The 72,089-nt window shown below is 41.3% G+C and overlaps 2 protein-coding genes across 4 annotated transcripts in view; one reads left to right on the top strand and one right to left on the bottom strand.

Moving 5' to 3' along the window:
- Nucleotides 1–19,303: 19,303 nt before the first annotated feature.
- LOC103719683 (Transducin/WD40 repeat-like superfamily protein) lies at nt 19,304–61,073 on the top strand. Of its 3 annotated transcripts, none has more exons than XM_008809044.6 (13): nt 19,304–19,554; nt 20,709–20,829; nt 20,924–21,036; nt 22,018–22,047; nt 22,180–22,322; nt 44,925–45,101; nt 45,293–45,356; nt 45,462–45,569; nt 46,013–46,166; nt 49,173–49,262; nt 53,765–53,820; nt 54,649–54,706; nt 60,229–61,073. In XM_008809044.6, exons 2-13 carry the CDS (start codon nt 20,748–20,750, stop codon nt 60,531–60,533), a joined length of 1,380 nt encoding a protein of 459 aa, XP_008807266.2. In that variant the 5' UTR covers nt 19,304–19,554; nt 20,709–20,747; the 3' UTR covers nt 60,534–61,073. The 3 variants fall into 3 exon arrangements, with proteins under 3 accessions (XP_008807266.2, XP_008807264.2, XP_038975398.2); XM_008809042.6 differs by having other exon boundaries at nt 19,381–19,599; XM_039119470.3 differs by lacking the exon at nt 19,304–19,554 and adding an exon at nt 20,529–20,622.
- A 7,831-nt stretch (nt 61,074–68,904) lies between these two features.
- The window catches only part of LOC103719682 (sulfate transporter 3.1-like), an 8,648-nt gene continuing 5,463 nt past the window's right edge, over nt 68,905–72,089 (bottom strand). The window contains exons 5-12 of the mRNA XM_008809041.6: nt 71,567–71,680; nt 71,184–71,300; nt 70,907–71,033; nt 70,527–70,813; nt 70,246–70,436; nt 70,045–70,130; nt 69,890–69,966; nt 68,905–69,363 (exon numbers count right to left, since the gene is read on the bottom strand). Of these exons, the coding sequence (XP_008807263.2) occupies nt 69,175–69,363; nt 69,890–69,966; nt 70,045–70,130; nt 70,246–70,436; nt 70,527–70,813; nt 70,907–71,033; nt 71,184–71,300; nt 71,567–71,680 (1,188 nt within the window). The 3' untranslated portion in view covers nt 68,905–69,174. The remainder of the gene's footprint in view (nt 69,364–69,889; nt 69,967–70,044; nt 70,131–70,245; nt 70,437–70,526; nt 70,814–70,906; nt 71,034–71,183; nt 71,301–71,566; nt 71,681–72,089) is intronic.

The following is a 72,089-nucleotide window of genomic DNA, read 5'->3' as shown; positions in this document are numbered from 1 at the left end:
TGTGTGAAGCTTGTAATGCCGGTCCTGATAAATCTCAGTTTCCTGCTTCCTCTCCATGGATAATGCTTATTTTTCAACTCATTCCAGAAAAAAATAATCATATTTTTTATTTAACAAGAACAGGAGAAATCCAAATATTTATCTATCTAGCTATGATATTGGTCTATAACAATCTACAATCTCATCCAAAAAAGCTAGCTAGAAAATATTATTTGGATTCTTTTATCCTATATAAGTATCCAAGATCTATTTAGCAAATAACTGATGTGGGACTAAATATATGTTTGCACATGTTATTACATACTCTTCCTATTTAAAATCTGGCGTCTTCGTCAAGTTAAGAATCCAAATCCATTAAAATCCAATCATAAATAGCACGATTAACTCGTGGTCAGGTCTAAGCAAGTCGATCAATAAATTATGAGGCACAGACTCGATTAGGGCCAAAGCCATTTGATAGGGTTCGTTAATACTGGGTTTTATAGGTATTTAACAGGGCTGGGTGGTCGGTCTGGTAGACTGCCCGACACAAGGGCAGATTAGGGCCCTTTTGCAGGAGTCAACTTAGGTCCATAGGATATGGAGATGGAACTCGGTTCAAGGATCTACGAGTCTTCTTAAAGAAAGAAACATGGAGATGAGAGAGAAGGAAGAGAGGAAAAATAAGAGAGAGAGAGAGAGAGAGAGAGAGGTTCTCTCTCCTTTTTCTTCTTCTTTTCTTTTTTTCACTCTTTTCTCGTTGGTAAAACAGGGGAAGGATGAGGCGGGCTGGTGGCTGTGATCATGGTGGTCTAACGAAGTAGCCGCAGACGGCAGTGGAGGACAGTAGAGGGCAGCCAGTTGGCCAAATTCAACCCAAAGCAGAGCCGAATAGGAGAATTTTGGCTTGATTGTCGTCGGATCCCAGCCCACTCGCCGACGATTGTGGGGTTTGACTCCGGTTAGGGGATAATGCCTGGAAGGGGTTGAGCGCTTCGGCGACGAACGCAGGTAGCGGAGGCGGTCAGAATAAAAAAAAAAAGAGAAAACAAAGAGGGATAGAAACAGGGGTCATCCTTCTAGGCTAAATTTTGACGATCACCGGCCAAAATCGAAGCTCCAAACAAGCTGGAAGGAAGAGGAGAGGAGTAGCTCGACGATGGTAGGGTCCTTACCGGTTCTCCGATGAAGATTTGCCATTGCAACGGTGTGAAAGGTGACCGACAATCAAAAAGGGAATCGAAGAAATCCGGCGATGGGCTTCGATCGGGAGCCTAGGTTCTCTGGTGGGATAAAAGAGAAGATTAGAGGGGCTTCTAAATAACCAGAATCCTCCTCGACATCAGTTCCTTCGATGAAGTTGGAAGAAGACTCCCACGTGCTGAGCACATGCACCTTCCCACCCTTTTTTATATTGGAAGCTGGCTGGGCCTGTCGACTTTGGTCCAAGATAGACCCAGTTGGCTTGGTTCTTACATTCTTCTCTCCTTAAAAGAGTTTCGTTCTCGGAACTTAACGCACCTTCATTCTTAAATAAATGAAAATACTTAGCCTTCATTTAACATTCCACCATGTATTCGCTGTGCAACTCTAATCTAAACTTATTCTTCTAAGGCTCAAAACTCCAAATCAATTTGTGTTAGCCCTATCTTCCTTATCTAAGTAATGCAATTCTTAAACACAACATATATAAGAAAAACTTTTTTAAGAAAAAAGGCAATACATAATGGCTCATTCAATTCTTCAGATATGCAGTTCAAAGTAGTAGGAAACTCAGAAGATGCAAAGGGATTAGAAGATTCACAATCAAATAGCACGTGAACATTTATGGAGTTGTCTAAAATGATACCTGTCACTACTTGATCGCTTGCATTGGCATTATGCTGGGTCAAAGAGAACACCTGTGCATTCTTTTTCTATGTTTGATTAGTAGGTTTGGCAGGCTTAGAGTCATTCTTTTTTTTAAGACAATCTTGCGCCAAATGTCCCTTCTTACTACACTCAAAGCATGCTCCAAGTTTCTTGAAACAAGGACCACCATGATTTCACCGCAATATCCACAAGTCTATGCTCCCTTCCTTTTGTTAGAGTTGTTTTCTGAATTTTCTCGCTGGTCATTTTGAGTTCTTGTAGGTTTGGGCTTCTTTTTGTCACCTCTTTTCTTCTCTAATTTCTTTAAATCTGATTTGACCTTCAGGGCTGTTTCCAACACATCTTTATAACTACTGAAGAGGTGAGATGACAAACAAGATCGGATCCCATATCTTAGACCTTATTTAAATCTGTTAGTCTTGCTTCTTTCGGACTCTATGAGTTGGGGGTAGAATTGGCCTAACTCTAAATTTGTTTGCACACTCTAATACCATCATGTCATCCTTCTGCCCTAAGGCTAAGAACTCATTCTACTTTCCTAATTTCACTGACTCAGGAAAGTATTAATCATAAAATACTTTCTTAAACTCCTCCCATGTCAACTGGTCATCCTCATTTCTATTAGCAGCTTTCATAGCAGACAACCAAAATTCAGTATTTCCCCATAACATTGGTATGGCCATCTTAACCTTTACATCCTTGGGATACTGTAGTGCATCGAACATCTTCTTCATCTCTCGAATCCAGGTCTTTGTGGTCAAAAGATCAGCTCTGCCTTGAACATCAGCGGGTTGAGCTTTCTAAATCTTTTGTGGTACGACTCTAAAGATAGTGCAGGTCAAGGAGTAGCATGCATTTGTTGCTATTGTTGAAGGAGTTGAGTCACCACCTGGCATACTCCAGCAATATTTGCCTGAGTGGCTGGCACATGTAGAGCTTACTCAACCGGCTGGTTGGCATCTCTTCTTGCGGACACTCTTGCTCCTCTATTATTAAGAGCAAAATTTGTCAAGACTTTCTCCTCTCCGTGGCTCATTGTCACTTATCAAAATACTAACATTAACCAATTTTCATGGCTGAGCAATAATAAGGTTAAGAAAATCTATCTACTTTTATTCAACTAAATGGAACCTAACTAAATGAGACCAACTACCCATTGCTCAACTTTATGTTTTACCCATGATCAAACCTATTGTCCTGATACCATTTTACGTCATGCCCCAAATATGGAACATAATATGGCCATCCTACCGAGAGGTACAAGCCACGATAATACGAAATCAACCATTACATCTTAATTTCTAAATCCATCACAAACAAAATATAATAATTAAAAGTCTAATAAAATCATCCATTAAATAACATCAATATTAGTTCAGAGTGTCTAAGTTCAAACATAAATACCAAATTCATAATCCTCAATATTCAAAAAATCATTAACTATAAATTCATGGTCAATTAAAATACTAAATTCTTCTACAAAATTTTTAAGCTTGTTAGCGCGAACGCCAAGCTTGGACTATCCTATATTCCTATCGACCTTATTCATCTAAAAATAGAAAAATAAAAATAAAGATATGTAAGCAATACAGCTCAATAAGTAAATTTTTCACTATGTTACCAGATCAAGCATAAGTTTTTGCATGAATAATGCATCATAAAGTGAAAATAACAATTATTGTAAGATAATTGATTTTATAGTATAATATATTAAAACAAATCATAAAGCCAATCATGCATGTATAAATTATTTATATTTCATAAACATGGTTTTAAGTTTATTTTGCAGATAAATTCATAAATTATTCTTTTTCTATTGAGCCATATCATAGTTCAAAATATTGCTCGCATATATTTCTGCTACGGTCACTTTATACTCGTGATAAGCAGTAATCGACAAACACTAACTATTATTACCCATTGGTAGGATCGTATGCCAACTACTATTATCCATTGATAGCGTCATATAACAACTATTATTATTCGATGGCAGCGTCATATGCCAACTACTATTACCCGTGGCAGGATCGTATGCCAACTACTATTACCTGCTGGTAGGGTCGTATGCCAACTATTATTATCCGCTGGCAGGGTCGTATGCGAATTACTACTACCCGCTGGTATGCCAACTACTATTATCCGTTGGTAGGGTCGTATGCCAACTTGTTGCCCAGATAGACAACCCAAGAGGTGGGGTGAATTGGGTTTTAAAACAATTATTACAATTAAAAGTTTTATGAAATACTAATTAACACCTTTTGCAAGTTGATTAATTAGATGCTATGTGCTGTGAATGAAATGAAGATAAGGAACAACAGAGCAATCATAAACACAAGAAATTTATAGTGGTTCGGAGCTAACCCTTGCTCCTATGTCCACTCCTCAAGCCTCACTTGGGAATTCACTATAACCCCTCGGATTACAGCCGGTTGTTTTACAAGCTCACAACCTAACTTGTTGTTTTACGAGGTCACAACGAACTCGGTCGGTTTTCCCAGGCTCACCGACTAGAACCGCCCGATTGTTTTCCCGGGATCACAATCAAACCCTTACACTGTTGGTTTCAACCTAAGCTCACCAACAAACCTTTACACCCTTGATTCAATCCTCTGATTGAATCAAGTAAGGAACAAACGGTTTGAACAAAGACAAACAGAAAAATAGAGCTTCTAAAAAGCAGATATACAGCGATATAAATAAGAAAAAAGTTAAGAGCCCTCAAACAAGTTTATGATGATGTAGAGGAGGGCTTCTTGAACTCTGGGTCCCCTCTTGAATGTCTTGAAGACTTGAAGGCTGAAGAAGACTTCTTTAATGCTGGGAAGAGTTGGTTGAATAGAGTTAATGGCCCTCTTCCTTCTTTTCGTTGAAAATCCTTTGGCAGATGAAGATTATGTATTTTCTTTGTAAGGAATGTCACTTCTCTACCTTGCTACAGTCCTCTGTGGCTATTTATGCCATTCTCCACGGAAACTAGCCGTTAGACACAATTTTCTAGCCGTTCTGCACATTCTGCACATCCTGATAATGTTTCCGTTGGGATCGGAGTCGACTCGCGCGATCTGGAGTCGACTCGGCTGCAGTAGGAGTCGACTCATGCTTTTCTGGAGTCGGCTCGGCAACTATTCCGGATTTTGAATTAAAGTGCTCTTCTCGACTGGGAGTCGACTCGACTTAACCCGGAGTCGACTCCCCAAAGTCTGGAGCTGACCTAGCACTTTTGGAGTCGGCTCATTCCAAGGAATCCATAGATGTATTCTTCAACTTTGCTCACTCGAGTCGACTCGGAAATTATGGGAGTCGACTCGGCGCTCAGAGTCCGAACTCCCGAGCTTCTGTCTTTTGGCTCGTGCTGTCTTGGAGTCGACTCGGACTGTTTTGGAGTCGACTCGGCTATCAGTATCCCAAAAGCAGTCTTCTGTCTTTTTGGGGTAGCGCTGCCTTGGAGTCGACTCGAACTGTCTTGGAGTCGACTCGCCTCTCAGAGACAAAAATACTGTCTTCTATCTTTTTGGGGTCGCGCTGTCTCGAAGTCGACTCGGCCTTTGCGGGAGTCGACTCGGCTCTCAGTGTCCGAAAGTTGCTCTCTGACTTTTGCCTTGTATTACACTGAGAGTCGACTCTCGCTTCCTTTGGAGTCGACCTGCCAACCATCGGAGTCGACTCGAGTTCCTCAGGAGTCGACTCGGCTCTCAGGGTACAAAATAACTTCTCTGTCTTTCTGTCTGTAACTCTCTGGAGTCGACTCATACTACTCTGGAGTCGACTCGGCTCTCAGGGTCCAAAATAACTTCTCTGTCTTTCTGTCTGTAACTCCCTGGAGTCGACTCATACTACTCTGGAGTCGACTCGGCAAGCATCGGAGTCGACTCGCGCTCTTCAGGAGTCGACTCGCTGACAGATTTTGAGTTGGATCTTTCTGTTCGTCTGTCTGTTCTCAGTCGGAGTCGACTCGTAATGTACAGGAGTCGACTCGAGCCTGTGCCAGTGCTTCTGATACGCTTGGAGTCAACTCGTAATATTCCGGAGTCGACTCGAGTCTCAGACTTTGGTTCAAATTGACTTCTTAACTTATCCAAAATGTCTTGAACCAAATCTAGAGACACTTAACCATAATTATACAAGAATTTCACTGAAACACTAGATTGAATTCATTAGTAAACATAAGATATACTCAAATGCTTTGAGCTCATCAAAATCAAATAGGGTTATAATCAATCACTCCACAATCTTCCCCTTTTTGATGATGACAAAACATTGAGTATATGTAAAGTGAATTGCTCAACAAACAAGGAGATTTATAGTAAAATTTTAAAATGAATTCAAGTGTTTAGTCATTTTAATTTATCCAAAACTGAAAGGAGTGAAACAGTAAATTTTGAAGTTAAAGCTCTCCCTTTTATTTGGAATTATATAAGCATTCATGTCATTCAATCAATTGTTTGGCTTATATATTTTTAATGATTTTGCTTTCTTAAAAATTCAGATTCTCCCCCTCAACACATGCATTCAACTTTGTTTTGATTCTCAGAATTTTCTTTTAGTGCATTGAAGCTTTTGATCTTAAATTTTTGGTTTTTAGAGGGAAAATCTGCCAATTTGTTCTTGAGTATGATTCAACTAATCTCCGAATATCCCTTGAATTGATTCTGGAGATTACTCCATTAGGAGCCCCAACAGAGAGATAATGAGCCTCGAGGTATCGAATCCACTAAGAACAAATTATTGTGTGTTTTAAAAGTTTTCTTTTTATTGATTTTCATTGATTCCTTTTATATATCTATTAAATATATTTCTCCCCCTTTTTGTCATCGTATCAAAAAGGAAGTAAGCAGAACACATAAGCAATTAGAGATTAATGTGCACAATAATTGAAGAAAATTATCTACTCATTGTATTGATGTATATGTAAGTACACTTGAGAATACAAAGAGTAAAGCAGTAAATACATGTCAAAAAAAAAATAAAAAAAATAAAAAACAATAAGCTAGGGCTTCCGCGAGGAGGATGTGGTTTCCTTGGTCAGTCTTGATTGTTCCATGAGTAGACTGACCCCATCAGTGACGTTCCCTAGCTGTGTGATGATCGCCGAGGTGGCCCTACTGTGCGTCGTGGAAAGCTCAATCAGAGTCTCCTGAAGTTTGTCCAACTTGGCGATCAACACATTCGCCAGTCGCTCGGCCCCCTGACTCTTAGTGCCCATGTCATGTCGGATGTCATCTCGCATCTTCCGTGTGTTGCTTGTGACATCGCTCATGTTAGAGAATTGGGCTTGTATAAGGCTTCTGACATTGAAGATCTCCTCCCTCAGATGAGCCGTCATCTCGGTCACGGCTGATAAGGAGGGAACTAATGCAGAAGAGGGGGCAGTGGCTGGACCTCGGAGCTCCCTCAGCAGGTCGTCCCGAAGATCCCGTACAATCTCCTGTCGCAACTCCCGGAGCTGCTCAGGAGAAATCCGGACCTCTGTCGGCTGAGTGTGTGGAGCTGAAGAGGAGGGTCCGGCTGAGGTGGATGGTGCTGAGGTGGAGGGATAGGTGGGAAAATCAGACTCAGGATCAGGACTGGGGGAGTGTCTAGTAGTAGGTGTGGAGGAGGATGGTTTCCTGACCCAGGTTCCCTCTACCTTATGAAATCCCATCCTGTGTAGGGTTCCCTCACCCATGCGATCTGTCCATCGCAGTGCACGAAAGGGTTCCCCCTCAGGAATGGGGATCTCAGACTCCCTAAAGATCAGGGTGTACATCATCCCATAAGGAAGGGTGAGCCTAGGTCTGTCTAGTGGCTCACATAGGTATTTGTAAATGAGTTTTGGGAAGTTAATTGGAGTATCCTGAAGGATGTAGAACATAAGGGCTAGGTCCCTCTCAGATACAAAATCGAAGCGGCCGGTCTTAGGGAAAAGGGTCCTAGAGATGATACTCAAGAGGAGCCGCATTTCAACTGACAGTGAACTAGCGGACACCTCATCTAGTAGGGACTGGGGTGGACTCCCTAATATGGCCGTAAGGGCCTCAGTCCTATCGGCCGGATGAGTAGGAGATACCCCTACTTGGGGAAGATGGAGGATTTGAGCAATGAAATCCTCCGAAATAAATAACGGGACACCCGCTACGGTTTCCTGTATCCCACCATTACCCCGGACACGGTACCATAGAACTCCCTAACTAGCCCAGGGTATGTGGGGAGATCTAGGGAACAAAAGAACTCGAGTCCCTGGGCCCTCAACCTATCTCCTATAGTGAAGCCCTCCCGAGAGAGATAGTCGAAGTTGACGTATCTCCCGGTGGAGACCGCCTTCCCGGCGCACGGTCGCGAGGGAACCGGCCTCGGCGGGGAACGAACCGGAGGTTGTGGCCTCACAGGATCGTTTCGAGCCTTGGACCGTCGCTCGGTGCCGCTCGCGGGTTGGGGCCTCTTCCGGCTTGGGACAACCGACTTACGGGGCATGGTTGACCTAGGGATGGGGTAAAACCCTAATGGACGGAAGAAGGTCGACGGAAAAAACCTAACCGAGGTCGGAGACGGCTCTAGGGTTTTGTGAACAGTGGAGGCGATGAATAGAAGTGTTGATTAAACGCTTGGATTAGGGTTAAAAAAACTCAGATCCCGACCGCGAGTCGACTCCAGTAAGTCGCGAGTCGACTCGACCTCGAGTTGACTCCAAAATATGCGCGAGTCGACTCCCCTCATGCTTCCATCGGCCTCGAGTCGACTTCCGTCTATGTGCGAGTCGACTCCCCCTCATGAGCCATCGACCTCGAGTCGACTCCCGTCTATGTGCGAGTCGACTCCCCCTTATGAGCCGACTCTGAAACTTACTCGAGTCGACTCGAACTCTGGCACGCACCTAAAAATCATGCTATTTTCGTACCAACCAAGGGACAATCACTAAGTTATGATCTGATTTGATGATTATAGATGAGAAACTACATATTTAACACAAGCTAATCATCAAAATCAATGAACTAGAAGAGAATATCACTAGGATGGATCAATCACTCCTAATCCTCTCCTAAGCACACTAAATCTCTCTTCACTCAAGGATTTTGTGAAGATATCAGCTAATTGATCATCAGTGCAAACAAATTGAAGTGTCACATCACCATTCAGTACATGATCTCTTATGAAGTGATGTCTTATCTCAATATGTTTAGTTCTTGAATGCTGAATTGGATTTTTAGTTAGATTAATGGCACTTGTATTATCACAATTAATGGAAATTTTATCTTGTTTAATGCCATAGTCTTCAAGTTGTTGTTTAATCCATATGATTTGAGCACAACAACTCCCGGCAGCAACATATTCAGCTTCAGCAGTAGATAATGCAACCGAGTTTTGTTTCTTGCTAAACCATGAGATTAAATTTTCTCCTAGGAATTGACATGACCCGCTGGTGCTTTTTCTATCAAGTTTACAACCAGCAAAGTCTGAATCTGTGTATCCTATTAATTTCAGGCTAGATTCTTTAGAATATCATAAACCTATACTTTTTGTTCCTATTAGGTATTTAAAGATTCTCTTTACTGCAATTAGATGAGTTTCCTTAGGATTAGACTGATATCTAGCACACATGCATACACTAAACATGATATCAGGTCTACTTGCAGTGAGATACAATAAAGATCCTATCATACCTCTATACATCTTTTGATCTACAGATTTACTTGATTCATCTAGGTCTAGTTTGCATGATGAGCTCATGGGTGTGCTGATTGACTTGTTTCCCTCCATATCAAACTTCTTAAGCATCTCCTTGATGTATTTAGCTTGATTGATGAAGATCCCTTCTTCAAATTGTTTGATTTGAAGCCCGAGAAAATAGTTCAGCTCTCCCATCATGCTCATTTCAAACTCACTCTGCATCAAGTCAGCAAATTCTTCACAGAGGCGATTGTTAGTAGCACCGAAAATAATATCATCAACATAAATCTGCACTACTAACATTTCTTTATTTTTCTTCTTTAAAAACAATGTTGTATCTACATTTCCCCTAGAGAACTCATGATCTAGTAGAAATTTGCTAAGTCTTTCATACCATGCTCTAGGTGCTTGTTTCAAACCATAAAGTGCTTTGTTCAATTTGTACACATGATTAGGGTATTGATTATTTTCAAAACCAGGAGGTTGTTCTACATACACCTCCTCATTAATATACCCATTCAAAAATGTACTTTTTACATCCATTTGAAATAATTTGAAATCCTTAGAGCATGCGAATGCTAGTAATAATCTAATTGCCTCAAGTCTAGCTACAGGAGCAAAGGTTTCATCAAAATCTATACCTTCTTCTTGATTATAGCCCTTTGCTACTAGTCTAGTCTTATTCCTAATTACAATTCCATTTTCATCAAGTTTATTTTTATATATCCATTTGGTACCTATGATTGAATATTCAGAGGGTCGTTCAACTAGGTTCCATACCTTGTTTCTAGTAAATTGGTTTAGTTTTTCTTGCATTGCATTTATCCAATTTACATCTTTTTCAGCTTCTTCTATGTGTTTGGCTTCAAACTGTGAGACAAAAGCTAGATGGTTATTTAAGTTCCTAAGAGATGCTCTAGTCCTAACAGGTTGAGATGGATCATCTAAAATTAATTCCTCAGGATGCCCATGAGCATACCTCCAAGCCTTAGTCAGCCCATGATCCACAACAGCCTCTTGGCTTGATGATGCATTTCCAATTAATTTTTGTTCATCATCTTGTAATGTCATCTCATCAATCTTTTCTTCAAGAATTTCAGCATCATTATCAAGATCAACTCTCTTGCTTGAAGAGATATCACTAGAATCATCAAAAACTACATGTATAGATTCTTCTATAACTAGGGTTCTTTTATTAAAAACTCTATAGGCTTTACTAGTTGTAGAATACCCCAAAAATATACCTTCATCAGATTTAGAGTCAAATTTACCTAGATTGTCTTTCCCATTATTATGAACAAAACACCTACATCCAAAGACATGAAAATAGTTTACTTTTGGTTTTCTATTTTTCCAAAGTTCATAAGGTGTTTTCTTTATAATGGGTCTCAATAAAACTCTATTTAATATGTGACATGAGGTATTAATGGCTTCTCTCCAAAAGTACTTAGGGAGGTTACTTTCACATAACATGGTTCTAGCCATTTTCTCTAGGGTTCTATTTTTTCTTTCCACAACTTCATTTTGTTGTGGTGTCCTAGGTGCAGAAAAATTATGAGTTATTCTCTTTTTACTACAAAACTCATCAAACAAATGATTTTCAAATTCGGTTCCATGGTCACTTCTAATAGCTATGACTGAAGTATCTCTAGCATTTGTTACTTCCTTATGAAATTTCTTAAAAACTGAAAATGCTTGATCTTTATGAGCTAAGAACATGACCCAAGTATATCTAGAAAAGTCATCTACAATAACTAGACCATATTTATTTCCTCCTAGACTTGTGGTTCTAGTTGGTCCGAATAGATCCATGTGTAGTAGTTCTAGAGGTCTAGAGGTAGAGACATAATTTATGGATTTAAAGGAGTTCCTTGATTGTTTGCCATATTGACAAGCTTCACATATTTTATTCTTTTCAAACTTTAGTTTTGGCAAACCTATCATGAAATCTCTTTTAACTAGTTTTGATATTATGTCCATACTTGCATGACCTAACATACGGTGCCATAACCAACTAGCATCATTATCCTTAGTTTCATTAACAACTAAACATGGGTTATGTTTGGCAAGATCCTCAAGATCTACTACATACACATTCCCACGTCTTATTCCTTTAAAAACTAAACTATTGTCATTTGAGTTGGTTATGATGCATAAGGTTGGTTTGAACAAAACATCAAAACCTCTATCACATAATTGACTAATGCTAAGTAGATTATGCTTAAGACCATCAACATATCGAACATTATCAATAAAGGTTGAAGGGGTAATTTGTACTTTACCTATACCAATGATGTGACCTTGGTTATTGTCTCCAAATGTCACAGCACCTCCCTTCTTAGGCTCAAGGGTGAAGAATTGGTCCTTGTCACCCGTCATGTGTCTTGAGCAGCCACTATCCAAGTACCAACAATTTTTGTCGACCTTGGCTGCAAGACACTCCTACACAAGCAAATCATACAATTTTAGGTAGCCAAGTTTTCTTGGGTCCTTCATGGTTAGTAATGTTGGTTCCTTTTGGAACCCAAACCCTTTTAATTTTTCTTTTAGTTTTTCCTTTTCTATAATCACACACATTTGCTTTATGTCCTAATGTTCCACAGCAAAAACATGTTATTTTCTTAGTTTTGCTTTCTTCTGCTTTAACAAAGAAATTACTAAGGAGTTTTTGCCTATTTTTAGGTTTATACCCTAAACCAGCTCTATTGAACACAGCTCGTTGATTATTAAGTATTATTTCTAATTTTTCTGAGCTATAAGTAAATTTTTCTACAAAAGGCTTGTACTTCTCAAGTTCTAGTGCCAACTTTTGTTTTTCTGTTTTTAGTGCATCTAAGTCTTTTGTGAAATTACCTCCAATAGTTTGTTTATCCTTTTTAAGTTCAGAAATTTCCTTGGCTAGTTTTTCGTTATCTTTACTCAAGGTATTAGTTTTTTGAATTAACATTTGGTTGCTTGTCTTAAGTTCTAAATTTTCTTTAGTGACAAAATCCTTATCCTTAACTAATTTATCGTATTTATGGAGGTGAGATTGATTGGTTAGTTTTAGCTCTTTATTCTTAAGGCTTATTGTCTTATATTCATCCATTAATTCATTAAACGCATCATATAACTCATCAAAGGTAAAATCTAAATGCGTTTCAGATGTTACCTCATTTTCGTTTGCCATAAAGCATGGATTGGCCTTTTCTTCTTGTTCCTCATCCGATGATGATGATGATGTATCGGAGTCCGATAGGGTGGAGACGAGGACCTTCTTTTTCTTGTACTTGCTGCACTTCTTGAGCAAAGGACAGTCTGCTCTGAAGTGTCCCGGCTTCTTACATTCGTAACATCCGATTCCCTCATTTTCCCTTTCCTTACTTTTGTCCTTGTGATAGGAACTTGAGGGGCCTCTCCTTTGATGAAAGGTCTTCTTACGGTTGATGAATTTTCTGAACTTACGCACGAGAAGAGCCTCATCATCATCTCCCTCATTGTCTTCCTCTTCACTGCTGCTGCTGCAAGATAAGTCTTTGTTAGTAGAAACAGATTTGAGGGCTATTACCTTTTTCTTGTGGGAGGACTCTTCTTCGCTGTGTTGTTTCATTGTGAGCTCGTGCGTCATTAGGGATCCAAGAAGCTCCTCAAGTGGAAGCTTGTTCAAGTCCTTGGCTTCTTGGATTGCCGTCACCTTGGCTTCCCATGACCTTGGTAGACAACAAAGAATCTTCCTGACAAGCTCACTGTTAGTATAATTTTTGCCAAGGCTTTTTAGGCCATTGACAATGTCAGTAAATCTAGTGAACATGTAAGTGATTGTTTCATTAGAATCCATTTTAAATAATTCATACTTATGAACTAATATATTTATTTTGGATTCTTTTACTTGATTTGTGCCCTCGTGGGTCACTTCAAGTCTATCCCAAATCTCTTTTGCAGAATTGCAAGTAGAGACTCTATTAAATTCATTTCTATCTAAAGCACAATAAAGCACATTCATTGCTTTGGCATTTAGTTGTGCCTTCCTTCTATCATTGTCATCCCAATCCTTTTCAAGTTTGGGTATAGTTACACCCTCTACAAAAATTGATGGGACGTATGGTCCATTAAGTATGATGGTCCACATCTCATAGTCTTGTGCTTGGATGAATATTTTCATCCTTGCCTTCCAATATGAGTAGTCGGACCCATTAAAGAATGGAGGTCTTTGGGTGGACTGGCCCTCAATATGAGAAGATCCAAATGGGGTTGTCATTTTGATCTTTTACTCTTTGGGTAATAGAGTTCCGGCTCTGATACCACTTGTTGCCCAGATAGACAACCCAAGAGGGGGGATGAATTGGGTTTTAAAACAATTATTACAATTAAAAGTTTTATGAAATACTAATTAACACCTTTTGCAAGTTGATTAATTAGATGCTATGTGCTGTGAATGAAATGAAGATAAAGAACAACAGAGCAATCACAAACACAAGGAATTTATAGTGGTTCGGAGCTAACCCTTGCTCCTACGTCCACTCCCCAAGCCTCACTTGGGAATTCACTATAACCCCTCGGATTACAGCCGGTTGTTTTACAAGCTCACAACCTAACTTGTTGTTTTACGAGGTCACAACGAACTCGGTCGGTTTTTCCAGGCTCACCGACTAGAACCGTCCGATTGTTTTCTCGGGATCACAATCAAACCCTTACACCGTTGGTTTCAACCTAGGCTCACCAACAAACCTTTACACCCTTGATTCAATCCTCTGATTGAATCAAGTAAGGAACAAACGGTTTGAACAAAGACAAACAGAAAAATAGAGCTTCTAAAAAGCAGATATACAGCGATATAAATAAGAGAAAAGTTAAGAGCCCTCAAACAAGTTTATGATGATGTAGAGGAGGGCTTCTTGAACTCTGGGTCTCCTCTTGAATGTCTTGAAGACTTGAAGGCTGAAGGAGACTTCTTTAATGCTGGGAAGAGTTGGTTGAATGGAGTTAATGGCCCTCTTCCTTCTTTTCGTTGAAAATCCTTTGGCAGATGAAGATTATGTATTTTCTTTGTAAGGAATGTCACTTCTCTACCTTGCTACAGTCCTCTGTGGCTATTTATGCCATTCCCCACGGAAACTAGCCGTTAGACACAATTTTCTAGCCGTTCTGCACATTCTGCACATCCTGACAACGTTTCCGTTGGGATCGGAGTCGACTCGCGCGATCTGGAGTCGACTCGGCTGCAGCAGGAGTCGACTCATGCTTTTCTGGAGTCGGCTCGGCAACTGTTCCGGATTTTGAATTAAAGTGCTCTTCTCGACTGGGAGTCGACTTGACTTAACCCGGAGTCGACTCCCCAAAGTCTGGAGCTGACCTAGCACTTTTGGAGTCGGCTCATTCCAAGGAATCCATAGATGTATTCTTCAACTTTGCTCACTCGAGTCGACTCGGAAATTATGGGAGTCGACTCGGCGCTCAGAGTCCGAACTCCCGAGCTTCTGTCTTTTGGCTCGTGCTGTCTTAGAGTCGACTCGGACTGTTTTGGAGTCGACTCGGCTATCAGTATCCCAAAAGCAGTCTTCTGTCTTTTTGGGGTAGCGCTGCCTTGGAGTCGACTCGAACTGTCTTGGAGTCGACTCGCCTCTCAGAGACAAAAATACTGTCTTCTGTCTTTTTGGGGTCGCGCTGTCTCGGAGTCGACTCGGCCTTTGCGGGAGTCGACTCGACTCTCAGTGTCCGAAAGTTGCTCTCTGACTTTTGCCTTGTATTACACTGAGAGTCGACTCTCGCTTCCTTTGGAGTCGACCTGCCAACCATCGGAGTCGACTCGAGTTCCTCGGAGTCGACTCGGCTCTCAGGGTCCAAAATAACTTCTCTGTCTTTCTATCTGTAACTCCCTGGAGTCGACTCATACTACTCTGGAGTCGACTCGGCAAGCATCGGAGTCGACTCGCGCTCTTCAGGAGTCGACTCGCTGACAGATTTTGAGTTGGATCTTTCTGTTCGTCTGTCTGTTCTAAGTCGGAGTCGACTCGTAATGTACAGGAGTCGACTCGAGCCTGTGCCAGTGCTTCTGATACGCTTGGAGTCGACTCGTAATATCCCGGAGTCGACTCGAGTCTCAGACTTTGGTTCAAATTGACTTCTTAACTTATCCAAAATGTCTTGAACCAAATCTAGAGACACTTAACCATAAATATACAAGAATTTCACTGAAACACTAGATTGAATTCATTAGTAAACATAAGATATACTCAAATGCTTTGAGCTCATCAAAATCAGATAGGGTTATAATCAATCACTCCACACAACTACTATTATCTGCTAGCAGGGTTGTATGGAACTAGATGTCAACCTACCTCACTTTCAGGGGCATACATAGCTACTTGAGAGCCTTTTTGCCATAGTTTTAAAATAATTTATTTTAAATCATATTTCTTGAATCATACATGAATAAAATACTAAATTGCTTTATAGAGTTCATAGCCCATAAATAAACATTTAACAGTAGAATAATCATGAAATTATTTTTTTCATAACAAAAGTACAAATTTCATAAATATAAAGTTTATAGTTCATAAATAGTGTTTAACGGTAAAACAATCATAGAATTATTATTTCACAATAAATTATGAGTTTCATAATCTTGTATGCTTGATCCTCGATTTTAAGAAAATATGATATCACCAATGTTTAATACTATTTTCATATTTTTTATAATACCAAAAAAAAGTAGAAATTTGAAAAAAATAAGTAGAAATTTGAAAACTAATAAGGAGTGTTAGGGTTGCTTATCTCTTCTATCTTAGATTTTCAAATTTCACTAGGCGAACCTGCGAAACCTATTCAAAGATATTAAGAGTAAGATTAATTTTCATTCGATCATTTTAAGTATTGAAATAACAAAACAAAGGAAACGGTTGGCCAAATGACGGTGGCCTAGTTAGGTCAAGTCTAAGTAACTCAATCAATGAATTATGGGGAACATACTCAATTAGGGCTAAGGCCATTCAATAGGGTTCATCAATATTGGGTTTTATAGTTACTTAACAAGGCTGGGGTGATCGGTCTAGCAAGCTGCCCGCGCACTAGGGCAGATCAGGGCCATTTTGCAGGGGGCAAATCGGGTCCATAGGATAGAAATATGGGACTCAGTTCATGGATCTATGGGTCTTCTTAAAGAGAAAAATAGAGAGATGAGAAAAATTAGGGCTCGTTTGGTTCGCGGGAAGTATTTTCTCTCCTAGGAATATGATTCCCAGGAATCATATTCCTAGGAAGAGGATACCTAGGAAAGTATTTTTGGCATGTTTGGTTAACCACGGGAAAGTGACAAATTTCCAAAGTGCTTATGTTTGGTTGACCATCCACTTTCCTAGGAAAGTTATGTATAATTTCTATTATGCCCTTAATAAAAATTAGTTCTTTAATGCCTCTTTAATGCTTCTTTAATGTTGAAGGGTCTTTTTGGAAAAAAATAAAAAAGGAGTGATTCCCACCTCATGGGAAAGTAACTTTCCCATGTTTCTCATGGGAAAGACTTTCCCATGAAATGTGGGAATCATATTCCCATGGGAATACAACTTTCCCATCTCTCTCTTTTGAAAACTCCAACCAAACAAGAGGCATTTCATTACTTTTCCGTTGACCACACTTTCCCCCCTCCTTTTCCTGCGAACCAAACGAGCCCTAAGAGAGAGATATGTTCACTGTCTTCTTCTTTTCTTCTTTTTTTTTTTACTCTTTTCTCGTTAGCAAAATAGGGGAAGGAGGAGGTGCGCTGGTGGTTGTGATAACGGTGCCCAACGAAGTAGCCGCAGGCAGCGGTGGCGGGCAGCTGGAGGCGGCGGCCGGTCGGCCGAATTCAACCCACAACAGGGTCGAACATGAAAATTTTGGCTCGGTTGTCCTTGGATCCTAGCCCACTCGCTGACGATTGTGGGTCTAGCTTTGGTTAGGGGACGATGCATGGAAGGGGTCGAGGGCTTTGGTGATGAACGTCGGTCGCGAAGGCAGTCAGAATAAAAAGAAAAGAGAAAATAAATAGGGCCGAAAATAGGGGATTTAAAAATATCATTATATATAGTTACTTTATAAATACAAAATAAAATAAATTATCATTTTATTTTAAAGCCGAGATTATGTTATAGTGCATGTGAGAACCAAGCCAACTAGGCTATCTTGGACCAAAGTCGGCAAGTCCAACTAGCTTCAAATAAAAAAAAGGAGGGAGGGCGCATGTGCTTAGCACGTGGAATGAAGGAAGAAAAAACTTTCGATAGGAGTCTGCTTTCTTACAACTTCATCGAAGGAATTCGATACTGAGGCAGATTCCAGCCTCCTTTAGCCATTTAGAGGCCCCTCTGATCTTCTCTTCGATCCCACCGGAGAACTTAGACTCCTGATCGAAGCCTATCGCTAGATTTCTTCGATTCCCTCTCCGATTACCGGCCACCTTTCATACCGTCACCGCAGCCGAATCCTCGCTAGAAAATTGGTAATGACCATACCACCATCGAGCTATTTCTCTCCTCTTCCTTCGAGACTATTTGGAGCTTCAATTTCGGTTGGTGCTTGCCGGAGAAAGCATTGGAGATTCCCACTTTACTTAATCAGCCCGAAAAATAGAGAAATGGCTCAATTACAAAAGTATCATCACTATAGTGATCCTTTTATGATTTTTTTTTTTTTTTTTTGTATCATATGTAGGTGTAAAAGCATTTGATATCATCCTCAATATATCTAGGATGTGGTGGGACTTTTTGAGAATCATAACCTTAATCATCAGTCGTTGTTTCGACTCCTTGAAATATGGATTCTTATTCGGCAACACTTTCTATTTAAGTTAACTTTCGATGTAATTGCAAGAGGTTTCCCAAAAATCTATTAAATTTTTTTATCTTAAATGACAAAAGTTGATGTGAATTACATTTATGATTATGACTAATCTTAATTACGTGATATTTAAGGTAAATTTTATGACCTTGCGTCATCTAATTTTTCAAAACACCAAAACCCCCAGCTCCAACCTTCCTGGAGCCTTTCCCATGTTCTTTGGAATCTCCAACCCCCTCTCCCATGTCTCTCTCCCTTATGACTTAAACGATTCATCCAAACCAACCCCGAGCACGGAAAGAAATTAGAAACCCGTCTCCTATGAATTCCTTGTCCTTGTTACCCATCAATCTCAAGGACCAACTAGTAAACCCACGATTTGCCTCACGAAACCTACCCCAAAACTCAGTTCCTGCAGCCACCATTCCTTGTTAAAAATTTAAAATTTTATTCAATTTTATTTTTTAAATAAAAGAGTATATATAGGGATCATTGGTCGAGAAAGTTGCAACAAAGGCCAAGGTAAATTAGGGCTTGGGTTGCTAGCATGGGACGGTTGAGGGTCGTCATAGAGGAGAGTAAGGCATGAAATGGAGGTAGATATAGATCATAGGAGGTGAGGGTTTTTTTTCTTTGGGTACAACAGCAATACAGGTGTGGATGTAGCCTAACAAAAAATATGAGTTGACAAAAGGAGAAGAAACAAATATATGGTTTTTCTATATAAAATCTCCGAAGTGATGAGCCACATAAAAGGCTGCATTCATATTGTAACCGATTAAATGATCCCCTGCTAAAGGTTTAGCTCATCCTAATCTTTTTTAGCCGTAATATCCGTCCGATAAGTAGATCCCTAGTGATTGTAAGGGTTGTAAAAAATCATTGAAGCAATTAGCCGAGCCTCGCCACGGCGAGGTGACTAGCAGCTGGGCTGGTCGAGAGAGTTTAGGGGATATGAAATGTGAGTGCGGGGCGGAAGGAGGTGTTAAAGGGTTAATTAACTAGTTCTCGGGTCAGCGGTCTAGCTTATGAAGTGTGTGTGGGGTGGAAGGAGGCGTTAGTTAAGGGGTCTGGGCCTTCTTCCATTGGGCCTTTGGACCGGACGTTTGGTGCCGATTTAAACGGGCTCAAATGAGGGCTTAGGGCAAGTAACCGAGCAAAACCGTGAGGCTTCTTCCCCCTCGCCGTTTTCCGCCTCTTCCTACGCGAAGACAGCGGACGTTGGGCGGCGGACGGCCGGCGAGAGGCTGGTGGTGGACGGCCGAGGTACCCCGCTCGCTCTCTCCTTCTCTCCTTTTGCTCTCCAAAGAGGTAACCGCCCATCTCTCCTGCTCTGCCCTCCTTTTTTTTTTTTCTATTTGGGATTTGGCACCGGGAAAACTGCATTAATGAGTTCTTTATTAGCAACATGAAGGCGCGAGGCTGGAATAGAAGTAGCACATGCTGATTCCAAGGCCCTTGCTTGTGTCATGCTAATCGAATTCTTGTTTGGAGTTTTGTCTGTGAGAAAACAGAAACTTCTACTTGACATGTTTCGTTGTTCTTTCAAAAGGAAAGAGAAAGAAAAAAAAATATGATCACAGTTCTTTGTTTATCCATCAATCTTTCCCTTAATGTCTTGTTTTGCACTATCAATTGGTTACTGGCATAACAATCTCCCAGAGAAATGCGAACAAAGAAAACAACACAAACACCTGAAAGTAGCTTCAAAGACTCCCGTACGTAATATCTATATATAAGATCTAGTGTTTGTAGTTACAAATATATTGGCTGATGGCTACATAAAAATATTGCTTTGATGATTAATTACTCACAACTATTCTAGAATTGCTTTGATAATTGATAATTGATAATTCTTCATTAGCTTTGATACCATGTGCTCATAAATATGCATTTTTTTGTGATTGTGATAATAAATATGCTAAAAGTTGTTAGAAAGTGCTTATATATTTTGTATTTTTAGTTATTTAAAATATTTATATTATTTCTCTAATATGGATATGTACTTAATTAATAATTAAATATTTATTGCATCATTAATATGTGGCGGTTCAATTTTGGTTAATCCACTGGTCTATTCTCTTTGATTTTTTAATCCACTTATTTCATTAAAAAAGAAAAAAATGTCTTTTGATTTTAGTTCCTTTTTTTCATCGTTCAGATTGATGAAAACCCCTTTTTTGTTGCCTGAAATTCGGATTTCAAAGGAATGATAGTTTGCATTCCTTTTTTTTTTTTAGGATGCTAGTCTCATGTTTGATCTGGTAGCAATTAAAGAATGAATGTTGCTCTAGCTCAAATGGTGGGATTCGTACATTTGTCCTAGATTCTTTGGTTTGTTCATGCCCATAACCATATAATTCTTAAGCTTTACTTTGGAGTTTTTAGTTAATAAGAACTAGTTTTCATTCTTTTGGTAGGTTTCCTTGAGTTTAGAGTAGCTAAAGGAGTATAATAAGATGCCACGAACTAGTACACTGGAGTGCCCTGGATGCCCTCCTCTGAGAGTCCTTACGACTGATGTTCTTGGCCTCGTCAAAGGTGGTATTTGTAGCTGAGTTGAATTGTTGTCCATGGCTCTTGGGCCATGCTGTTTTGTTGCTTGATTTTGCTCACTATGCACTATGGCTTGCAGTAGTTGAAGCTCGCGGAAAAGTCGGAACTCCAAAGGTGGTCGAAACATGGGGTCCACCAGATGCTTCACGGGGTGTGCTTGCAGCTTCCTATGCTGACCGCAACATTGACCCGGTTCGTCTGTAGATCATTTGGTAGCTTGTCTTATTTTGTAATGATGTTTTAGACCCTGATCTTGTGAACTGGGTAGCTCGTAGTTTCTCACAATGATGATCATGTGTAATCTTTGATATTTTTTCCTAAAGAATTATTGCTATTTTATTTCCATTTTTCTAAAAGGGAAACAAGTAGGACTGGATAGCAACCTGTCTGTGCCTCTCCATCAAGTCTTTGATTTACTTGAACACAATTGATGAAGATCTAGTCATATAACTCTGCCATTAGGATAAATAGTTTATGTGGATCAAAGTCCAAGATTGTAATGTGAGTCTAAAAGCCTTTACTACTTGAATCATCTTTATCATTGCGATATTGAAATTTCACTTAAGTTGTTTTGGTTATGAAAAAATTAGGATTAAAAGGAAGCATGCAGTCAAAGAACTTGTAATTATCATAGTTTCAGCAGAAATCAACATAAATGAAAGACGAGCTCTTGGGTTGGGTTTATCTTTTGCAAGAGTTAGGGAGAGTTCGTATAGCCTTTATTTAGCATTTTACGACCAAAGGACAGTGTTAATTTAGGGTTTTATGGAGAAAGAGGATTGTTATATGTTGGAGTATGTTGCGTTGGGGTCAAAATGGCACGACATTTTTCTTACAACAGGGGTTTAAAGCCACAAAGGCTGTTGATTACTGATCTAAAGGCTTGATACAGGCAACTCGCCAAGTAAAATATATCTATGGGTAAAATCTTCATGCTATATGCAAATGCCTACTATAAATCGTGATGGGGTTTGCCATTTGGTTGACTTTTATTTTGTTCTCCTTTAATATTTTCTTTTTTTTTTTTTCAAATTTATGGTGAATCAATTGTCTATGGTTTTATCTTCTAGTTAAAGAATTGAGTATAACTTTGAATGCATTTGATGTCTCTTTGCTATTTGAAATGTATTTATGTTCACAATATACACTAACTTATGGCTGTTCTTTTCGCAGCTTTTGGCCATAGCACGGAAGGATGGTTTGGTGCGTTACACCTTGGAGCTATGAGATGGAGTGAATGCTCCTTATTTTCTAATATCTTCCCTTCTATTTTGGGTGTTCTCTCTTGTTTGTGCTTTACTTTATACGACATCTGGTCTATTCTTTGAACCACAGGTGGAGTTTCTGAATCCGTTAAATGGGGATGCTTTGGCCGCCACCAAAGTTGACGAGTCTGACTCTTTAAATGGTGCTCTTAAGGATGATCATATTGTTGGATTGCATCTTTTTAGGACAAAGAAAATTGAGTTATCTTCTAGGTAGGTAGTGAGTCAATTCAATTCTTTTTATTACTTAACCTTCTCTTATCTCCAACGGAATGAATATACATTTGTTATTGTTCCATGCTTCATAGTGTAATTTCACTTAGTTACATTTTCTCTTGTTATGGAATTTAATAAAATTCCCTATATTGTATGGATCTAAATTCTTAAGTATTGAAGTTTAATAGATATTGAGTTGATTATTTGGTTACGGAGTTTGTCAGTTCCTTCATGCCAAGCAAGGATTTGACATAGTTCATATTTTGATTTTCAGCTTGTTCTTGTTGTTGCTTTTTTGTCAGAGCATCTATTATCTATACAACATTTGATGATTATAAACATCTGAGAGGGTCCGACCATAGTGTATATGTTGAGTTTGGGACAATAGTCTCTCTCTAGCGATTTTTCTGTTTACTGGTCCCGGGCTTATTTCACTTGTGGAGCTTATTTTGTTGGGCCTATATCTTGAACAGCTGAATTAATGCATCTTTTTGGCAGCTAATTTCAGTGTCTGTTTTAATTTATCTGAAAAAAATAGTCTGGTTCCTTGTAGCAAATAGCATCAGCCTGAATTGTGGCGTTATCTCTTTTGGCTTTGCATTTTGGTGCTCTCACTTAAAAATGTAAATTATGTTTCTGTACCTAAACTTTGAATAGTGTTGGATGTCTTTTAAGTCAATAAAACTAAAGTGGAGTTAGACTTGTCCTTTTGTTAGATATTAGTCTAGTTACCCTTCGATGATATGGCTGTGGACCATCAAACGTCTGTTTGGTTGGATATTTCCATAAAACCAAGGTTTCTAGCATCAGTGACCTTGGCCATCTTGGTGGATGGCCGACACCAAGATGAACCAAGATCTCAGCTTGACTCGATCTATAATGAAAGAGGAATTAAATAGCAAGGAACCAAGATATTTCTTAGATCTTCCAAAATCTTGGCTCACGTTATAGGAACCCTGATATCAAAATCTTGGCCAATATAGTAAATGAGAGATTAACTTCTATTTAAAATATTAATCTGAATGATAATAAATAAAAAATCTTTTTGATGATTGTAAAGTCTGATTAGAAAATCTTGCCTAATATTCCTATTTTGTATCAGCCAATATATCAGTAGAAATTGGATTATATCGGCTGAGATTTATTGAACTGAGATATATGTTATGAAATCATGATTTGTACTGTCTTTTGTTGAATTCTTTGGCAGTTGTATTCTTCTTGGTTTGTTAATTAAACATAGGCCGTGAAAACAAAATTTCTCAAATGTACTGTTTTATGCATCTGTTCACTTCTGTGGGCATACGATCTAGTTCATCATATTCTGCTTAGACCTAAACTGTGACAATGATTGTTGTATTAAGCTGACAACTCGAGTAACATTGTTAAACAAGTCAATCAGTCGATCACCTTTAAATGGTCAACATCATAATTTGTCAAGTTGGTTCATATTGGTCACCTTGTTGGCCGTGTAATCCTGTTGAATCAATTTAACCTGTAGAAACAAGGATCACTTTTATTTCATATACTTTACAATTGTTTGCAACTTTGCATTGCATGGTATTTAGCTTCAGTTCATCTTTTAGGTCTTTGGTGAAGCATGCCTGGCAAAATTGTTAGGGATCAACCCTACGATTGCGGAATATAAAGGATAGTAGGAGAAAAAGGAACACGACAAAAACAATAGCAAACGCACAAGATACTCAAGTTTATGTGGTTCGGAGTCTTTTGCTCCTACGTCCACAGCCGCACAGATCAATATTTCACTATATGATAAAGGAAGTTACAGAGATTCAAGAGAAGAGAACAAACTCTCTTTCTCACAGCAAACAATCTCTCTCAAGACGAGCAACACGTCGTCTTCCTGATGCACACAAAGGATCTACTTTTGGAACCTCTCGTTGATAAGTTCTAGGGTTTCTCTAGGTTGCAACATACCTCTCGTGTCCCTCAAGAAGTCTATATATACCTCCCAATCTCTTACTTTGATTAGGGCTCAAAAGACCTTGGCTTGGACCCGGTTCATAACTCAGCCTCGCGTGAAAATCGTGCTCGAGTCGACTCCCACAATTCTGCGAGTCGACTCGGCAACAGTCCACAGAAAATGCCTCTCTGTCTGCCTGTGGGAGTCGACTCCTGGAGTTCTCGAGTCGACTCCAACACTGGGGAGTCGACTCCAAGTCTGCTGGAGTTGACTCCAAAAAGCTGTGCCAAGTCTACCTGCGTGCCAGAGTCGACTCCAAGTCTGCTAGAGTCGACTCCGGACCTTGTTGAAGATTTTTTTCTTTGTTGATTCAACTCTAAATCTTCTCGAACTCTTTCCGGCTTGTCCCTTGATCCTCCACCACCATAGTGCACATAGGGGTCTAGAAAAAAAAGGAAATGGATCAGGCTCCACAACCCAACAACTCTCCCACTTGGAGACTGATACATTCAATCGTGCATCTATCTTAAAAATAAACAAACTTCCATATCTTGATCTGTATTCTCTGTGCGGCACCTCCATTCAACTAACTATCTTTGGAGGCCAATTGAGGCCATGCATCACCTCAATTTCTCTATAGTGACTGTCTTAGTCAACATATCAGCTGTATGTGCTTCGTTCTCGCATGAAACATTGGGTTCTTAGCTAAGTGAATAGCACTCTGACTGTCGCAGAATAGTACACTACAGTTCTGTTCTCTGCCCAGCTCTTTCAGAAGGTTCTGCAGCCAAATCATCTCCTTGCTGGCTTCTGTAATGGCAACATATTCTGCCTCAGTTGTCGAAAGAGCAACGATCTTTTGCAGTTGTGAGAACCAGCTCACTGCTGTCCCGCCTACGGTATAAACATACCCTGCGGTGCTTCTTCTAGTGTCAGTATCACCTCCTAGGTCTGCATCCACAAAACCTTGTAGTGTTTGACTGCCTTTTCTATAACACAAACCTACATTTCTGGTACCTTTCAAATATCTTAGGATCCACTTGATAGCCTCCCAATGTTGTCTACCCGGATTGGCCATGTATCTGCTCACAGCTCCCACTGCATGTGCAATGTCGGGTCTCGTGCATATCATAGCATACATCAAGCTGCCTACGGCTGAAGCATATGGTACCCTTGACATCTTCTTCAGCTCCTCATCATCCTTGGGTGATTGCTCTTTTGAAAGTTTGAAGTGGCTCGCCAAAGGTGTCTTCACAGGATCTGCTTCTGTCATATTGAATCTATTCAACACCTTATCAATGTAGTTAGCTTGAGAAAGCTTCAGTGTTCCAGCCACCCTATCCCTTTCAATCCTCAGCCCAAGCATCTGTTTTGCTGCACCTATGTCTTTCATTGCAAACTCCCTTGATAGTTCTTTCTTTCATCTTTCAATCTCTTGTAGGTTCGGTCCGGCTATCAACATGTCGTCAACATACAAGAGTAAGATGATAAAACTACCACCAAGTACCTTAAGATAACAGCAATGATCTTCTTGACATCTTGCAAAACCATTGTTGATCATGAATGCATCGAACTTTTTGTACCAAAACCTCGGGGCCTGTTTTAAACCATACAAACTTCTCTTTAGCTTACATACAAGGTTCTCCTTGCTAGGGATTGCAAAGCCGACAGGTTGCTGCATGTAGATGTCTTCATCAATCTCTCCATGGAGAAATGCAGTCGTAACATCCAACTGCTCTAAATATAGATTTTCTGCTGCCACAATACTCAGAATCACTCTAATTGTTGAATATTTGACTACCGGAGAGAAAATCTCAGTGTAGTCGATACCTTCCTTCTGTTGGAAGCCTTTCACAACCAACCTTGCTTTGTATCTTTTGCTGCCATCATGTTCCTCTTTAACTTTATAGACCCACTTGTTCTGTAAAGCCTTCTTGCCTTCTGGTAGTGAACTGAGTTTTCAAGTTTGATTTCTATCCAAGGACTTCATCTCGTCCTTTATGGCTAACTCCCACTTCACCGAATCTTCACTTTCCATGGCTTCTTCATAACACTCGGGTTCACCTCCATCTGTCAATAGCAGATAATGTAAAGAGGATGAATATCTATCCGGTTGTCTCGAGATTCTTGTATATTTTCTCAGCTGCGGTATACTTGGTTGAGGTTGTGCCGCAACAGTTTCTGAATTTTCAGGATTTCTCTGAGCTCTTTTGGCAACGTCTTCTTCTGTAATCTCTTGCAACTCAACTTGTTGTTTTTCCTTGCTTTGCTCCCCTACATTCTCAAGATCTGAAGTATTCTTGTCCTTATAGAGAACTCGCTCATTGAATATCACATCCTTGCTTCTGATGACCTTCTTGTTCTGCCCATCCCAGAACTTGTAACTGTTGGGGGAAAAACCCCAAGTCATACCGCCACGGAGGCGCTCGACTAGAGAACGCCGACCGGAAAGGCGCTCGGCCAAAGAATGCCGACCAGGAAGACGCTCGACTAAAGGGCGCCGACCAGAGAGAGCGCCAAGAGGCGCCCAATCAAAATAACCAAGTAGAGATGCTCGGATAGGAAGAGCCGACCAGCGGACGCCGACCAGAGAAGCGCTCAACTAGAAAGCGCTGACTAGAGACAGCGCCAAATAGAGGCGCTCGGCTAGAAGGTGTTCGCCCAAAGGGCGCCGACCAGGAGTACTCGAAGCAACCCCGCCACAGGGCGCCCCTCTGGGCGACCAGCTCGGCTCGGCACCCTTGCCGAGCCGATGCCTTAACTAATACTCCTCCCCGCCAAGCTTTCTCGAAAGGTCCGGCGGCTATACACGCGACTCTACTATAGCCTGCCACTATCTCCAAGCCATCAAGACATAAGATCTCTGCAGGTATTCGGCATGACCTGCCATTAATGCATGAGACTCCCTCAAGTCTCCGATGCCCCCAGTCATTTAATGAGCATGGCCCAAGACGATCTCCGGATCACTGAACCATCAGAGCGTATGGCTCTCCCTGACCGCCGGTTCATTCGGTAATAAATGCACTTACCATCCACGGACCCCAGGCCCACCACAGCCGGTGGTTCAACCACTCCAACAGGTCCGATCGACCGTGACAACTCCCTGATTCCGGTCCGATTCGGTCCCGTTCTCCACTACGCCATTAATGGGCCAAATCGTGCCCAATTATTACAAAAGAGGACAAACCTCCTGTCACCTCTCAGGTAACAAAAATTCTTCTATAAAAGGAAACCTGGGGGGGAAGGAAGGGGCCCGGACAGAACCCTCCTGGACCGGGTGAAAAGAAGCAAACAGCACAGACACAATAGAGGATATCATCCTCTTCATCTTCTTCATCTTATCCAAATATTCCTGCTGTCTTCTCCATATACTCTCTTCCTTGCTCTCTCCACATATCTGCCCCCTCTGACTTAAGCATCGGAGGGCCGGCGCCGGGGAGCCCGGCCACCGGCTTTTTGCAGGACTTACACCCCTCCAGGAGGACGTCACCAGTCGGCGCGCCGCCGACCACCGTCCCTGTAGCGAAGCTCCTCCTTCCCCGGCTTCGCGGTAGCCCCCGGGTCCAATTTCCAGCAACAGTTGGCGCTAGAGGAAGGGTCCGAGTTCGCTGCCATGAAGCTAAGAAGCAAAGGGGCTTCCAACGCCTCTCGACGTCCTCCACCCAGTCCTGGGCATTCCGTCCGGAACTCACCACCTCCGACCGAGTCAACCCCTCAAGTTCGGCCGGAGCAGTTTGATGCCCTGGTGCAACAAGTGCAAGCCTTGGCTACCGCTGTCCAAAGCTTGCAACCCAGGGGCATCCCAACGGCACCGCCTCCTCCGGCTCCAGTCCAACCGGTGCCTCCTGCAAGCGGACTTCCCCTTCGAGGTCAGGACTCTCAAGTCCAGGCCTCCCTCTGGAGAGAGCACCCCGTCAGAGGCCATGGAGGCTGGCCACAACCTTCAGAAGCTGAGTCGGTTCCAGGGCAATCTGCACCCGAGCGAACCGCTGCAGCAATCCTCCAGAACGATGAACTTGACAGGAAGGTCGAGAAGCTGGAGCGCCAAATCCAGGCACTCCATGGCAGGAAATCGGGGCGCGATGGCGACTTTGAGTTTACTACGAAGTCGCCCTTCTCCCCGGAGATTGAAGATGAACCGGTTCCGCTACGGTTCAAGATGCCCCAGGTGGAGCCCTACAACGGCAAGGCCGATCCCCTTGACCACCTGGAGAGTTATCGGGTCTTAATGGCCCTACAAGGAGCCTCGGAGGCCATGATGTGCAAAGCTTTCCCGGCGACACTCCGAGGACCAGCCCGGCTTTGGTTCACCGGGCTGAAGCCGAGTACTGTCTCTTCCTTTGAGCAGCTCGGCAGACAATTTGCTGGCAACTTTGCCGCCAGCCAGCCCCAGCGGCGGACATCCGACTCCCTCCTTGATATCAAACAAACAGAGGGAGAATCCTTCAAGGAGTACTTGGACCGGTTCACCGCCGCAACATGGGAGGTCCGGGAGCTTGACCAGTCCATCGCGATGTCCGCACTAAAAACTGGAGCCCGGTCCTACAGATTCCTCTTCTCGATCGAGAAGAATGTCCCTGCGGACCTCACTGAAATGTTCGCTCGGGCGCGGAAGTATGCCAAGGCAGAAGAGGCCGTGGCGGTTAGGCGGGGCAGGACCGAGCAAAACCCCAAGAAGAGACGTCGCGAGGAGCGCGGCCAGCCCAGAAGCCCGTCTCCGCGACGAGCTAAGAATCCGCCCCGCCCGAAGAGTCCACCCCGGTTGAGAGGACCGCCGCAGCAGAGGTCACCACTCCGCCCGAGGTTCCCACTGCAGGCCCGTGCACCTGAAGGGAGGTATGAAAAGTATACTCCCCTTAATACTCCTCGGGCTGAAATCCTCATGGAGATTGAGAGTCGGGATTGCATCCGGCTCCCACCTCCGAAGCTAGACACCAGAATCCGGCGTGATGTCCGGAAGTATTGCCATTTCCACCGGGATCACGGCCATGATACCGAGGATTGTTATCAGCTCCGAAATGAGATCGAAGCACTCATTCGCCGAGGGGTGCTCGATCGGTTTGTGCAAGGCCGGCGTGAAGGGAAGAAGCCAGCCGAAGGAGCAGCACAGCCTGAAGGTTCAAATGCCAACAGGCCCATCGCCGGCGTCATCAACACTATCCGAGGCGGGACCTCGGCTGGGGAAGCCTCAGGGGAAGAAGCCTCCTCAAAGCGCCCGCGCACCTCTGAAGCCATCTCCTTCTCAGATGATGATCTAGAGGGAGTCGAAACTCCCCATGATGATGCCGTGGTCATCTCCATGATCATAAATAAATTTGATGTAAAACGCATCCTGGTTGATAATGGAAGCTCGGCGAATGTTTTGTATTTTGGTGCTTATTGTAAAATGGGGATGACAAAAGAACAGCTGCGGAGGATGAATGCTCCGTTAGTTGGATTTACTGGGGATTCAGTCCCAGTAGAGGGCGAGATCGACCTTCTGGTCACAGCCGGGCTCGCCCCTCATGAAAGTACCGTGTGTATGAGCTTCCTTGTAATACGCCTGCCCTCGGTTTACAATGCCATCCTCGGAAGACCAGGACTCAACGCCCTCCGAGCAGTGGTCTCAACTCACCACCTGCTGATGCGATTCCCTACCAGCCAGGGAGTCGGTGAAGTTCGAGGGGACCAAATAGTGGCAAGGCGATGCTACCTAGCGACCCACGAGGCAAGACGACCAGCCGAGGTGCCTGCCCCAACGACTGACCAGCCTTCGACTGAAATTATGGAGGCGCGGGTCAACCCCCAGAAAGAACGGGTAGAGCCTGGTGAGTTGTTAATTCAAGTTCCCTTACGAGAGAACTTTCCCGAGCTAACCGTGCAGGTCGGCTCTGGCCTTGGCGAACACGAGAGGAGTTGTTTCGTCAACTTCCTACGGGACAATATGGATGTCTTCGCATGGTCGCCTGCAGACATGCCGGGGATAGATCCGGAGGTCATGGTCCACCGGCTTCAGGTGAAGCCGACCTGCAAGCCCGTGCGATAAAATAAACGAGGCGCCGCCCCTGAACGACAACGAGCAGCAGCCGAGGAGGTCGGCAAGCTCCTTGAAGCCGGCTTCATCCGGGAGATATCCTACCCGGAATGGCTCGCCAATGTGGTCCTCATCAAGAAAGCTAGCGGGAAGTGGCATATGTGCGTGGACTACACCGACCTGAATAAAGCCTGCCCGAAGGACAGCTTTCCACTTCCCAGCATCGACCAGCTCGTGGACTCCACCTCGGGTCACGAGCTGATGGCATTCATGGACGCCTTTTCCGGATACAACCAGATCCGCATGGCGCCAGAAGATGAGGAAAAGACAGCCTTCATCACCGACGGGGGAACCTACTGCTACAAAGTGATGCCGTTCGGTCTAAAAAATGCCGGGGCAACTTATCAAAGGCTGGTCAGCCGGATCTTCAAAGACCAAATAGGCCGAAACATGGAGGTCTACGTGGATGACATGCTGGTGAAAAGCAAGGCGGCGCAAGACCACATAGCCGACTTCAATGAAGCATTCTCCACACTCCGAAAGTACCAGATGAAGCTCAACCCAGCTAAATGTGCATTCGGGGTCACCTCCGGCAAATTCCTCGGCTTCATCATTACACAACGAGGAATTGAGGCCAATCCAGAGAAGATCCGAGCCCTCTAAGGGATGACGCCTCCCAGGACGGTCAAGAAGGTACAGCGGCTCACGGGCCGAGTGGCAGCCCTCGGGAGATTTATCTCCCGCTCGGCCGAGCGCTGCCTTCCATTCTTTGCAGCCCTCAAGAAGCAGAACTTTTTTTGGACGGACGAGTGCCAGCAATCTTTTGAAGAGCTCAAGCACCTGCTGGCTTCCCCTCCCCTGCTCACGAAGCCTCAACAGGGTGAGCTCCTCTACTTATATCTAGCTGTCTCCCCTGTAGCAGTAAGCTCGGTCCTGGTCCGAGAGGAGGGAAAACTTCAGAAACCAGTGTATTACACCAGCCGGGTCTTAAGGGACGCTGAGACCCGATACTCCAAGCTTGAGAAGACCGCCTATGCTTTGGTCATCTCGGCTCGGAGGCTCCGACCCTACTTCCAAGCTCATACAGTGGCTGTGCTGACTGACCAGCCGGTCAAGCAGATCCTGCAGAGATCAGATCGTGCGGGTCGGATCACTAAATGGGCCATTGAGCTCGGGGAATTCGACATCGAGTACCGGCCCAGACCGGCGATCAAAGACAAGCACTCGCAGACTTTATAGTCGAGTGCACCATACCGGATGAGGTCGAGCCTGAACCTGAGCCACCGCTGGAGCAGACCCCGAGTTTGACATGGACTCTACATGTCGATGGCTCTTCAAACTCGGGGGGTAGCGGAGCAGGATTTATTCTCACCAGCCCGGAGGGGGTGGTCGCCGAGCAGGCCCTGCGCCTCGAGTTTCCTGCTTCCAATAACATGGCGGAGTATGAAGCACTCGTCGCCGGGCTTAAGCTAGCCAAAGAGCTAGGAGTGAAGGACTTGAGGGCCTTCAGTGATTCTCAGCTCGTCGTCAACCAAATTGTGGGCGACTTCGAAGCCAGAGACCCGACCATGCAGAAGTATCTCCAGAAGGTACGGGATCTCGCCTCGACCCTGGACTCTTTCCACATTCAACATATTGCCAGGTCGGAGAATCTTAGGGCCGACCAGCTATCAAAGCTGGCGTCCTCTCGCATGAGCGAGCTTCCCAAAGAGGCAGTACTGGAATATCTCCAAAAGCCCAGCACAGACGAGCCCGAGCAGACCCTCTGCACCGAGCTCGAGCCAAGCTGGATGGATGAATTCATCAGCTATCTGCAAGACGAAACCCTCCCCGCTGATGAACGAGAGGCTTGCCGAATCAAGCGCCTCGCCACCCGGTACATACTATACGAGGGAAAGCTCTATCGGAGATCCTTCACCTCTCCCCTCCTCAGATGCCTTCGCCCAACGGAAGCTAATTATGCCCTGCGCGAAGTCCACGAAGGGATTTGTGGAAACCATCTGGGAGGGCAAGCATTGGCCCATAAAATTCTGCGCCAAGGATATTATTGGCCGACACTCCAGAAGGATGCTATGGATTTCGTCCAAAGATGTGACCGGTGCCAAAGGAACGCCAATGTTCAGCGCCGGCCCTCGGCTCCTTTGACTTCTATCAGCTCCCCTTGGCCTTTTGCCCAGTGGGGAATTGACATCCTCGGGCCATTTCCACTGGCCACCGGGCAAAGGAAGTTCCTGGTCGTCTCCATCGACTATTTCACAAAGTGGGTGGAAGCTGAGCCCCTCGCCCGGATCACCGAGCAGAAGATGCGGGATTTCGTCTGGAAGTCCATTATCTGCAGATTTGGGCTTCCCCGCATCCTTATCTCTGACAACGGTCGCCAGTTCGACAACATCCACTTCAGGGAGTTCTGCTCCGAGCTTGGCATTGACCATCGCTTCACCTCGGTCGCGCACCCTCAGACGAACGGAGAAATCGAGGTAACAAATCGTACTATCTTGCAGGGTCTCAAAGCCAGGCTCGACAAATCCAAAGAACAATGGGTCGAAGACCTATACAATGTCCTGTGGGCTTACCGGACTACGTTCCGCGTCCCCACCGGCGAGACTCCCTTCAACCTAACATATGGGACGGAGGCCGTCATTCCACTAGAGATTGGGCTCCCCTCTCCAAGAGTCGAGCACCACGATGCCAGCTCCAACTCTTCGCAGCTCAGAGGCAACCTCGACCTGATCGAGGAAACAAGGGAGGTCGCCCGAGTGCGTATGGCGAGGTACCAGCAAAAGACAGCTCAGTACTACAACGCCAGGGTCAAAGTCAAATCTTTCAGACTAGGGGACCTTGTCCTCAGAAGAGCTGAAGCCTCCCGACCAACTGAGCAAGGAAAGCTGGCCCCGAATTGGGAAGGACCATACCGAGCACGCGCATTCACCGACCCGGAACTTATCAATTGGAGTCTCTAGATGGGACTCCCATTCCGCGGAGCTGGAGCTCTGAAAATCTCCGCGTGTACCACCAGTAGAACCCTAAGGGGTTCCCCATTATTCAACCATTGAATTTCATTCTATGAATTTCATTTCACAATAAACTGATGGTTTGCCAACTTATTCCGAGCTCACCAATTTTTCTGATTATCTCGTGGCATCAGGTTTATTCTTCTTCCCTAACCACGGTTGGGATGCCCCGATGCCTCGGGATGATGGAGTACCTGCGTGGACTCCCTGAAGATGTCCGTGAGTTCGTGGTGCGCTCTCCATCAACCGAGCTCGGCTCGTGCTCCTACCCCGACCTCGGCCGGGATGCCTCGAGACGTCGAGATGCCCCGGTTTATCGGGATGCCCCGAGACGTCGGGATGCCCCGGTTACCGGGAAGCTCGAGACGTCGAGATATGAGTAGCGGTCCTCTCTGACCGGACGAGCTCGGCTCGTGCTCCATCGGCTATGAGTAGCGGTCCTCTCTGACCGGACGAGCTCGGCTCGTGCTCCATCGACTATGAGTAGCGGTCCTGTCTGACCGGACGAGCCCGGCTCGTGCTCCATCGACTATGAGTAGCGGTCCTCTCTGACCGGACGAGCTCGGCTCGTGCTCCATCGACTATGAGTAGCGGTCCTCTCTGACCGGACGAGCTCGGCTCGTGCTCCATCGGCTATGAGTAGCGGTCCTCTCTGACCGGACGAGCTCGACTCGTGCTCCATCGGCTATGAGTAGCGGTCCTCTCTGACCGGACGAGCTCGGCTCGTGCTCCATCGGCTATGAGTAGCGGTCCTCTCTGACCGGACGAGCTCGGCTCGTGCTCCATCGATTATTGAGTAGCGGTCCTCTCTGACCGGACGAGCTCGGCTCGTGCTCCATCGACTATTGAGTAGCGGTCCTCTCTGACCGGACGAGCTCGGCTCGTGCTCCTACCCCGACCTCGGCCGGGATGCCTCGAGACGTCGAGATGCCCCGGTTTATTGGGATGCCCCGATGCGTTGGGATGCGGTCTTCATTGACCAAGACGAGCACGGCTCGCTGTCCGCCGGCTCCAGCCGACGAGCTCGGCTCGTTCTCCATCGCCGGATTTCTCTGCCTATGTCCTCGAAGAACGGACCCCGAGCAGAGGAGCGTCTTTAGTCGCCTCGGCGCAAGGACGCATACGGTACCAGGTACCCGTTTATTTAACGTCTTTACATTATTCTATTCTTGGATTTCTCTGCCGACATCCCCAAAGAACGGAGTCCGAGCAGAGAAGCGTCTTCAGTCGCCTCGGCGCCAGGACGCACACGGTACAAGGTACCCATTTGCTTAATGTTTCTACATTAATGTCTATATTGTCTATTCTATTTTTGGATTTCTCTGCCGACGTCCCCAAAGAACGGAGTCCGAGCAGAGAAGCGTCTTCAGTCGCCTCGGCGCCAGGACGCACACGGTACAAGGTACCCATTTGCTTAATGTTTCTACATTAATGTCTATATTGTCTATTCTATTTTTGGATTTCTCTGCCGACGTCCCCAAAGAACGGAGTCCGAGCAGAGAAGCGTCTTCAGTCGCCTCGGCGCCAGGACGCACACGGTACAAGGTACCCATTTGCTTAATGTTTCTACATTAATGTCTATGTTGTCTATTCTATTTTTGGATTTCTCTGCCGACGTCCCCAAAGAACGGAGTCCGAGCAGAGAAGCATCTTCAGTCGCCTCGGCGCCAGGACGCACACGGTACAAGGTACCCATTTGCTTAATATTTCTACATTAATGTCTATATTGTCTATTCTATTTTTGGATTTCTCTGCCGACGTCCCCAAAGAACGGAGTCCGAGCAGAGAAGCGTCTTCAGTCGCCTAGGCGCAAGGACGCACACGGTACAAGGTACCCATTTATTTAATATTTCTACATTATCTATTCTGTTCTTGGATTTTTCTCTACCGATGTCCTCAAAGAACGGACACCGAGCAGAGGAGCGTCTTCAATCGCCTCGGCGAAGGAGTGCTCATGACACCAGCACATTATTATACTAAGTCCGGTGAATTCCCGTCACGAGCTGACGAGCATTCGACCCATTCGATGGAAACGAATCTGGTCCGCCCCGGCCACGCGAGGATCGAAGTTCACTAACTTCACCCAAAGTTTAAGTCCCAGTGACCGCTTTAGAGCTTGGTCGAAATCTGGGCTAGGCTCGGAAGGACTCTCCGAGCCCAAATCCTTTGAGCACAAGCGTTGCTTTACCGCTGGTCGAAGGGCCGAGTAATGGAGCTCGGCAAGCCGAACCTAAACCCAAACCCTGTGGCGGGCGAAATTAGAGGCCATAGAGCCCATCTCCTTGGAGCCTAAAATGGATCCGAGCAGGAAAACTTGGGACTATAACAGAATAGTTTCCAAAAATATGTATTCATTTCAAAAAGGCCCGTAGGCTAAGTACAAATTTCGGGTTCGGCCCTTACAAGTACGGGAGGCCATCCCGACTTTACAAGACAAAACAAAATTACACTCTAAGGCCCGAGCCCGACCACTTCGGCTTCGGCAGTGTCGGGAGCGGCGGGCTCAGCAGTCAGGACCTCCTCGGCCTCGGCAGCGATGGGAGTAGCCTCGAGGGCGGCTTCGGTCGCCTCGGCCTCCGGAGCATCCGCCTCCGCATCCGGCCTTTCGACCCCTGCTCCCGGTTGGAGCAAGTTCACATCAAAATCCGGGAGGAGCCGCCGCAATTGATTGCGGAAATCCCGGAAGCCCTGGATCAGCCCATTCACGCCCTCCTCTTCCAGGAGGTCGCGGAACTCCTCCGACTCGCGAAAGAGCGCCACCGCGCTCTGAGCTTGCTCCCGAGCCTCGAGCTCCCGAGCCTCGTGGTAGGTGGCCTTCTTCTCGAGGGTTTTTATTTCCCGCTCGAGCTCCGAATGTCGGAGGCGGGCATTCCCCACCTCCTGCTCGCGGGAGGCCAGCGCCTGCTCGACTTCGGCCAATCGAGCCTCAGTAGCGCGCAGCTCGGACCTCGCCAACGCATGCGCACCCTTTTCCTCATCGAGCTCGGCGGTAAGGGCTCGAATCCTTCCCTCGGATGCTCCGACCTTTTCTTGGAGCACCTGTCGTTCGGCCTCAGAGGCCTGGTACTTCGCTTCGGAGGCCTGGTACTTCACCTCGGCGGCCGTGTACCTCGTCTGGGCCTCGTCATACCCGCGCTGGCACCTCCGGGCCTTCTCCCGGTATTCTTGTACTAGGTGCATCAGCATCTCCGTCTCGTGCAAATGCTGTAAAAGAGACGAAAAGAAAAACATAAGGCGCCACTAGTAGAAAATCTATACAGATTACACAGGTGGAGAATTTTACTTACCCGGACGGCGTTGCAGCGGGTAAAGTCCATGAAAGCATTATAGCTCATGGACTGCATCATGGCCCGGTCGGCTGGGAGCAGCGCGACCCGGAATATCTCAAGCGCTACCCGAGGGTTTTCGAGGGCTGAATCACCCTCGAACACCGACCAGGTGGGTGCAAGGGGCACCCGTTCCACCGAGCCCGATGGGCCCGGGAGGCCAGCATCGGCTGGCCTAGGCGGAGCCGACCCCGAGGCTCCCTGACTGCTCCCCGGCTCGGAGCTAGGGGGCTGGGGTCGCACAAGCGGCCGATCTGACCGCCGCACAACTATGGCGGGGCGTGCAAGCACGGAACCCGCAGAACTCCTCCCCTGGTCGGCAACTGAAGCGTCCTGCCGACCAGGATTCTGCGTCAAGGGCGCCGGGCATGGGGGCGCCATCGAGGCTCCTCTGGAGCCCGAGCCCCCGGAATCCGCGCCCTCCCTCCGACCAGCTTCGGGGCGCGCGGGGCGAGAAGGACCCGCCTCGGAGTGAGCGGGGCGAGAAGGACCCGCCTCAGCCACTGCTGCCGCCGGAGGCGCCGGGGTCGCCGAGACCTTCTGCTTCTTCCTCGGCTCGGTGGGCTCGCCCGAGAGCTCGGCTGCCCTCTTTTGGAAGCGGGCGTAGAGGACTTCGCTTTTCGTCACCATCTTTGCGATATCTGCAAAGGCAAAAAGGATTAGAACATTAGAACAGTAAGGAAATAAATACACCTTGAAATTACTCTTACCATGGGGACGCGCCGAGCTCAAGCCCACGTTTACCAAAGCGTCCTCACATATGAGGCCGTTCAGTAAGATGCCGTCCCCGAAGCTGCGGATGGCGTCGAGGATCCCCTGCTCACGTGGAGAAAGTCTGGGGGGTTTGTTGATGGACTTGAGCTGAGCCGGTCCCCACCGTGGGTCAAACCCCCAGGACTGTGCAGAACCAAGGAAGAAGAATTTCTCCTTCCAGCCATGAATGGATGAGGGGGCACCATGAAAGAGTGGCCGACCCGCCCGAAGGGCGATGTAAAGCCACTCCCTGTCTCCCGGATTCGACTTAAAAATAAAAAGTCGCCGGAAGACGTTGACAGAAGTCGGAATCCCCTGCAGTAAACACAGGGATAGAAAACCGACCACCGTCCTCCAGGCGTTCGGAGTGAGTTGCGCCGGAACCAACTGGCACACCGTTAGCAACTCATTCACGAAGCCGTGAAGAGGAAATCGGAGGCCGGCCCAGAGCGATTCCAGATGCACTCCGATCCGGCCTACCGGAGGATCGGTTATCCGGTCCCTCCGCCTGGCGGGCTCCAAACGGAACCCGTGAAGAGGGAAGAATCACTCTTCGGTCATCTCGACCTCCAGGACGCTCATGGTGGACTCAACTTCGCTAGGGAGAGAACCCATTGCAAGCGAGAAAAAGAAATCAAAAAGAAGAGGGACCTGAGGGAAATGCCGGAGAGAAGGAACTTCGGTCTGAGGAAGACTGGAAGGAAAGCTGGAAGCAGAAGGCAATAGAAAGAGGACAAGGGGCCAGGGGAGAGTTTAAATAGACCTCTCCAACGGCCCAGATCAGCGAGAAAAATGCTGTATCCTGTTTAGATGGCGACGCGTGTCGGTCCAAAAGACAGAACGACGCATTTAATTAGGGCTAGCGCTTCGGACGCCGAAGCGCCCCATCGGATCGTGCGGCCCCATCATGAGCCCACGACGAGAGGACGCTTCGCAAAAAGTGTCCCAATAATGAGACTCTTCGGGAAAAGAGAGACGCCGCCTATTAAAGGCACCTCAAAGCGCTCGATAATTCAAAACGCGCAACAAATTAAAATTTTCGGAATCCGTAATGCCCCAACTAAAGCTACTTCCCACGCTCCAGCTGGTAGCCAACTGGAACTCGGAAGTCGGGGGGTAGTGTTGGGGGAAAAACCCCAAGTCATACCGCCACGGAGGCGCTCGACTAGAGAACGCCGACCGGAAAGGCGCTCGGCCAAAGAATGCCGACCAGGAAGACGCTCGACTAAAGGGCGCCGACCAGAGAGAGCGCCAAGAGGCGCCCAATCAAAATAACCAAGTAGAGATGCTCGGATAGGAAGAGCCGACCAGCGGACGCCGACCAGAGAAGCGCTCAACTAGAAAGCGCTGACTAGAGACAGCGCCAAATAGAGGCGCTCGGCTAGAAGGTGTTCGCCCAAAGGGCGCCGACCAGGAGTACTCGAAGCAACCCCGCCACAGGGCGCCCCTCTGGGCGACCAGCTCGGCTCGGCACCCTTGCCGAGCCGATGCCTTAACTAATACTCCTCCCCGCCAAGCTTTCTCGAAAGGTCCGGCGGCTATACACGCGACTCTACTATAGCCTGCCACTATCTCCAAGCCATCAAGGCATAAGATCTCTGCAGGTATTCGGCACGACCTGCCATTAATGCATGAGACTCCCTCAAGTCTCCGATGCCCCCAGTCATTTAATGAGCACGGCCCAAGACGATCTCCGGATCACTGAACCATCGCGTATGGCTCTCCCTGACCGCCGGTTCATTCGGTAATAAATGCACTTACCATCCACGGACCCCAGGCCCACCACAGCCGGCGGTTCAACCACTCCAACAGGTCCGATCGACCGTGACAACTCCCTGATTCCGGTCCGATTCGGTCCCGTTCTCCACTACGCCATTAATGGGCCAAATCGTGCCCAATTATTACAAAAGAGGACAAACCTCCTGTCACCTCCCAGGTAACAAAAATCTTTCTATAAAAGAAAACCTGGGGGGAAAAGGAAGGGGCCCGGACAGAACCCTCCTGGACCGGGTGAAAAGAAGCAAACGGCACAGACACAATAGAGGATATCACCCTCTTCATCTTCTTCATCTTATCCAAATATTCCTGCTGTCTTCTCCATATACTCTCTTCCTTGCTCTCTCCACATATCTGCCCCCTCTAACTTAAGCATCGGAGGGCCGGCGCCGGGGAGCCCGGCCACCGGCTTTTTGCAGGACTTACACCCCTCCAGGAGGACGTCACCAGTCGGCGCGCCGCTGACCACCGTCCCTGCAGCGAAGCTCCTCCTTCCCCGGCTTCGCGGTAGCCCCCGGGTCCAATTTCCAGCAACAGTAACCAAAATCATCTGTACCGTATCCAATGAAGAAACACTTTTTGGACTTTGCATCTAGCTTGTCCCTTTTCTCTGCATTGATGTGCACAAAGGAGACACACCCAAAGACCCTCAAGTGTGACAAATTTACTAATTTTTCAATCCACTCTTCTTCAGGCAATTTGCAATCTAGGGGAACCGACGGGCCTCTGTTTATCAGATACACTGCGGTGTTGACTGCCTCAGCCCAAAACATCTTGGGCAAACCAGCATGGATCCTCATACTATTGGCTCTCTCATTCAGGGTTCTATTCATTCGCTCAGCCACCCCATTTTGCTGCGGTGTGCTCGGTATTGTCTTCTCCATTCGGATTCCATTCACTGCGCAGAATTTCTTGAACTCGCTGCTGTCATACTCACCGCCATTGTCAGACCTTAATCGTTTTATCTTTGCACCAGATTCATTCTCCACTAGACTTTTTCACTTCTTAAAGGTGACAAATACCTCTGATTTGTGCTTCATGAAATAAATCCAAACCTTTCTGGTAGAGTCGTCGATGAACGTGACATAATAGTGTGAGCCTCCAAGAGATGCAACCGGTGAAGGCCCCCACACATCTGTGTGTACAAGCTCTAGCTTTTCTGTCTTCGGTGTTCTTCCACCCTTTGAGAAACTGACTCTTTTCTGCTTTCCAAATATGCAGTCTTCACAGAGACCTACATCAACAGTTTTCAGATCTGCTAGCTTGTTCTTCTTCACCATTATCTTCATACCTTTCTCACTCATATGTCCGAGTCTGCGATGCCAAAGAGAACTATCTGCACCTGCCTCTGCTAATGCCACCGTATCCTTGGTGTCATTGGTCATGTAGAGTGTTCCCAACTTGTTCCCACGTGCTATCACCATAGCTGCTTTGGTAATTTTTCATGAACCACCTACGAAGGTAGTAACATACCCTTCGCTGTCAAGCTGCCCAACAGAAATCAAGTTTCTCTTCAAGCCTGGGACATGCCTCACATTCTTCAGTTTCCACACTGACTGATTCAGCATCCTGATATGAACTTCACCTTTTCCCACAATATCTAAAGGCTCATCATCAGCGAGATAAACCTTTCCGAAGTCTCCTGCAATGTAATTTAGCATACACTCCTTCCGTGAGGTAGAATGAAACGAAGCTCTAGAGTCTAGTATCCACGATTCCATAGGACTGTCCACGCCGAGAATCAAAGCATCGTTGGCTTCATCTGTGGTTGCATTCACGGACTCCTCGTTCTGCCCCTTGCTTGGATTCTTCTTTCTGAGCCAACAATTCTTCCTCGTGTGGCCCATCTTGCCACAATGCCAGCAGCCATCACCTTTCGATCTAGACTTGCTCCTCCTCTTAGACTTCGATCTGCCACGGTTTTCACTGCATTGCACAGTTCTTCCTCTACCTTCAGATGTGTTTAGAATCGAAACAGATTTCACACCAGACTCCCTCCTTCTGATATCTTCACTGAGTATCAGATTTCGGACCTCCTCAAACTTCAGTTTGTTTGAGCCGCAGGAACTGCTTACAGCTGTCACCGTTGCACCCCAACTTTCTGGCTAGAAGGATAGGAGAATTAGAGCACGAACTTCATCCTCAAAACTGATTTCCACCGAACTCAACTGGCTCCTAATCAGATTGAACTCATTGATGTGATCCGTAACTGAGGAACCTTCACTCATCTTCAGATTGAATAAACGGCGCATCAGGTACACCTTATTGGAGGCCGAGGGTTCCTCGTACATATTCGACAGTGCTTTCAGCAAACCTGCTGTTGTCTTCTCTTCCAAAACGTTGAATGCAACGTTTCGAGCGAACGTCAAGCGAACAACTCCCAAAGCTTGACGATCCATTAAATTCCAGTCGGCCTGTGACATATCTGTTGGTTTCATAGCTTCAAAAGGTAGATGAAGTTTCTTCTGATACAGATAATCTTCGATCTGCATCTTCCAGAAACCAAAGTCTTTGCCGTCAAATCTGTCAATCTTGACCTTGCCTTCTTCAGCCGCCATTGCTCCCACTTTTTCCTTCGAACCAGATTGCTCTGATACCAATTGTTAGGGATCAACCCTACGATTGCGGAATATAAAGGATAGTAGGAGAAAAAGAAACACGATAAAAACAATAGCAAACGCACAAGACACTCAAGTTTATGTGGTTCGGAGTCTCTTGCTCCTACGTCCACAGCCGCACAAATCAATATTTCACTATATGATCAAAGGAAGTTACAGAGATTCAAGAGAAGAGAACAAACTCTCTTTCTCACAGCAAACAATCTCTCTCAAGACGAGCAACACGTCGTCTTCCTGATGCACACAAAGGATCTACTTTTGGAACCTCTCGTTGATGAGTTCTAGGGTTTCTCTAGGTTGCAACATACCTCTCGTGTCCCTCAAGAAGTCTATATATACCTCCCAATCTCTTACTTTGATTAGGGCTCAAAAAACCTTGGCTTGGACCCGGTTCATAACTCAGCCTCGCGTGAAAATCGTGCTCGAGTCGACTCCCACAATTCTGCGAGTCGACTCGGCAACAGTCCACAGAAAATGTCTCTCTGTCTGCCTGTGGGAGTCGACTCCTGGAGTTCTCGAGTCGACTCCAACACTGGGGAGTCGACTCCAAGTCTGCTGGAGTTGACTCCAAAAAGCTGTGCCAAGTCTACCTGCGTGCCAGAGTCGACTCCAAGTCTGCTAGAGTCGACTCCGGACCTTGCTGAAGATTTTTTTCTTTGCTGATTCAACTCTAAATCTTCTCGAACTCTTTCCGGCTTGTCCCTTGATCCTCCACCACCATAGTGCACATAGGGGTCTAGAAAAAAAAGGGAATGGATCAGGCTCCACAACCTAACAAAAATTTCAATTTCCGTTCTAAGCCAGTCCTAGAAGTTGATGGCCGGTGTCATTGAATAGAAAATATAGAGGATGGAAATATATTGAGAACGACGGTGCCTTTCACTTAACAATCTAGTTTGACAGTTAACACAGGTTTTTTTGGCAGCACAAGTACATAGTTGTTTTCTTGCACACGCATACCTGAGGATTCATTTCGATAATACAGATGGCAAATTAGTTTGATCAGAAAACTTTAGACAGATACATCTAGACACTCAATTCATGATGAAATACTTGATCCTAGACGCTCACTTATCATTATCATGATTTTAAAACAATTGCTCCAGCTACTCATTTGGATTTTGCATTCAGTGCCATTGCAGTTCACTGGTTCATGCGTTCAAACATTGATGTAGGTTAATTTAAATAATTCTTTTCAGGCATGAACATTCTAGACTTGGGTAATGATCTGAGATGTAATGCCAGATGCAACACCGTGAACATGCATAACTAAACGTGAGCAAGACGAGTATGAACCAGTTGGAAAGAACAGAAGGACCCCTTCCAAAGTATTTAGTATCTACAAAGGGCTTTACCCTCAATCTTGCCAATGTTAGATGGAAGCTGTGGCATTTTTTGAATTAGATACAATCACGGTTTAACATAAGTCCTGGAAACCTGAAGCTAAGGAGATCTCATTATCTAAATAAGAAATGAGAAAGAGCTTGCAAGGTGTTCACATAATTAACTTATAATGAGAAATAGGATAACTGTACAAAACATTACATTTCCAAAATGGGAATGAAAGACCAAAAAGTGCTGATATGAGCCAAAAAAAAAAAAGACAGAGAAAGAACAAAGTTAACAACAACAATTTGTAACTAAAACTGTTTCCAATTTCAGGATTAAAAATTTCTTCTCGACAATGCAGTAGTTAAAAAAATGTGACGGTTAACTTATTGGAAACAGCAACCTTGTTTCCAATCCTATATCTGTGCATGGAACTCGATACAATAAATGCATTTGATTAAGGAAGAATGATCAAAAAATCCTGAAAGATTCTCTGGGCAAGTAATTTGATACAATAAATGAGTTTGATCAAGAAATAATAAAAAAATCATGAAAGTTCATATGTTTTTGTCAGATTGGTTTCAAATTGTAATTTATTAGGGGAGAAATGATATGAAAATGTCATTTGTAGTTATGATGAGTGATGGATGGGCATTAGTAGTGAAGGGCCCATAATTTGATCTTCAGAGCTAGAACGTTAGAAACCTCGATTCTTGCCAGCATGCTTTAAGCCTTCATATTGCATAAGACTTGACTCCTTTTCTGAATATGACTAGACTTGAGATTCATAAAATACAAGTGAGAGATACATTGATGCTGTCTTATTCATGCAAGTGATACTATATGGAATTATTGATCTTTAGTGGCAATCTTTTAGAGGTCAGTGCAAAAGGATGAAAGGAGCTTTTGCTGCTAGAACATATGTGAGAAGGGAAAAAAGGTTCTGACAATCCATTGTTGTGGGCTTAAGTCACTTTGAGTTCATAGATCAGTTGTATCAGGCCCATGGATCTTTAGGTTCTTGAGAACCTGGCTTGACAAAAATCTGGGTCCTCACGTATCATTCAAAATCCATATATTTGTTGAAAATAAAAATCACATAAATCCATTTTTCACGTTTTATCCAAACATATATTCGAAAATCCCATTTCAGTTGATGTTTATAAGTTATGGAGAAACAATCCAAGAAATAGGGCCGTAAAGTGCTTAGAAATTTGGCACGTTACAGCTGTGATAAGGTTTCAAGTTTCTCTTAATTGTAATGAAACATGGTAAGTGGCCTAGAAAACTTAACAACAAATTACAACTTATGATGAAAATCTAAAACAACCATAATATGTTACTTTGCATGAACTCATCTTGGGTTTAGGACCTTCATGATGCAGTCTTTATATCTAGCATATTCCTTTCCTAAAAGTTTGATGGTACAGTTGAATGTCATGCTTCTTGATTACGTTATTAATAATGGGAACATAGGACCATTACGTCTTATCTGTAACCATTGCCTGTCAATATTGGGATCCAATCATGTAACTGCAATGATTTCCACAACTTTAATTTCCCGTGGTTCTACGCATGGAAGTTGTACGAAAAGTTTTCATGTTGGTGGACATGAAAGCTTTGACTTTTAAAATAGGAGCATAATTGAGGCTGATGTACAGAGTAGCATGAAAACTAAGTATAGGTGTTAATATTTATGAAAGATGAAAAATGTCTGGACCTATTTCTTAGCAATTTATGATCCCATTTGCTTGAAAAACTCATATCCATTTGTGATGTGTATAATCATTTTCTGAACAATGTTCTGAATTTGCATTCAGATGAATATCATACTTTATCACTTGTCTTTCAGGTTAGCTGCATTCCTTACATGTACAGAAAAAGGAAAAGCATGCTTGTCGTATGTTGCATTGAGAGATGCACCAGCAGACTTGCATACAGACTCTCCCAGCTCATGGAATATATGCACTTCTGGCAAAGTGACATGCTCTTCAGTTGACAACACTGAGAACTATGCTTTATTTGGTGGGTAAGTTTTTCAAAGGCCTCAATTAAAACAGGGGTTTTTCTGGCGCTACTTATCAGGGTTATAGTATATAAGTTTAAGTAGACCTCTTTTTAAATGTTAACCTCTTTAATTAAAGGTTGATATACGATTCAGATTCTTGTGACTTCAGTGATGAGATCATTAGAGGGTGTTTCACTTTTTTTCTAACACAGGAAGGGCATCGAAGTAAATTTGTGGGATCTTACCAACTGTAGTAAGATCTGGACTGCAAAATCTGTGAGTCTTCTCATGCTTCCATACTGCATCTTAGCACATTATGTTTTAGTACGTTTTCTTCGATATTAATTGGGTTCTTTCTTTTTGCTCTTGACCCCTCTGAAGCCTCCAGCTAACAGCCTTGGTATATTTACTCCGACCTGGTTTACTGCTGCAACATTTTTAAGCAAAGAAGATCATCGTAAAATTGTAGCTGGCACGGCCAGTCATCAGGTATCACTCCATGATCTTCTCACAAGGTTAAGATTACAAGACACAAGAATGTTCTCTAAGATTTGAAGCTAAGTAGGCATATTATGAAGTTCCGTTGCCAAAATTATTAGAACATCGTGGTCACAAGATTATCAGGTGCCCTTGTGATTCGCTGTTACGATAACATCAGCTAATGCTGCTTCTAATCTAAAGACTGTACTTGCATACTAGCTATTTGAACAATATTCAATCATTGAAAGGGTTCTTGTGTTTATAGAGATTGATTTTGCCAAAATTTTTTGCTATTGGTGTATTTGGATTTGCATATTTACAACGCATTGTTGTTTCCTTTCAGTTGTCCACAACTTGGGAAAACTACTTTCCACTGTTAGCTTCATCTTCTTTTTATTCTCTTTTGGAAACTGGTTGGACTTGCTGTGTGGTAATAATGTACTTTGTTACAGGTTCGCCTTTATGATATCTCAGCCCAAAGAAGACCTGTCATATCTGTCAGTTTTCGAGAATCCCCAATTAAGGCTGTCACTGAAGATCTAGATGGTTATACCATCTATATAGGGACTGGTTCTGGGGACCTTGCTTCCTTTGACATGAGAACAGGTATGCTAATTGTGCTAAAAGATGAATACTTCTCTATTGTGCTGTTCATTTTTTTGTACTAGCTCATATTTTGCTTTTTCAGTTTTGTACAGCCGTACTTTTGTGACTGTCTGCTATTGTTATTTTGTATTTGACCATTTTCACAGCCATACAACAGTTTCCTTGGGTCTTACCCCCATTATTCAGTCATGAAACTGCTTGCCGTTACCGTAATAAAACAAAACAATGTGCTGCTTTTTGTTAATATCCATTATTAAAAAGCACTATCTCAATATTTTTAGGTAGGATTTTCATATTCTCAGATCCTCTTTTACCGTGCAATTTTACATGGACCATATTTTTTCATCATAGCATACTTATTTCAGGGCATTTACCTTTTTCCGAGTCCAAATGGTCTTGAAACTGGACTTACAACCTACCACTGTTTCATCCCACATGGGCAAAGCAGCTAGTGTAGGTGAAGCACAAGCTTGATACATAGAATATCGGATTACAAACACTGCACAGGCTATGAAGGCATAATCAATCAAATAATGGGCCAACAAAACCCGAAGCATACAAGCACTCTTTAACTTTGTGGACACACTTATAGATACTTCTGTGGTATTCAATTGGTCTTTTGATGGTAACAGTATATATAATGGAGTATTGCATAAAAAGTATATGAAAAGAGAGTGTGAAACAAGATAAAAATTTAAAATCAAATTTAAAAGAGATAATATAGAAGTTTGGAAATCAGTATGGAATCTATAATGTCTGCCACGTATGTCTACCATGATTGGTAAAGGTGCACCTTTGGTGTCTTGTGTATACCAGTATATAGTGTGAGAACTTCAAATCCTACCACCCCTCCTATCACTGTGAAAACATCAAGCACAGTTATTTTAGATCCTCAAAGCGAATTTCTGTGTTTGATTGTGTTGCAGAAAATGTCTACTGTACTAGCAACCTCCATGTACTCATCATGCTAAGTGCCCAGTGATTGGTGGATTGATGCATGCACATTAAAAGGTTAAGGTACCAATAGATGTGCTGGTTAGCCATTTTACTGGTGCAGTCCAGCTACCTTAGCTTGTCTCAAATCTTTTCTTGCTGGGGACCAAGCTTAAGCTCAAATTTGGGTGCATGAAATGATCCTAAGACTATGGCAAGCCTCTTTCTCAAGTTGAGCCTGAGTTTCTCCCTGGTTGGCTCAGATTTGTTTAGGTTAGTCTTAAACTATACATTTACACTTTGTTTGGTTCCCTCAAATGTGTGCTAGAATGGATTGGGACTTTCGACTCTGGCCCTGTTTTAATATGTAGTATGGCAATAAAGAACGAAATTACATTTCCTTTGGAATCACCGTTGAAGAAATAGTGCTTTCAGTTGTAAATGTAATGGATGGTCATCCCCATGAGAATGGGAATGGATAATATTTTTGCTAATGAAGTAATTAGCAATTTGATGGTTAAAAAAATAGCAACTAGTAATTTTTTTGATATGAGTTATTTGTCGATGATTCTGTTATAAAATAAAAATAAATAATTTAAGTAAAAACATTATTTTATTAAGAATGATTAAAATATTGAGTAGCACAGATTGTAATATTATATCAGTTGTTACTTAAACGTTTGCTAAATACTGTATGCTAGGAAATGAGCATTGTGCAATGCATGTTAATGGAAAAATGCATAAGAATAAAAATAGAAATCACTAAATGGCATTAAATAGAAAAAATATATTAGATAAATATTAAAACTAAATAATAATAAATTAAGATTAAAGATGGGAAATAATATTTAATACAGAGTAATTGCATGCCTTATTAAAATGCTGAAGAATATAAAATAAACATATGTTAATTAGAATTAATATATTGAAGAAAAATGAGAAAAAAAAAGGATAAAAAAATAAATTTAAAATTTTAAAAAATATTAAATTAAAATATTAAATATAAATAACATTTAATAAAGCAAAAATCAATTCATTCAAATATAGATTTTTTTTTCCAAATACATTAAAATTATGCCACAATAATCAAAGAAAGTACCCAAAAAAATAAAGTGTATTAATTAATAATAAATATAATATAAAAATAAAATATAAATATAAATCAAAGCAAAAAATTATATAAAAGATAAACAATGAGAATATAAAATGACTGCTATTATAGCATTATAACGGTTGCTAGTTAAAAGTTTATCATATAGATATATAATATATTAGAGAGCCCCAAAAGAAATATAACAATTGTTATTGTAATATTTAGTTGTATTCCTTAGTCAATGATATAGAATGTTAATATATAATTTGTTATGATCTAACATAACTAACTAAATTACATATTAGCATTGAATTGCTATTCCTTTTCAATGAATTCCTTCATTTCATACCCAAACAATGGAATAAGAATCACGATTCTGATGCCTTACCTTTCATTCCCATTCCATTTTGATTCACATTTCGATTCTTTTCATTTGTGTGAACCAAATGCACCTTTATATACTTAATGAACTTAAGTGTTAGTAAACTGTAAACTTGGATCAGTTTATTAGCTCAGAGCTTTTACAAATTCATAAAACATTGTAGTTCAGATCTTTAAAGCTGATATAGAGTCATGGGGGTATATGGATTGGGCTAAACTAGTAGTTTGAGCGCCACACAGAGAAGTGGGAAAAAGAGCCAAGTCTGAGTTCGCCCAATTTTTAATAATTTGGGGCAAGAGTAAGTAGGGAAAATTTGGTCAAACCTATGTTATTGACACCCCTAATATGAGTATCATTGTAATGCTTTTTATGATTCTTGTGTACCGCAAATGTCTTGTCATTCAGGTTCCCGTATTGGTTTTCTAAGTGACTCCTAGTCTCCTATTATCAGTCTTGCTTCTTGTTGGATCTTGATATAGGATGTTATTTATCTAGTTGATTAACTGAGCTAATAGAGCTATGTGGGAGTGATAATAGGGTACTGCTTGTTTAGTATGATGATAAACTTGACAATAAATGGTGATTCTATTTATTTCAGGGAAATTGCTGGGATGCTATGTGGGTAAGTGTTGTGGAAGCATTAGATCCATAGCCAGGCATCAAGAGTTACCGGTGATAGCATCATGTGGTGAGAATAATTTCTGATCTTTCCAGTATCTGCTTCCACTGACATATCAGATTCATAAAATGATTTGTTCCTCTTGTCATTTTATACATGCCTATGGTCCTAGTGATTTGTCTTGGAGTCTATCCATCTGATGTGCTAAGTTTCATTAGTCAAATATGAATATATTATTATTCAAGTTTTTAGAAATCTTTTAACTGGAAGAAAAGGGGCCTGTTACGATGTTTACTCAGGTGCATCAGTGTGTAGGAGAATTTGAAATTCCTCTGAGTGCATGTTGGCCCCTTTAAATCTTTTGGCTGCTATATTTTGAGGAACTTTCATATGAACTATGTTGCATCTTGGTGACTAATACTTTAGGATTGCCGAAAATTCCTCTATATTCTTCTATATTCTAATACTAATCTATTTGTTCCATGTACACTGCCATATGTGCTTAAAAATTGCACGTTACAGATTGTGATTATTCAACTGGATGTTGATGCATTTTTCTAAAGGAAATATTGCCTATTACTACTAATTTTGTTTCTTGTGGTTCTAGGTTAATGTTCTTTTGGACTTCCCCCCTCAAAGTTTTAAGATTTTTTCCTTTGCAGTTACGCACTGTGACTTCATATAGAACTATTCACATGCAATGCACATAAGGAAATAGATATTAGTAAATAAAGAATAAAATGATCTTCTCCTAAATTTTTTGAACTGAAAGTCTCAAGGTAATAAACATTTAGATTGATTTTAGATTGATTGTTATTAGAGAAATATTGGTAAACATGGAAATTCCCAATTATCTTTACGATTGAGATCCTTTCAACTTAAAATCTGATTGGAGAAGAAAATGAAAGTTACAGGTGAGGATCTGTTAATATGAAGAAGTTAAATTTCTGGCCACGATCTTACTAAAAAGAATTATTGATATGTTATCATAGGAGAAGAGCATAGATGGACAATACCTTGGACTTTGGAACATCTAGAGTTAAATAGAGGGTATTGTAGAAAGAAAAAATGACAAAATCAAAAGGGTGTATTTCCTCAATTGGTAAACTTTTTTTTTATAATATGTCATAGATTAAAGCACTTTATCACCTTTTTTGTAACAGATGGATAAAATTATTTTGCACCCCATGCATGTCCCATGGAAGCTCCTGTCATACAGTACATAATTTTGTCCATATGAGAGCTATAATTATAGAAGCATAATTAGGGCTGAAGCTTAATTGAGCCTGAACATGGGCCTGTTCATGCTTGAGCATCTTTCAGAGAGATAGATAGATAGATAGATAGAGAGAGAGAGAGAGATAGAGAGAGAGAGAGGGAGATGCTAGAAGGCTGGATGGGTAGCTAGTGAGCTAGCATGGATGGTGTTGCAATGGCTGGGGTATGGCAAGGCCTGTTAGTGAGGCATTTCTGGGGTGGAATTAGAAGTGGGGTTGGGGAAGGGGGTCGGAAAGGAATTAGGAAAAAGAGAGGGGAACTGGGTCAGAGTAGAGAAAAAGGCCCTTTTTTCTCCAAAAAATATTGATATTTTATATTTATTATATTATATTATTTGGGTTTCAAGTTTTGGTTGGTCTAGGGCTGGCCCATATCCATTTTAGCATTGATTTGGGGTTAGAATTTGAGCCCAATTTATCATGATGCCTAAAATTAATCTATTTGTATCTGATTGCACTTTAGACCAGCTTGAGCCCATCTATAGCCTTGGTTATCTTATCTTTCCGGGGTTCACTATATCAGTGTTTTCTGGCATTTGTTCCTATTGTTGACTGTGCTCATTCAACAGAAACTAATTCATGTTATTCTTTGTGTTACATTCACACCTCTTACTTTAGTAAGGCTTCCTTTGATGTTTATTACATTGATCATATGGTTATCATATTGGTTGGTACTTAATCAAGTGTTACCATCTATATGTGACTCTTAAGCTTATTTCACATGCTTGAATTCAATTTTTTTTTGCTACACAACTCATTCTTCTCAATATTTCCATATCCCCTTCCTATGTATTTGTTTGTTAATTTTTTATTGTCTAGTTCTCTGAATTATGTAATATTGTAATGTATCAGTGTTCTAATTATGGATAAATAAGATCCATGGCCTAAGATAAGAATGGAAAAGGATGGGGTAGAATATGATGGTGTCATGGAACTGGGGCTCTAAAATGAACTGGCTTTTTGTGCAGAGCTCATGTTTGAATTAATGTTTGACTTGATATGCACCTGTGCTTTTTGTGAACAAGCCAGGCTGGATCCTGAATCTGAGCTTGAAACATTTTCATGCCATGCTCGAGATTTATTCATCTTGCCTGTGTTTGGTCCACTTTCCAGTTTGCGCTTATCTATATAGTCTTATCGTTACTGATTACACTCTCTTAGTTCTTACTTCCAAGGAAAGAAACAAGAAAAGTGCACTTCCCAAAAGTGGGAGTGCATCTATTGCAGTCATCTGTACATACTCTCATGTGCATCACACATGCACAACACAAGTTCAAGATTTTTTTTTTATAATTTTTTTTACATGAAGTGTGTGCCCCTGATGTTGTATGCAAATCTAATTATTCTATGGACTGGGTTTAAAGACTCTAACTTATGTTTAACCCCAAATTGATTAACCCCAACACTCTAGATGCCTCTTTTGTGTAAATATAACTTCTCTTGATCTCTCCTTCTATCCTCTTACTCTTTGCTACCCAAAACCTTAAATTCCTAAATCTTCACTTCTGCAACTGACAACTGACCTAGGTTGGGCTGACTGACACACCTATATTCACCCCTTTCTGTATCTTTTCTCCCCTATACTCTCTCCAAAAATTCTAAGAGCTCAATTTTTACAGCATTTCCATCTATTGACTTTACCTCTTTCAGTTCTCTTTCCCGATCCCTCTTCCTAATCCTATGTTTCATTGGTTGATGGTGCTGATTGAACCTCATTGCTTGTCTTGATTGTCTGTTATTTCCGGCTGTAATAAAACAAGCTTGAACATCATGCCCTTAGCTTGTAACTGATAGAAGTCCAAGTTGCCCATGCTAGCTTGGAGTTGTGCTCAAGCTGGCCAAGCTTGATTCATATGCAACCTACTTAAAACTTATCACAGAGACGACAAACAATGACTGCCATCTTGAAAACTGGTTTTTAGTAACTTTATTGTTGTGCCTCCAAAGCTTCCTTCATGTGCCTGTATCTGACCATGGCCTTCTATCATTTGTGCTATTTATCTCTTTACGAGCAGGTGCCTTATTTTTTCTTGTTGTCATCTGATATAACAATACATCAGTCAACACAAAGGTCTCTAGAATGATGCAGATGAGTAAGGATACTGAGGAGTGTATTGGGAAGAGGATGAACTTGAGATGCAAGCGTAAAATTACTAAATTCGCTAAATATTCTCCAAGCTATATTGTGAATTTTATAGTGCTAGCATAGATAGTGGTCAATATACTAGCTTTGAACACAATCCTATTGACCTTGGCTCCTACATACTGATATATAACAAATCTGTGTGTGTGTGTGTGTGTGATTGCACGCACGCGCGTGGGGGTTGGTGCGCATGGGTATGCGCGTGTGCGTGCATGCATGTGTGTGTGTGTGTGACTTGCGTGCATGTGCACGTGCGCGCATCTGCCTGCTTGCCTGCTGTCCGTCTGTCTGTCTGATAAGACTTATCTGAATAGTGAGTCAGTAATTGACATAACATTAGGATGTTTGTAGGTTGATTAACTTTAGAGTTTTAAGGTTCAAGGGTTTAAATCTCGGGTAATATAATGCTGAGGTTCCATCTGTGGAGTTCCTAGAACTAGAGAGTTAAAAGAAGATATGATAGGAATGTAAGCATTGAGGGAGGATTATAAAAAAATGCTAAAATTTAGCACAGACTAGAGGAAAACAGAGTGGTGATTATCTTATCAGCAGATAAAGAATGAGAATAATAATATTTGGTAGTCAACTGTTTCTGTTATGTATCAGTAATGATGCCTTTATCATTACTCATGAGTGAAACATTCCATTCTTTATTTTGTAAATTATTTCTCCTTAATAAATTGCCTACGTTGGCCATCACGAAAGCTGCATCCAAGAAAGAGATGTATTTTATGATTTGAGGAATTGGGAGTTTAGGTGATGATGTGTTGTGTCTTCATTTATATTTATGCAGTTGACATTGTATACTGATATTCTTCTAAAGAGCTTTTTTGTTTTTTTCTTTTCGAATAATTGATCTGCTTGTGATTTAGTCTGATAATATGATTAAGTTTTATTGTGCAGTACTTTTACTGGTCCTGATTATCACAATTTTTTCCCTTACTTTATGAGTCATAACTTTATTTACAGTATACTGGAAATTATTGTGATGAAGAGTTTTATGAGTTTTACATTGGCCCATGCTGTTCTTCGTATGGCTGTAACTTTGTATGATCACAAGTTAACGATTATATATCTAGTTGATGATTGGTACAGTTTTGTTGGCTTACTATTGTGTGAAAAGTACTGAGAAGCTAGCAATGCATTTGTAGGACTAGACAGCTATGTGCGTTTCTGGGATGCAAAGACAAGACAACTTCTTTCTGCGGTATGTCGTAATCACTTGTATTTATTCTAAAGCAGTTTCTGACTTCGACAGGAACAATCGTGAATACCTTTAGCTTGTTTATCCAGTATTATTATCTTATGAATGAATTTCATTTGCTTAACATCTCACTCTTGCATATTCGCAATTTGATAACTATAACATGAATTTCAGCAGTTATAAAATAATCAGCATTGTAACTTACTAATATTTGTATCAGATCCATTTGAAACCCATGTCAAACCTCACTATCAGCTTGAACCCGCTTCCCCTGCTCGGGCCCACATATGAGTGGGCTTTATATGTGGCTCGAAAATGCAAAGCGGGCTGAGCCTGCATATTATTTATACAATACAAGTAGACAATATATGTACCGGCACAATGCTAAGTGGACCGTCTTTGCACTCCATTTACGAAATGACCACGTATAGTAACTGCATGCAGGCAATGCTGTGCAGTCAAAGGGCTGCATATGCATATGTAGGTGCATATGCGGCATTATTCGCCACATTGTAAAACACTGCTAGGGAGCAACTTTTATGACTTTTCAATGTCTATAATCATGCCATCAAAACAAGAGATGAATTTTCATCATCCATGATTTTTGTGTGCATTTGCTTCTTTACTTTGTATGTTTTTCTTGGATCTCGTAATTTGACTTTATTGTTACCATTACAACCTGAACCTCATTATTGGTGCCATTCATGATTGATATGCAACAGAAAACCATGTAGACAAAATTTTTTGCTCGCAAAAAATTTGATATTTCTTTGTACAATTTTTTTCTCTTGAGTGTAGCTGATTGATTTCTTAACTGTTTGTTGAGAGCAGGTTTTCCTCAAGCAACACCTCACAAATGTAGTAATTGATTCACATTTCTCTGGAGAAGGTTAACTTTCCTTGAGCCTTGACACTTTAGTGCTATATTTTTCATGTGTTGTATTCATTCATTTATTGATACCTTCTTTCATACTTAATGAATGCAGTCACTACAAAAATTGGACTCCCCTGTCAATTTGCAAATGTGTTTTTTTATTTAATAAATTGAATGTGAAACAATTAGTAAAATTGAACTGTACTAGCTTTTCATGTCCAAAACAATTCAAAAATTAAATCAGGTTGGTCTTATAACAAAACCTAAAGCCCACTGAACTTCTTGTGGTTGGATATACCATAAAGCTATTAGTCATTAAAAATTCACAAGTGGAGCTCCTTTAGCCAAATTAAACTAAATGTGTTGGCTTTGTGAATCTTTCTTTGCCAATCATTGTTGTCTTTATCAAAATAAACTTATAAATAATTTCCATAGCTTCTGTCCAAATTAATATGATTTCTTCTTACTTTTTCTGTGCAAATTCAAGTATTGGATTTGGCCTTCCTCACTTGCTCATTCCATTTTATGTGGTTCTACATCAGTTAATTCTCAACATGCATGAGAATTCACTTGGAATAAGTGTCGTCGTTGCCCTTATTGTCATTGCCATCATTGTTACCACAGCTTGGGCCATATAGATGGGTCAGTTGTGAAATGCTTAAGAGGAAAACTCTACAAAGTAATAAACAAGATTCCACCGCTACTGTTGGTCAATTTGATGTCGATCTTCTCATTTGTTATGCTAATGTATTTACTAGAGTCTGTTGGTAGGAAGGTGCACAAACACACACACACAATAAGTTCAAAAACAAATATTAAAAGCAGCCTATTAATTACATCTATGATATTATTTCTATTTCATGCCAATTCAAAGCACTTCCAAGGTCCAAACCTGATACTGTAGTTATCCATGATTTGAAGCTTCGCCTGAAACTATAAATCCTAAATCAAAACATTTTGATTTTGGTTAAAGCTGATCCAGAATTGGGGTCAATTTTAAAGTTTAGGTCCAATCTTTTCAAATTTATTGTACATGTTGTTCATTTTTTTTTTTTGCAATTTCGTGATTTTTTTTAAATGTTAGGAGCATTTTCTCTAGATTTAATGTAGAGATTAGAAGTTTTAATATTAATTGGAATCATTTCAACATTAAATTCCAAAAAAGTTCAGAAAAGTAATTTTTTGATATAAACTTTGGCTATTCTAAAGCTCAAATCTGATAGACATATCTCTTCTCATATGTTGGATCAGCATCAAACACTAAGATGATATATTAGAGTTGAATCATGTTCTTTTGAACATCTTAGTTTTCGTACACTCAAATTTTCAGTATAAAACCAAAAAGATGGTACATCTGTAGGTCCTAACAGTTGCAAAAAAATGGTTACGACCAGTGCAAAAAACTTCAAAATATTGCCTAGTTTATTCATCTTACTCATATTATCTTTACTGCACACCCTCCCCCTCCCGAACAAAAATAATATTAGGAAATTTTTTGGATATCCCATAATTTTCAACTGAAACTGGCAAAACTTGAGTCTAAACCATGGAAACTGCCGAGATTGTTAACATTGAAACTCATCCAGGTGAATCTGAATTTTTGAATCATGAGTGTGTCAACTTTAAAAGTTCTTTTCATTCATATGAACAACCAAGTCTATCTTTATCATCATATTCTTATGCTTGACTTTAATACCTGTGATTTTAAGCCTACCTCCTTCTAACCCCTTTTGGTTGCACCAAGTCCCCTTCCTTACCAATGCCTTCTCATGACCATGTTGACTGACCAAAGTATCCCAATCTATCTTTATACTTTTTGATAGGTTCCTTATTTTCTTTTGTTTCCTATTGTACTTGCATTCTACATAGTCACATCTTTATTTGACTAACTTTAAAACATTTATCCATAACTTGAATATTGCATTAAATCCTAATTTAGTCTGATCAATCAACAGTACATTGATCTTCAAATAACATACACTGTGACATTTCCTCTTAAATATTTGATTACATTATCTCCCAGCTAAACTGAAATAGGTATAGGCTTAGGCCAGATTCTCGGTGCATCCTAACAACAGTGTTAAGTTATTGCTTGTGGCACTAGTTCACTTATCTTGGACCATTTTAGTTTTCCTTGATGATCTAAATATTACTGTGGAGGAACAACTCAAATTATACTAAAGTTATCTTATGTAATACCTTATCATATGCTGCTTGGGGGTCAACAAATAACTTGTCAAAGTCAATCCTTTTCAAGGTTATTTGTGTATCTTTGCCTTGTTACCTTTTCTCATAGTTTTATGGCATGTCTCTTATTCTATACCAGGTATGTAATTATTCAATCATGAAGGTTCAATCATGCAGTTACCTTTATTCTTACATTCCAACACACACACACACACACACACAAAAAAAAAAAAAAAAAAAAAAAAAAACCCTTCTCCTTGATGCACTAGACATCGTTCCTATCTTCAAAATCTCATTATATAACTGCATAAATCAAAAGAATATTGTTTGACCCATAATTTTTCCTTGGTTATACAAGATCATGACTGGCTTCTATTTTCTTATCTCCTTTATCTTCTCAAGGCCTTGCTAACCTCATTTCATCAGTCTCTCTAAATTTCTCGCTACATGTGCTGTGATTCATCATGCTTAAGATCACCTTCCAACTAACATGCTCTTCATTGTTACTATTTGAATAATTTATGAAAATAATTTTTCCATTTTTGGGTAAACGTTGCTGAATTAATATAGATCTTCCCTATTGTTCTTGCATTCTCTATGTCCTGGAACCTTATCTTCTGATCTATCAGCTTTTTAGATGTCTTTCCTCCATCTTTAGTGCCTAATGTGCTACATAAATCATCATAAGCAGCTAATTTACCCTTTCTCTACTTGTTCTGCCTCTCTAATCGCTGCTTTATATCTCTAAAGGTTGTCTACATTTTCTTGACTGCCTTTGGAACCTCATCAACTCGGATCAGTATTTCCTTAGAAGTGCTTCTTTTTTTCACCGAAAACTTTCGACCTTTTTGTGTTTATTTCTGTCCCTGCATCTTATTGGTTGTGGTTACACTCCATCAGCAATCTTCCATATTTCATCTCTAAATGACTTCTTGGTTTCCCTTTAAGGGCTTGTTTGGTTCACGGGAAAAGAAGGGAGGAAAGTGTGGTCAACGGGAAAGTAATAAGATGCCTTTTGTTTGGTTGGAGTTTTCAAAGGAGAGAGATGGGAAAGGTATTTCCATAGGAATATGATTTCCACATTTCATGGAAAAGTCTTTCCCATGAGAAACATGGGAAAGTTACTTTCCCATGAGGCGGGAATCACTCCAACTTTATTTTTTTTCAAAAAAGCTCTTCAGAATTAAAGACCTAACTTTTATTAAGGGTATAATAGGAATTATACAACTTTTTCAGGAAAGTGGATGGTCAACCAAATATAAGCACTCTAAAAATCTGTCACTTTTCCATGTTAAACCAAACATACCAAAAGTACATTCTCAGGCATTCTTTTCCTAAGAATCTTCTTCCCAGGAATCATATTCCTACGGGGGAAAATGCTTCCCGCGAACCAAACGAGCCCTAAGATTTCACACCAATTCCTCGTGAACTCTGTGAGCAATTCACCTTTTATACTTGCAAGACAAAAATTCATAAATCACTAACATATGTTTCATAGTCTGTTCTATTCTAGAAATTGTCAACCCTTTTAGTCCCTCACTTTTTTGTTCTGGAAATTTAACTGATTTTCTTAATTAACCCATGTTAAAGAGCCTTGAAATTTTCGTATCTCCTCTTGAGAAATGTATTCGCTTGTGCATGCATTATATACTGTAGCAAAATGAAGTAGCTTCAGCCTTCTCATTTCTTTCACTAAATGCTAAATCTCCATGCATACTGTGATACCCCCTACTAACTCCCCATTAACAACATTTAAGTCTCTGCCAGTGTATATCTTTTCAAGCTCAGGAATTCCTTGCAGTAAAGCTGCCATTTCCATCCAAATTTGGTTTTCCTAGTTTTTCCTGGTAAATCGTGGGGTATAGGCACTATTAAGGTGGATTATGTCATCGTCATTTAGGTCTTCTCCACTTGTTCTCCTGTGGGCAAGTTACGCTAATGCTTTCTCTCAGCAAACTATCCACTATTTTATAGTTTTTACGTATTTTAGTCCTTGTGTTTCAAGCAGCAAATATATTTTTCCTGAATTTATGAATAATTGATTTCCTAATTGACTATCCCATTTATTTAGTTCAAGAACATACTGTGAAAGAAAGACAACAACATACTATTCAAGTCATACTAGCACAGAATAATTTCATTATCATTGTCGTCGTCATCATCATCGTACCTGCCTTTTTTCATGGAATATGGATTGGCTATAGCATACGAATTAAGAAGGCTCTGTGGAGGGATCGAGTAAATTTTATGATCAGTTATCAACTTGATGCTTCTACTCTAGAAATTGGTGTTGTATTCCTGGTCAAGACAGATTTAGGCTAGCATGTGCCTGCCATTGAACTCATGAGGTCATTTGGTAGGTAGAGAGATCTACCTTATTGCTCCCTGTTTAGGCTCATGCAACAGATAACCAGGTCTATAAAATTTTCCTAGACTTTCAAAGAGACTAGACATAAGGTGAAGATGATAATTTTTGATATAAGGAATTGGGTTTGTTCTCTAAGGCTCGACCAAACTCACCAGCTAAATGAAACACATTGCCAATTGACAATCATAATAATTCTAACGACAAAACCGAGTCAGATTTTCAAAACCAGGAGTTGGGTGGACAAAAATACGACATACAGTTCTTTTGATATTGATACTGCTGCCTTAAGAAAGTGTCAAACATTAGCTTGGTTAACTATATGTTTTTATTGGTGACGTCATGCATTTGAGCATATATGAAGCCTTAGTAACATCAACTTGACTGAAGCTTAATTCAAGGAGCATGGTTAGTCAATCAGTCCAAGTGGTTTAATTTGTCAGCTATCTCATACTGAAGCCCTTGTGTTTAACACCTCTGTGCCTGTCCTAAAAGCTTCTGTTTTCCTTCAGCAGTGTAAGCTATCCTGCTTTGTCTGAGTTGATTGTTCTACTTACACATAAAAAATCTTTTTTTTTTGGTACAAGAAAAATCTTGTTTTAGAACTATATATCCTCTTCACTCTTTTCAAATTTCTATAGACTTCGACAATAGAGCTTCATAGCCTCTATGACATCACCAGAACTGAACTCATATGGTTGCTTATATGTTTTTCTTTCTGGCTAACTTGACTTGATAAATTTGCTATTTCATTCTAAGAAAAGTTCAAAAAGGTAGATAGGAAAAGTGTAAACTACGAATCATTTTTGAATGTCAGATATCCTTACAGTAATTTTGTTACTCCTAAGAAGAAATAATGGACTTTGGAACAAAATAACACGGATGGTTGCATACATGTCCGCGTTATGTGCTTGTAAACCCTAGAGAATCTTTTTAGTGAAATAAGCAAACTTATCTTATTATTTTTTTTAAAAAAATATTTCAGAATCTGAAGGCAACCATGTTAGTCAGCCAAGTGATTTGGAACTAGTGAGTCAGACTGAAGTTCAAGATGACGAGGAGTTGCAAATTTCCAAGGGAAGTAAAACATCGAAGAAACAGGAAAAAAGCAAGACCAAGGCGAATAAAAACAGAAATAAGGTCCAAGATGATGATCCTACGAGTGTGCTTGTCTCTCTTAGCAATGTTGAACCTGAGGCCAGTGGTGAACTGCCAGCTTCCAAACGAAGAAAATCATCAGAAGAGGAAAGCAGGAGGCTCAAGAAGAAAAAGAGCAAGAAGAGCCTCTGATGATGACTGGGGCATGATGAAAATGTTCAGTTCAGTCTTTCAGACACAATCTGGAGTCCACTATTAAGTATAATTGAAGTTTTAGACAGCGGGCATCCAGAGCATATACACAAATATGAGCTTGTCAGTCTCATAGCTCCTACTACATGCAAAAAGTTGATGCGTTTTTGGTTAAAAAGTGAAACTTTTTTAGCATCACAAAAGGTGACTTATTTCTTCTGGGATTATGAAATTGGCTACAGAATGAGAAGTCTTCATACTGTTTCCAAAATTTCTTGGAAATTTCTAGATTATTTGACAGAAAAATAGAGTTATCTGAAAGTGTCATTATTATTAAAAGCAGTTTCATAAACCACGTACTTCTAGACTATTACTAACCGATATATATTGATTCATTAGATGTCTGTAATACATGTTGGCTTTCAACCAACCTAATTTAGTGCAAATGTGGCACTAGTATTCTTACTGAACATGCTGCACCATGCAAAGATACATTGCTGTCACTTGTCGGTTCGTAAAAGGCCACACTTTTCTAGGGCATATTTTGGCTTGCAAGTTCATTGTAGCTTCATATGGATAACAGGATACACTGTTTTAGGGCACATGTTTTCTTTCTTTGAACTCAGACTCTTAACCATATATCCTTGCTCAGTCACTAACAGTAGATTTTGTGCCGCTTTCATCTTCATGGTATATTATTCTTCTTCCTAGAGGTACATGACCACTGATGCTCATAATATTTTTAGTGAGAACATGTTTGAAAGAAGTGGCAATAATTAATTATCTTTCTGCAAACTGATAATAATATTATGTCTTTCAGTTCTCTCCATGTTGACAGAGAGGTCGCCGATGGGGTTAAATGGCCATTTAATGGCATGATAGACTATCATAACCCTCTGAAAGTGTCATGGTAAGTGTTAGATGTCAGGAATATGTGGAGTAACTATGTTGCTATGCAGGGCTCCAACTAAACCAGGCAGTTAAGCGAACAGCTTGGGGATTTGGTTAGATATCTGACTTGATCAAGGCCTGGTTTTGGTTATTAACTATAGACTAACCTCATTTCAAGCTTTATGCATAGAGAGGAGGGGAGGGAGGGAAAACTAGAAAAAACTTCATTGGAAGCTTGATGGATTTGCCGGTGGAGGGAGGGAGGGGGGGAGACTTGAGCTTAACTTCATTCACTAGAAACTAGCCTCATTTAAAGCTTGATGCTAGAGAGAAACTAGAAACTAGCCTCATTTAAAGCTTGATGCAAGGTAGGCAGGGAAGTAGAGACAAACCTCGTCTAAAGCTGCTTGTACGGGGAGGGAAGCAGGAATGGGAATTAGAAACTAGCCTCATTAACTAGAACTTAACCTCATTTAAAGTTTGATGCATAGAGAGAAACTAGAAACTAACCTCACTTAAAGCTTGGTGCATAGAGAGGTAGAGAGGGAGGGAGGGAAACTAGAAACTAACCACATTAATGGCTTGATCCCTAGATGAGCCTGTGCTTCCAACAATAAACAGATGCCTCGGTTTGCCTTGATAAGAAGCTGATTCATACGAAAAAATAGGTGAAGCTTGAACAGTTATTTTCAATTTTGGATCTAGCTTGAATGGCGTTTTCATTTGGTGAGCCCGAGTCTAGCAGCTTAGTATTCGGCTTCATCACCGAGCTGTCAAATGTTACACTTCGGTTGTTTCATTGACATCAGCTATAACAGATTTTTGCCTTCAACCGAAGTGTATTGCTTGCTTTGTCAAGGCTACAGAGTGGATTGTTGCATCATACGAGCGCTATGCACTTTTATTTGTATAAATTTAGAAAATAATAATGTTACAGGCATAATGAATTGTCTTATAATATATCTTATCAAATACCCATTGATAATCTTTAGTAAAATGTTTGGCAAACACAGAGTGACATCCATACAGCATTATTAAAGCTATTCCCCTTTTGTGCAAGTTGGCAATAGAAGAAGTCCTGTATACTTGTAAGGCTTGTGGTTTCTAATCTGCTAATCCAGCTAAGCTGGTGCTCCATAACCTCAGAAAACTGCTCTAGCGTACCACTTGTATTTGAGGTTTGACTTAGGCTTAAGTGCAATGACTGCATGATTATGCCGTTCATGGTATCTGGATCCGTGCGGGATCATTATTTGCTTTGTGTGCATTAACTTTAGAGACATGTTTGGTTGGAGTGAGTTGGACTCGAATGGAAATATGGGTGACTCTGCCATTTGGTTGGGGAAGTTCTATTCCCATTTCGATTCCAAAAAAAAAAAAAAAAGAAGCCCCAGTCTTGCAAAACCTAATCCCTATTCTCCTCTAGTGTTTATATTTCATTTCGATTCTGGTCGCGAACCAAATACATTAGGGGATAGCTATTTTGATTTTCATTCCAATCTATTCTGATTTCAATGTTAATTTTGACTCTGATTTCAGTCACAAACCAAACTCAATATAAGTTCTGAGCTCAAGTAAGACAGTGGAGATCACAAAAATGTTTGGCTAATCAGCATGAATTTCACATTTTATAAAATGTAGATTTTCGGTCCTTACGATTAGTTTCTTCCAAACCTATGGGGGATTCGTATTCCTCAACGGAGACTGGTAGCTAATGTGTTGATATAGCTTTTGTCTGCTCTCTTGGTGCTTGTGTTTTTCTGCTCTGCTTCCTCCTGAACTTTTATAATCTTGAAGGGAAGTTCACTTCCTGGAAATATCCTTGGTTTACGGTCTCGGTCCTGCAGAAAATACATGCCTTGCAGTGGGTGTTGTTAGGATAATATCATGAGGTTTTTCAAGCGCAAATGAAGTTGAACGCATAGGACCACCCTCCATTTTTATTGGTTAAGCAACTTCTATTGGTTATCCATGGTCCACCAGTCCATAATGGATGTTGATCCTGGCTTTGAAGTAGGAAAAGTAGTGAACAAAGGTCGAGCATCTTGCATTGCATGTGTTTGTCATCCAATAATCTACATGCTAATCATTGTTTATAGATCATCCTTGTTACATTTTAGAAAGTGAAAGAATTATAAAGAAAGAGTAGAGAAAAAGAAGAAAAAGTAGAAAAAAGAAAGGTACCATCGACCAAGTTCATGTCCTTTAACATCCAATATTGGCCAAGGAATAGCAACCTAGAGTTGAACAAGTGCCTGATGAGTACAAGTGGCCTGGCAAGCCCTTTGAAATTTTCGACATGGATCACCAAAGAACTTGCCATGACAAAGTCTAAACCTCTACTAGGAGTATAAAGATGGAAACAGCTTCTCGAAAATCTGATAATACTCTGAAATTTTATATGGAATGACTTTAAGAAACCTTTCTTTTAGCTGCTAATGATAACAACTCCCATAAATAATAGTATAAAATTGGAGATCATTGGAAATTTGTGAATAATGTTTTATGATATGTTCCACAATCACTTACTATCTTAGTTAATCAAGGTATCATTGGACTTTAGGCCTCTCTTGTCATGAATTTTAGCTAACATCTTCCCACTCCATGCCAACTAACTTAGGCACGTACAAGTTTAGTAGTATATTTGAAGCGTTGGATTATACACTTTACATTAACTCCTTGGAAATGGAGCAGATGATTCAAAATCAATGATCAACTATTGAAATTCAAGATCTAAAATGTTGAACATAATCTATACCATTGAAAAAAGCCTAGAAAATAGAATTCATGTATTTTGGTGGTCTCTAACCTAATTACCAAGTAAGTGTTAAAAATGGATGGTTTTGGTACACACACAAATACATACATACATACATCGACAAACATATGTGCATACATACATACTTGCATGCAGGCATACATATATGCATACTTACTTGCATGCATACATACATAGTTGGACTACAAGGAGCTAACGATTCAAAATTAATGATAGGCTACCCAATTTCAATATTCAAGATATTGAAGATAATTTATGCTATAAAAATACCTAGCAACTAAAATTCTTGTATTTTGTGGTCTCTAACCAAATCATCAAGTATATGTTAAATGATGGTTTTAATAGCATAATACTATATTTTACTATATTCTAATCATTAAAACTTAATAAATTCGATCTACTGTTATTTTAAGATGTGTATATCATAATCCATAAAATGAATTTTCAATTGATATACCTTATCATGTATTTTACCATAATAGCACAATTGATGCCATTTATTTTTTATTGACTTGATTCATAGGTTAGAGACTATCAAAATATATAAATTTTGGTTTCTATATTTTTTTATAAGGTAGATCATTTTCAATAGTTTGGATTCTGAACTTAGGCTTATCATTGATTTTAAAATTAACTTCTTTTCCAAAGAGTTAATATAAATGTATAGTCCAGATCTCTCCTTCAAAAGGGCATTTTGCAAAAATGGCCGCTGCATTATTACTTTTCACAAAATTGATTGTTCTTCATTTTTTTTAAAAAAAGGGCATTTTGAACTTTTCTTGGCTACAATAGCCTCTAAATTAATAGAAAAGAGAGAAAGTTGGATAAAATACACGACTATATGAAATAAATTATAAGAAAACAGAATGATAGCTTAAGAAAAAAGCATAAGAGAGTGAGTGTGAAAGAACCCTCCTCTCTCACTACTTACCATTGCCCACTGCCATTGCCAACCACTGGTATCTCATTGTTGCCTACTAGTGAACTATCGAATGCCATCCACCATTACTGGCGACCCCAATGCTATCCACTGTCATTGTCAATCACTACTGCTACTCATCAATATCTCCAAACTTTATTGCTTGCCATCATTGATGATCTCCATCATGATACACTAGGACCAATGATTTTCACCACTAGCCCACCCTCAATGATCTCCACCACCACCTGTCACCCTCAATAATTTCTACCACCACCTATCACTATCGACGATCTCTATCACCATCATTTGCCAGCAAGGATCTTTATCACTATCCACCACCATCAATTATCTTCACAACCACCACCGTTTTCCAGCACCATCTATAAGTTATACTACTGCCCACTACCATCTACAATTTCTACCAGTACCACCATCATCGATAATCTCCACCAATACCTACTATTATTGACGATCTTCACCACTATCCGTTATCACCATTGATCTCCACCGCTGCCTACTATTGTTGATAACTTTTAGCATTATCCACCACCGCCAATAATGTCCACTACCACCTTCAACAATTTTCACTATTGTCCATAATCATAAATAGCAGATGATGGAGATTACTAATGCTCACATTATAAACTACTAATACACACGTATTAAGCTGGAGAAATAAATAGGATATCCAGGTGCAGTGGCATTTTGATACTGCCAGAAATGAAAAAAATCATAATAAATCAAAAAAAGATATATTGGATGTAAAGAAGTGGCAACAATATTAACTAAGTTGGTATTGTAGTGAACTTTTTGAATCGAGGAATCCATATATGCTTAACTTTGTAATATAACTTATTTTTCATGTTTAAAATTATTCAAGTGATCGTCCCCTACAAAAATATGTACATGATAATTGAGCATGTGTAAATTATCAATTTTAAATATGTGCATTAATAGTTTATAGTATGTGATTCACTTTTTTAAAATGTGCACATCAAATTTATATGCATTAGTGATTTAAGATGTGTGCACCATCAATTTGAAATATATGCACTAGCTATTTAAATTATTTACTTGCAACTATTTAATATCTTATAATGTATCTTATAATATATGCTTAAGCTGTCATCTAATAAATTCATCATCTATTTAAAATGTGTGCAACACCCATTTTAAATGTGTACATCAGCAGTTTAAAGCATGAGCACTGCCTTTTAAAATGTGTGTATCAGATTTCTATGCATTAGCTATTTAAGATGTGTGTATCACTAATTTGAAATATGCACATCAACTCTTATTTAAGGAATGCATCGCCTTTTTATACTACATGAATCAATCATTTAAAATGTATACATGTAACTCTTTAATATCTTACAATGTATGTATTAGATTAGTGCATTACTTATTTTAATCATATGCATTATCTATTTGAAATATGTGTACGAGTAATTGAGCATGTATATATGCTTGTTCCAAATATTTGAATCAACATTTTATAATTTATGTCTTGCCTCCTTAAAATGTGTGTATGAAAGTTTAATGTATCAATTATTTAAGATGTCACTGACACCAATTTTAAAACATGTACATTAGATATCATCTAATGTGCGCATTAGTGATCTTTACCACCACCATTGATAGTTGTGGATGGTGGTGCAAATTGATAGTGGTGATGGGCATTGGTGGGCAGTGGTGGTGTGGTGGTACACCAGTAGTGGGTGATAGTGGAGATTGTCGATGATGATAATTGGTGGTGAAGATTATTAGCGATGTAGGTGGTGGTAGAGATCTTCAATGATAGCGAAAGGTGGCAAAGATTGGTGACAACAATAGTTGGTAATGATAGAGATCTTCACAATGGTAGGGGCATCCACCACCTCCAAGTATGCATCAAGGGTCATTCAATGAGTATGTCACTTGTTTTAAACATGTGCATCAATTGTTCAAAGTAAATGCACTAACAATTGAGAATGTGTGGATGACATCCTTTAAATGTTTATAACAATAGTTTGTACTATGTGCATTAACTATCATCTAGTGTATCACCTTTTTTAGAATTTCTGCATTAACAATCTCCATTACTGATACCAATTGTTACATTATGGATGATGGTGTAGATTGTAGATCATGGTGGACGGCGATGAACAATGATGGAAATCATCAATGGTGGTAGGTAGTAGTGGAGATTGTGGGCTATAATTGTTAGTGGTGGGGAATTTGGTGACAATGGATGGTGGTGGAAGTCTTTGGTGATAGTAGGAGGTAGTGAAGATTGACAATGATCATGGTATGCAGTGATAGAGATCTTTCATGATGGTGGGAGATGGTGGAGGTCTACAATAGTGCTAGTGTACAGTAGTGCATGGTCTAGGGCAGTTGTGGATGGTTATAATCATTGATGGTGGTGGAGATCTGTGTAGATCTTTGATAATAGTGAGCTGTGGTGGAGATCAACAATAATAGTGGTGGGCGGTGGTGGAGATCAACAATAATAGTGGTGGGCAGTGGTGGAGATTTATGGCGATAGTGGTGGTGATAATAGACAATGGTGTCAGTAGACAATGGTGGGTGGTAATAGATATCTTCATCGATGGCAAGAAGTGGTGGTGATCAATAATGGCGATAGTGGGTAGTGATGGTGATGGTGGACGATTATAGAGATCAACAATGATAGTGCCAACAATGATGATTGTAGAGATCATCGATGATAGGTGGTGATTGATAGGAGCGGCTCAATGTATTGGGGGCCTAAGGCGAACTCAAAGGTCCCAACATAAATGCATTTGGAGGCCTCAATGCATAAATAAGAAAAGAAATAATAAATTTATTTAGGTAAAAGATACATTCCAACATAAATGCATTTGAGGGCTACAGTGCATTTATAGCTACAAAAATACGTAGCATTTAAAGCCCCCAAACGCATTGAGGGCCTCAATGCATTTGGATGCTCATCTTGGAACTCACTATGATAAATGCATTTGGGGGCCAGGGCCTTAGGCGACCGCCTCATCGCCTAAGGGTTGAGCCGGCCCTGGTGATTGAGGTCAATAATGGTGGCAAAAGTAGTGGGAGATGATGGGTAGCGTGTGGCGAGAGAGAAGAGGGCCATGAAATTTTTTTCTTTCTTCCTTTCTTCTCTCTTAAGCTAGTATTTTTTCTTATATTTTATTTTATATACACTTTATATTCTCATCCTATTTTCTCTCTCTCTAACTAGTATTCCGAGACTACATAGTGAGGGGCATTTCGATCCAAGAAAAATGAAGATAACCTTCATAAACCTAGCAAAAATGGTTGTTCTTGCAAAAATGAATAGTTGGTGGCCATTTTCACCAAATGCCTTACACATACATACATACATACATACATACATACATATATATATATATATATATATATATATATATATATATATATATATATATATATATATATATATATATATATATATATATATATATATATATATCTGGGGTTATGCACCATGCACATGTATTGAAAAGATGATTGAATGAAAATAGCAAATAATATTAGATAAAAATTAAAATAAAAAAATAAAAATAAAATGGGAGATAAAGATTGAAAGTGGATAAAATTGCTGGAGAGGGTAATAGCGATAGGAAATAAGCATATCGGATAGAAGTTAGCTAGAATAAAGAGAGAGAGATTTCAGAGTATTATTAAGGATTTCCATTTTTGAAGTTACAATAAAGTGAGTTTGCCAGCACATTTATTAAAGTAGTCCCATCTTCAAAGCAAATCCAAGGATATTCTATCCATTTATGAACCAGACTTTTATTGCATTATCAAGTAGGGACAATTTTCTAACCATTTATTCCTTTTTTCCCAATAGTTGCATTTGATCCCAACCCAAAAAGGGAAGTAATACATTGCCAACTTCTATAGCATAATAAGATTTTGAACTCAAGAAGATTAGAAGCGTTCAGCTCAGACTCAGCTGGAAATTTCAAAGGAACAAATGTGTCTCAGTTTCCATCTCCCCAAGCCCCTCCTAATTTGGTGTCAGATTGAAACCATTTCTTGATTTCTTAGACAATGTTGTCGCCAACCATGGCGTCGTCGGTGCCAGCCCCAGGTTTGCAGGTGTGGAGCGTGAAGTTACATGCGGCGACGGCGTCTCCTACAGTTAGGAAGATCCATTCATGGCCAATGGTTTCGAGGACTTCAGATTTATCCAGCTTCTTCATTACTTCACCTCCAGGATTTGCTAACACAAGCTGTTCATCATGTTAAAAACAAATGCATTTTAGATATTAGCATATATCTTCACACATCACATGTTTGTAGTAGTAAGTTGCAAAATATGGAAATTAATTCTAAGATGACTAACAACTGCTGCTCTTAGCTCCCTTATATTACACTGTCCCTTTTCTCCTAAGTAATCTTTGGTGATGTTAATGCTGCTTATATATTGTTACTATTCTAATATGTAGCATGTTGGTGCATCAAAAGATCTCAGCAGGTTGGCCTGAAATTATGTTGGATCAAGTAGTGTCGGAGTCCGACATTGCTAAGCATCGTAAGATTTTAGGTCTAGAATTCGACACACAATTTAGATCAGGCTAGATATCTTCCTTTTTCTTTTAGACATGGTGTGACATTTCAATCCATCTTTTGGCATAGTCTAGTTAGGTCATGATGGTGGACCTGCTGGTTTTTTCGATTTTGATCGGATCCAAATCGGTTTATTTAGTGACAATTTTGTAGATGAGAAAACTTAGTTGCACACAGGAGGCACAATACCTGAAGCCCCCTTCTATCCATACTCTTCTTGACCTCCACTAGCATGCTAATTCCACTGGTGTCAATGCTGCTAACAGCTGCCACCCAAACAAAGCAACCATATTAAGTCACAACACCAAAAACAAGGTATTGCTAGTGTGGACAGCCTCACTTACCACCCAAGTCCAGGATTACATACTGCAAGCTAGTCTTAGTCTTAGACTTCAGCTTGTCTTCCTCCTCGTCAATCCATCGCGAGATTCTAAAATGGCAAACACCAGCATCTCCATGAACGAAATGGCACTCGACACTAATCAAGCCATGCATGCAAGCATTTTCATGCAAATGCCCTAATATACAACCAATGTTCAACTCACCTCTCTCTTAAGTAGCTAGCACTGGCAAAGTAGATCGGAGCATCGACGCGGAGTATGATCACTCCAGGTACACTCTGGGCCACCGGATACTGGTCCATTCGTTGGTAGATCATTGAATTTGGAATGTTGCCGAGCACGGTAGTCCTCGGCCTTGCCACGAACAATAAAACCCTAAATATGGAGATTGCAACCTGCATGCATGCGATATTTGTATCATTCTTCTCTTGCTAGGACATGTAATGCAAGCCTATCAAATTGGACAAGGTTCAAAGAACACATACTGCAATGACTAATCCTATCTCTACGCTACCGAAGACGACCCCCAAGTATGCGCCCAAGCACACGCAGAAGTCGATCTTGTCGACTTGCCAGAGGTGGATTGCTGCCTCGTAGTCAATGAGTCCAAGCATCGCTGCAATGATAATGGAGGAGAGGACCACCAGAGGCGTGTAGTGGAACAATGGTGTTAGGAACAATAGTGTGATCATCACCGCAGCTGCCATCACTACATTCGACATCGCCGTCTTGCAACCGGCATTGTAGTTCACAGCCGATCGTGAAAATGGCCCTAATATCGGTAGATTATTTTCAGTTAAAATGTGCATATATTGAACAATAACATTTGCTATATATCTACAAATCTGCATATAGTCGAACATACCAGTAGTCAAGTAGCACGATGTTAGCGATCCACCGATGTTCATCATCCCAAAAGCAATCATCTCTTTGTTGCCGTCGATGTGGTAGTTCTTGAACATGGCAAAACTCCGTCCAACTGCGATCCCTTCCTGCGGGAACATGATGACAAATTTGGTCACCAAAGTTGGCCAAGTCAAAATTTAGACCTAGCTAGCAACTATGAGGTAAATGACCCCCATCCGACATCATGGGCTTTATAGCTGCCAATGGCTCAGATTGTCTTGATCAAGAGGGCTTACGGCTAGGACGATGATCCCGGTGACTATGCCGGTCTTCAGTGCGACCATCATGTATGGCGGCGAAAAGGTCAAACTGGTCACCGACGGTGGATTTAGGCCCTTCTTTAGGTAACCAATCTGCAAAATAATGAGCCATGATATATGAAATACCATTGACTTGCTTTGGATTGTAATTAATTTGAAATGCTAGTTTAAACGCTAGTCTTCCGATCAAAATCAGATGATGGATGGATGTGCTGCTGGTGAACATCTTGGTCCATGGACTCGCTCAGTTGTCAAGAGTGTAGCCCAAACAAACCTATTTTGAGATAATTTAGGTCCGCTAGCACAGTTTGATCTCAATCGGATGGCTATTGTTGTTCCAAGAGGATTGCAGGACTCACCACTTGGACGCCATGGTTTTCAGCATGAGTAAGGTACACCAGAAGGCTTCCCAGTATCACTGATGTTAGTGGCGCAGCCGCGGAAACCCAGAAGAACTTGGGCCGTCTCTTGCTCTGATTAATTTGAGTCATGAAAATAATTACTAAAATGATTGCTATATTCTTGCAATAATTAAATAAGATAATAATTCTTATATAGAAATAACTAACTAAAACTACTTTTTTTTTTAAGGGTTTTTGTTGCTTGAATATCCTTCTAAAAATTTAAATTTGCGTAAATATCAACTTAAAATTTATATTTATTTCTGTACTCTCATAAAACACTGTTTTTGCACAAATACCCCTAATATAACAGTTCTTCTGATACCGTTAATAAAAACTATATTTATTTTAATTAAAAATAAAATAAAATTTTGAAATTACTTTTTTGTTCCCCATCGTGATCGCCTTATTAATATTTTTTTTGCATATTTACCCATTAATGGTATTTTACTCATTTTAATTTAAAACTATTAATTTTTTA

The sequence above is a fragment of the Phoenix dactylifera genome, chromosome 18, assembly GCF_051530095.1.
Source record: "Phoenix dactylifera cultivar Ajwa chromosome 18, Ajwa_hap1_PhDact_Kaust_v1.1, whole genome shotgun sequence".
Lineage (NCBI taxonomy): Eukaryota > Viridiplantae > Streptophyta > Magnoliopsida > Arecales > Arecaceae > Phoenix > Phoenix dactylifera.
This window is presented reverse-complemented; position numbering and strand designations above follow the sequence as displayed.

Bases quoted from the DNA above. Each gene is read 5' to 3' on its own strand.
- LOC103719683 (XM_008809044.6), top strand. From the start codon at position 20,748: ATGCCACGAACTAGTACACTGGAGTGCCCTGGATGCCCTCCTCTGAGA. The intron at 49,263-53,764 runs GTGAGAATAATT...ATGCATTTGTAG, and splicing joins ACCGGTGATAGCATCATGTG to GACTAGACAGCTATGTGCGT. The intron at 53,821-54,648 runs GTATGTCGTAAT...TGTTGAGAGCAG, and splicing joins CAAGACAACTTCTTTCTGCG to GTTTTCCTCAAGCAACACCT.